A 72,089-nucleotide genomic window follows, 5' to 3' on the forward strand; every position below is an offset into this window, starting at 1 on the left:
GGGAATTTCTTTCGTCTTCATTTTGGGGAGCCGTCATCTTTATTATCCTTCTCCCAGAGGGGAAATGTCTTCTCCCTTTAGGCAGTTTATGGGAAGAGATCCTAAGGGACCTTTAGAGTCTCTAGAAAGAGATTCAAAAGGGTTTTTCTTTCATCTTCCTTTTGGAGAATTGTCATCTTTATTATCTTTCTCCTGGAGGAAAAATGTCTTCTCCCTTTAAGCAGTCTCTGAGAAGAGATCCTAAATGGACATTTAGAGAGTTTCTGAAAGAGATTCTAAAGGAGTTTTCTTCATCATTCTCATGAAAGAGAAAGGTTTTCTTCCTTCGAGAAAATCTGCGAATAAAAAGAAAAAAGAAAAAAAAGGAAACTTTTAGCCAGTAATCTTTTCCCACCCTTCTCTCTTTCTATCTTCTCTTTCTTTTTTTCTCCTTATGTGTAACGTTTCTCTCCAAAAGATCCGATACCTTATAAAGGGAGTTTTTATATGGCGCCCGGCCGTGAAGTACCGTCAAAATGGTACCACCCTTGATTTTTGATCCAACAGTAGCCCACTTTTTAAGAGGCCGTTGTTGAATCAAATATCAAGGGTGGTACTTTTGAAGTACCACCACCTTCACAGGACTTGAAGTTCGGGCATCATATAATTTCTCTTCTAAAGGATCCTCCCTCCATAGAATTCTCTTGAAGTGGTTGGCAACTGTCACCACACCCTGTATCTCTCAACTTCACGATCTCCACTTCCCTTTTTGTGGGGAGTTACGTAACTTCCTTTTTTTTGAAAAGTGGATGACTCATTTCTTCCTTTGCGAGAGTTGTTTTGTTCCCTAAAATTTAGGGGTTCCTTTTCCCTTAATCGTGGGGTCCTTTATTTATTTTCTTTTTCACTAAAGTACTTTAACTTTATGTTCATCCTTTTTACTTTAGGGAATAACACGATGTGTAACCATCCCTTTTCTCTCTTTTTATTTTACTATGGGATTTTATTATTACCCCCTTTTTTGTAAAATTTCGAGTCCTACACGCTGGCTTTCACCAAAACAATTCCTTTTCTCTAAACTACCGTTTACATTCATGGAACTTCCATTTTAAGATCCGTAAATATTGAAACCGTTGCCCATTTTACCATCAATAATATTAAAATTAAGATTTGTCTACCTTTTAGAGTGTTCATTTTAATTTTATCCTCCATCATTCTACACTTGGATACCCCATTTTATACCATCCAAGCTATTGAATCATAACACTTTGTCCTTTCATTATACCCCCAATTCTGAAATGTTCTTAAGTTCCACTTCTAATATTAGAGAGAATTATAAACTGACAGTTGCATGTGGTTAGCTCAATTGTTGGCGTAAACTGATTTCACCTAAAATAGATTTTAGCTGAAATAAATATAGATAAACTGCATGTATCTAATTACATTGTTTGGATGGCATCCTTTAATTTTCTTGAAAAAAGATATTTGTCCATAAATATCCACTAAAGGGAGTTTTTTTTCCAAAGCGAAGTATCATATTAGTTTAAAAATCCCAAGTTCTGTTAACTATCCAAACCAAATGGTCCATGATTCCTTTGAGTTCCCATTTAATCATTCAAATTCCATATCACTGACATGCTATTTCTTGCATGGTTTAGAAGGAAACCCATACAAATATTCGATAAAGTAGGCTGCGGAAGAGTGTGTAATGACCTCTGAACAAATAAGTAGCAGTGTTTTGTCAAGCTGGGGACTTGGGCGGGGCCTCCTGATTGTCAACCTTTGCTTTTTTTCTCCTTTCTACAGTGAGCTCAGAATCCAGTAATAACCTATGTTGCATTAGATCTAACAACCGAGATCGCAAGTGTTTGTTCATGACCGTCATGTGCTTCGTCATGCTCATTGCCCACAACCGATTCTCCACACTAGTCTCCGCCTTCATTTGTATTGCCTCAGGTGTTCTTCCTTGCTGCCAATGTTAAGAAAAGCACCCATCATTACACCATTCATGTCACACAAATTAACTAAAAAAAAACATAGACTATCAGGCTTGCATTGCATATATTCTTGAATAAAAGCAAGCAAGTATTCGTTTTTTTTCTTTTTTTTTCCAATTTTCCGATTGGCAAGCCATTAGTATTGGAATAAAACGTTGAGAAAGAGTTCTTGAACCAAAGATGAGTACAGCAAGGTTGAAACCTTGACTTGGAGTCATCTTCCAAAATTGACTGTCAAAAAAAAAAAAAAACCACTTTTACCTTGGCAACCATGTGTTACTTGTTGACTTCTTTACAATATTCAAATTTAAAAAACTCATTGATAGACTTGGAACTCGGCAAATTCAACTCAGTTTGGCTGGTCTCAGGAGTCCGAAGTTTCATTTTATAAAATCCCACCCGAGTTTATGATCAATACAAGTGGGCTTTAACAAAATCAGTTTTTAATTTACTTGAATAACTCAGACTGGGAAGTGGAAGACTAATTTCCAGGTCATTTCCGGGATTTTGATCATTACTGGAAAATTTAAATCAGAAGGTTGATTAATTTGGGCTATAGCATTTAAACCCACCTCGAGATCAAGAATCTGTTGGTTCAGCAAATCAGAGCTTCGGAAACAGGAAGAGAACACAGGATCTTCCAGTGAGCAGTATGTGGGTAGAAGAGTGGTTGTTCCCTCATATGCGTTTGTCAACTGAGAAGCCTTGTCCAACAAAGAAACACGGAGCTGATGGGAACTTTTATGGCTTTCTGCTGCGGAAAATGATGATTGTGGTATCACCATGAGATTTGTTATACGTCCTGTGTACAAAACGTAGGAATTTACATTACAATGTGAGAAGTGTCCAAAGTAGTCAACGGTTAAAATACATCCATATAATAGGATTATCATACTAAGACATATTAGGAAAACTCCATCAATGGAAAGGCCATGAAGAGCAATTTAAAGACCATAGCACAATTTATGTTGTTGCAGTTGATATTTTCCTCCATTGAAAGTTTCTTTTGGTAGGTAAGTTGGGATTGAACCTCTGAGCTCTAGTTGGATGAACAAAGCCTTGACCATTGAGCTAGAGGCTCAATCCCCCTCCATTGAAAGTTATCTACAATAACAACGAATAGTTGCTTACGGTGCAAGCATATTTAAGAAAATTTTACTTAAAACTAAATTAGAAGAGAACATTAGACACCAATTTTCTTTAACTAGTTCTCTTGAGAGATTTTCTAATCAAAATAAATACTACTTGAGTACTTTTGAGGTGAGGTAGTTCTGTGACTTCTAAAAAAATGAGCAACGTTTGGTCTCGTGTGCCACAGTTTCTGTTTTACGACTTGAAAGATATTTTCCCTAACACAAGTGTGTTTCAGTTATATATTTATTAATTATAAAAAGGCTATCCTAATAGGAAAATCCTAATAATCAACCCTACATGCAATGTTTAAAAATTAGGACTCAAATGAGAACTTGGCCAAGGTATAAAAGGAGCCAACTTGAGCAAGTGAATGTTAGCTGCGGTCAACTTTTCATTCAGGCACATCAAAGAAGTTTTGCATTAACTTGGTAGGGAAAAACTTGGGCAAAACTACATCTTCAATGAATACTTGGCCAGGGTAAAATTGAGTCGACTATAGCAAGCCGATGGTTGACTCACGGAGTTTTTGAACAGTGCCTACATGTGTGTGATCTGGACCATTGATCTGGTTGTCTACCATGAATCTGCTTCATCACCACTGATCCAACCATGATCTAAAGTCCTAGCCCCTTGATCAAATGACAACTTTTAGGATTCTATCAAGAGATGCTTAATATTAATGATTGTTAGAATTGATCTAGTGGATTAGCCAATTGCCATGCATGGGGCTAACACCATGTGGTAGCCCCATTATGACACACCATATCAATGGTACCATCAACCACATGATTCCCATGTGGGACCCAAGGCTAACAATTAGTGCTTGCCTCATGATGGCCCATCATAACAATGTTCCCAATCACCCAAATGTGTGCCATGTGGAACCCAAGGTTGATCATTATGATCAAACCAATCCCAACTGTCATCGTAGCATAGTCAATCTTATTGATAAGCATAAACCTCCATTTCGTTTTTCATTTCTAGTGTACTTTGTCATTATGTCCTATCCAATTTTTTTCTCTTCGGTTAGTGCAAGTTATGCCTTTTTTCTAGTATAAGAAGATATGGTAGTATGATGTAAAACAACAATTGACACAAACAGATCTGAATTACCCTTCCTATGGTCGAATCTCCGAGCAATCTGCCAACTCGATACAGCCCAAAGACACGCAGTGCAATCCTCGGATGCAGAGATCAGCCACAATCCACTTAAACTGAATGACAAAGCAGTGATAGGTCCCCTGTATAGTCCAGAGGATGTATTATTTCAGTATCGTACTGTGTGCGCGCGCATGCGTGCGTGCAATTATACCTACTTACGTAAAAAAAAAAGTGCTGGCAGTTGCAAAGAAAAGCTCAAGATGAAATTTGCTAGGAACAATTATTATAATGTATACAAAAAAAAATACTAAGAAATTTAGAGACAACACATTCCAAAGTTAGGACTTCGATCTTCTTGATGATTACAAAGAAACGTATACTCATAAAATAAAGCAGGATTTATGATAAGTTCATGAAGACCCACAGAGGCCTCATTTGGATGCGGTTTGTAGAGTTTTTTAAACATAGAGAGAGAGGGGGGGGAGATGTGCAAACAGTGGCAGTAAAACCTAGGGAGTAAGAAAACTAATTCTTGTAAAACTAATATCTAATCCTAGTGCTTGTACCTCTAATACGAAGCTGATGCAGAACTAGAAGAAAGATATTTGCTACAAAGGGACTCTAATCTAGCTGGTCTAGGATTTTAGCAACTTTTCATTAATAAAATCAGATCTAACTATTAATTTGCCCTTATATCTCATATCTAGGTTAATCACAACATTTTTTTTGAAATGGGAGGTTGTGGATCCCGAATCTAAGGGAGCGCGCCATCGCGCCTCTCCGCACCTCCCCACACATCGGGGGGTGTTCGCTTGGGGTTTTTGTCCTTTTTTGTTTCTTTTGGTCGGGGCGGGGGGGAGTTGTAAATGTCTTCATTTGCTGAACTTGGGATAAAGATCTGAATTTCACAGAAAAGAAATTCTCAGAGTCGCCATCTAGGTTAGGGCCTAGAACCCATGCCTGCATTTCTGATGAACTAGGGATAAATATTTGAACTTTATAAGAAAGGCAGTGACCAAAGTTATCATCTAGGTTAGGGCCTAGAACTGTTTTCAGGCATGGTCTCGACAAGAATCTGGGAAAGGGATATGGTTACATTCGGGGATGGTATTAGGTACCCCCACGCCCGGGTAAACCCGGTCTCTTTGACTTGACTCGGCGGTTTGGAGAAAACTTAGCAAAATTAGTTTTAAGCCCTTGTTACGATTAAGCTTATTCCCTGGTTGGGTGTTAAAGAGAAAGAAATAAAGAAAATTTGAAAAAGGAAGAGAGTGGGTCGATCCTCTACTGTACCAGAAAGAGAGACTTTGCTATGTGCCCTGGGACTTAGGATAATTCCCAAGTTTTATAGCCACCCTCGATCTCGATAGAGCGGAAAGTAAATGACAGAAAAGAAATGACTGAAAGTAAAGAAAAAGGGTTTCAACTCTTTAACACCTTAGGAGCACAAAGCTCTCTTGTCTATCTCTCATCACCTATGAAAGGGTCTGAGATGGAGTGGTGAGATAAGGAGAAAGAAAGGAATCCTATCAGTAAAATGAGGGGATTTGGACTATAAGGTTTGGGGCCGTAGGATCCTCACCTTTGCTACCCACTTACGAGTTTTGTAAATGAAATACAGGAAGCTGGTAAATATACCTAGCAAGAAAATGGTGTTGCTCTTAGAATTTCGGCAGAGTGCCAGCGTTCTAGAGCTCGCTATAGTGTGATGTCGCTCTGAGTCCTCAGATTTTAGGCAGAGTGCCAACGCCTGGGGTTTGTAAGGAATTTCGGGAGAAACTGGGTAGTCAGGTATGACAGTATATCAGTTTCTTGGGAAATTCCAAAAGCTTCTCTAGTATTTCTCTCTTCTTTCTCTCTTTTCAAAAGAAAATAAAAGAAAACTAGAAATTTTGAAGGAAACTGATTTCTAGGAAAAGAAAAAGCTGAAAATCAAAATCCAGATGATTCATATATGGTTTTTAATTTTCCAAGTTGCGATTTCCCTCTGACAAAATGTCAGGTTGGCCGCCCAAATCACAGTTATTTGCAAGCCAGAATTGCAGGTTGGGATTTTTCATCACAGACTCCAATTTCCAATCACAGCTTGCGATTTCAGAAAATCACAGGTGGGTAAGGAGGGGATTCTAAAAAACAGTTTTTTTATTCCCGAAATTGATTCTTTGTTTCCGAGAGTGATTCTCAGTTCCAGGGAAGCATTTTTTGCTTCAAAAGTTAATTTTGGTTCAGTGCCGTGTAGAAAACGGTCTTTTTGGTGGTGCCGTAAAAGGCGGGTGCCGTAAAAGGCGGGTGCCGTGTGAAGACGGGTTTCAGTTTAACTTTGAAAGAAATTCGTTTTAAGGAAATCTTTTTCATTCTGGAAACTAGAGAAAGATCGAGAGAAAGACCAGAGAAGCTTCGGGATTCATCATAGGAATCGTCCTCACGACAACCTATCATTAGTACGGCCTCTACAAAATGGGGTGTCTATAGAGGTTAATCACAACGATTCACAGTAAAATTACCCAATCTAACCGTTGGATCTGGAGATCATTTTAATCCCTAATTTTGATGGTCGAGATTAACTCAATCCGATATTCATATTTAAGATTATATTCGTTCAATCTTATCTTTAAGATGATTATGGTAAAACCTAAATATCCAAGTAAACTTTAAAATTCGAAATAAATAAGCAAAGAAGTTCACAATGCCTGATGATTGATATTAATCAATACGATGGCTAGAATTATGATCATAGTTGATAATTAGATCCCTTGGGGCGCTTGGAGTAAAAGTAATATTCCATACCTTTTTTTAATGGCTTCCAGACCAACTTTTCTATCTTCGAAATAGAGTTCCATATGAAATTTCTAGTTTCCATCAAGAAGAGAATAAGGAAAAAAGCTTAGATTGTACCTTTAGAAGATGAAAGGGTCAGGTCATCATACTTAGATCAGTTGGAGAATCACTTATCCAAGAGTTATGTAGAAGAGTGTTTTCTTCATTAGTTATACCAAACATGTTGTAGCCCTAAGACTTTACATCATTTATATAGACCTTTAGTCTAACTTGTAGACACTTCCTAAAAGTTAAAACTCAAGACATGTGGGCCCTCTTGGGGAAATCACTAAACTCTAGATAATTCTATCAAAAACTCTAGATAATTCTCTCAAAAACCCTAAACTCTTGGGGCCCCATCCTTTATTCAAATTCACTTATGTGGTTTAAGTGAATTGAAAAGAAAAGAAAAATGCCATGTAATGACTTAACTCTCTATCCCCACATAATTTGTTTCAGAACCGACTAAAATTTCTTTAAGAAGAAAAAGATAGAAATACCCCTATGAACTCACAACACCATAAATGAAGCAAATGATGGTCCCCATGGTTAGAATAAAAAAAGAGACTCTTTAACACTGATGATGGTCCCCATCATTTAGATAACAAGAAACTTGTTAAAGTTAGTTATATAGCTTGAACCATTTCTAAATAGGACTGTAATCTGCTTGAAGATTTAAATGCAAGATAAAGCTCATAAAGTAGGATTCATGAGAAGTTCGTAGATAAATGGAGACTTCATTTGGATGTTTGATAGTTACTTAACTATAATAGGATGTTAAGATAATTCTAGCTTTAGGATATTCAAATGATGTAATGGTATAGTTTGGTTTAAGGTTTTGGTTATATTTTGATAGTTTAAGTTGTTTATCTTTCCCAAAATTTTGTACTGTATTGTATTAGCACGTCATTTCTTACTTTTAAGGTAATCTTTTAGGATATTGTCTATTAGCCTAGGTAGTTGACTTATAGTTTAGTGTTTTGTTTTATAGTTTAGGATTTTATCCTATAGTCTAGGATTCTGTCCTGTAGCCCTTTAACTTAAGATTCTCCTATTCATTGCAGGGTTTGTGATAGGGATACGGGATACCTGGAATACTTGGAACCCACCCCTATTGTCTCACCCTTAGGAGACTTGTTTAGTCTCATTAGCAATTTTTTCTCCCCTTCTTTACCCTTCGATACTAACTTAGTCTCACTAGCAGTACACCCCCTATAGTCTCTTCCCTTGTCAATAGTTATAGACTGACTAGGTCTTTAGTTTATTCCTTATCCTATCATTGCAAGGGCTGTGATAGGGATACCTGGAGCCCATCCTTAGGAGACTTGCCTAGTCTCATTAATAGAATACCCCCTATGATTTATTCCCCTTACTCATTAGAGACTAATTTAGCCTTTTAGCTTATCTATCTATCATTGCAGGGCTGTGATAGGGATACCTGGAGCCCACCCTTAGAAGACTGACCTAGTCTCAATAGCACTCTATTCCTCTTTTCTCCTTTGTTCTTTTCGAGACTAACTTAGTGTCATTAGTCATTTACTCCCTATAGTTCTCTTCCTTACTAGAGACTTGTTTAGTCTTATAGATACTTCTTTTCTATCATTGCAAGGGCAATGATAAGGTCACTTGGAGCCCATCCTAGTCTCTTTTCCCTTCCTTCCCTAGAGACTAGCTAAGTCTTATAGTTTATTCCTTATTCATTCTATCATTGCTAGGGGCAATGATAAAGCTACTTGGAGCCCACTCTAGTTATCTATTCCTCTTCTAGGAGACTTAGCCTCATTAGCAACTCTTTTTAGAGTCATCCTTTAGGATACTATCTAATAACCTAGGAGTCAGTTCTATAGTCTAGGAATCAGTCCGATAACTGAGAGTCAGTCCTATATTCTAGGAATCAGTCCTGTAACCTAGGAATCAGTCCTATAGCCTAGGACTCTGTCCTATAGTCTAGGAGTCTGTCCATTAGCTTAGGAATCTGTCATATAGTCTAGGAGTCTGTCCATTAGCTTAGGAGTCGGTCCTTTAGTTTAGGAGTCTGTCCTCAAATTTAGGATTATGTTCCCTAGTTTAGGAAGCTGTCTAGGTATCTGCCCCTAGGTTAGGGCGATGATGAGGATACTCGAAGCCTTCCATTATCTCTCCCTTTCTTTAGAGACTGCATTAATCTTATTAGATTCTGTCTATTCATTTCTTAGGATCTTAGCATCGTATAGGGACTCTTATTCATTCATTTTGGGATTCCCTTTAGCTTTAGGGATTCTGTCCTTAGTATCGACCTTTCGCCAAGTAGTGTATCACGGATGTCAGTCTTATAGGTTCCCTTTAGCTAAAAGGGTGAAAATACTTAAAACTACAAAAACACTAAAAAATGCTAAAAATCTCAAAACAACTTAAAAAACACTGAGAACGTATTTGGAAAAGCTGTTTCCGAACTATGTTGGCTTGATCCCTTTCCACAAGGTACGTAGGCAGCTTCGGTTCACCCAAGTCCAGTCAAACCTTTCACAAAACCTTTTTAAACAAAACCTTTTTCAAAACCTTGCTTTCAAAATTAATAAAATGGTTTTCGAAAACCTAAGGAAAAAACAGTTTTCAACCAATAACAAGGAAGAAAACGCGGTTGTCGACGGCACTACGAAATCAACACTCTAATGTGAGTTGGTTTAATTGGACACAGGCTATAGGTAATGATGATTGCCCTCTCTAGCCTATCAAGCCTAACCCCCTTTTCTTTTGCTCATTGATTCTTTCATTTGTATATTGACATATTTAGCATAGCTTTGCTTAGATCACATGCTTATACTTGCTTATTCATTTGCATGCTACTGGTTATTGCTTTCTTATTTTGATCACATGATTATTCATGCTTAGCTGTAGCATTATCTATCTCTTTCTTACTCTGATCACATGCTCACTCACATGCTTCTTTTTTTTTGATGGGCAAGCTGGGGTTAGGCAGGACCCCTACCAGAATTCATTGAAAAGAAAAGAAATACAGATTAAGGTGGCTCGCATGCTTAGCTGTAGCATTATTTGATTCTTCTTTATCATTATCTGCTAATATCTGCTTATTATATCTGTAGCATGTGATTGTTTACTGCATTCTTAGATGATATTTGCTAGGCCGTAGTGGAGACAAGTATCAGGGTCACATGACAATGGAGATGCACTAATCTTTCCCGCCTCCTCATCAGAGATGTGAAGATCATTTATTTTGTACATAAGGTCTGTATATTTGAAAGGGGGAGACGACGGACTCTAGTGTTTCTTCCAATATTGGGTGGAACTGATATCAATCCTCCCTAGGTTGTGGATGGTTTTTCTTTTCTTTTGTGGATGTGATTGCTCATCCCGGAGCTATGTATGTTGTAGATAGGTCGTCTTCTCGGGGATGCTTGTTCCCATTTTACCTTTTCGTCCAAAATTCTTTAAAACTAATAAAAATGGCATTAGAGACCGAGTTTCTTGGGCAAGTGGGGTGCCTAACACCTTCCCCAATCGTAACCAGGCACGAACCCTTCCTGTTGGGACTTCCTTTATCCATATTCATAGAGTTCATTTATGGGTTCCAGGCCTTCATCCTGGATGGCGACTCTAGTCATTAGTTTCCCATCAGATCCTTGGATTTATGTGGGAACATTTATTTAGGTACGTCTTGGTTTTGGGTCTTCACTCCAAATTAAGTGGTATCGCACGCCATTACTCATACTGTGAGGGCGACATTCGAGAGCCACACAGAGCTCTCCATCTCCTGTGGAGATTGAGGTGGCGGGGTCTCATCCCGCTGTCGCCTTGAGGGTCCCACATGACTATTCATTAAAATAGGTAGAAACAGAACTGGAAGTAGAAATAGAAATAGAAACTAAAAGTGCAAAGATGAATGCATGAGATTACCCTAAGACCACACGGCATTTCAAACCCCCTCTCATTCATTTTTTTCTCTTTTAATCCTCATTTCATGGCATTTATATGCCGGCCGTTGATGTTGACCATGTAGACCCCCACCCATATTTGGGTGCAGCCTAGGTAGGATTTCTTCGGTCATCCTGTCTACCAGGTCCACCTGAATGCATCACCAGCCCAATGTCGTACGCTTTCCTCGGGGTGGCTTTTGAAATCTCGTCCAAGGTTGGCTCCCTGCCTCTCTCCCACATCCTAAATTGTAGATGCATCATGAATTTATACGTACATCTTCCATGTCTGTTATGAGGGGTTTTTACTTCCACCTGTCATGGTTAGCAATTTCCTTGGCCATAATATTTTTCAACAGTTTATTTAAGATAGAACACAAACCATCAATTTAACAATAGTAAGAGATAATCAAATAGAAGGCTAAGAGTTCTATCTACGAAATGAGATTATAATGACAAAATCATTCTTGAAACCATTATTATGAAAGTCACTATCAGTTGCCTTGGATTTTGGATGAAGATCGAGATGAAAGCTCTATGTATCAGTCAGAAAGTAATTCTATATAATTTACAAATCAAGCGTGTTACCATTCGTTCAAATGTTCAATTCTTTTCTACTAAACTTGTTCGTCTTAATCTATTAGTTTCAACTTATTAACTCTATTCTAAACTATCTCTACACATAAACCTCTTAAAAGAAACACCATTCGTATTTATGCCAAATTTATTTCTAAAACTCATAGAGGCTTCAACTTAAACCTAAGTGTTTATTTTTCTTAAAGCAATTGTTATAACACATTCTATTATTAATAATAAATCTGATTTCCTTTTGAAAACCAAAATAAAATAATTATTTAACCTTTTTAGGTGCTGAATTTAATGAAAATCAGCCCTTAAGGGCTTCTATATTATTAATACATACTATATCTTCTATGAAAAACAAAATACATGCATTATATACCTAGTATATAAAAAGGTCTACATAAAACAGCCCATAAAAACACTCGTACATGCTGATTTTTCGAAAATCAGCCCCTTTAGGGCTTAATTATACACACACACACACACACACACACACACACACACACACACACAAACATCACATACGACAGCTTATATAAGTCATATAATTCATATATAGTGGGATCTTTACAAAATAGCCCATAAATACATTGTTTTTGTGCTGATTTTGCTGAAAAACAATCATGAAACTATATACAACACACCTAGGTATCATATCTTTCATTGAAAAACATCATACATAATCTATACGACAAGTACTCAATGAAATCATAAAAAAACAGCCCTTACTGTGTGCTGATTTTGTGAGAAAACAATAATAAAACCCTCTTTAAATCACACGTATGGATTGAAACATCTGTAAACAAACCCTTCAACACGTTAAAGTAGATCTAATGATAGTTCACATAAGAAAAACATGATTTCTACATTAAAAACCCTAAAAAGAGAATAAAAAACTCTTTTCTTGATCCAAAAGAAAGCAAAAATCAACAAGGAACTACCACTAGAACCCTAGTTTGGACAACCAAGAACAAATAAAAGCAAAAACATCCAATTCGAGCAAGAAATAGGAAAAACGGATTTTTCAGGCAGTTACTCGAAGGCCAAAAATTGAATTGATGAAAAAAACATAGCCCTCTTTTTCTTTTCTTCTTCATTTCTTTTTCTTTTATTCTTCTTTTCTTCTACTTTCTTTCTTTTCTTTTCTCTCTCTCTCTCTCTCTCTCTCTCTCTCTCTCTCTCTCTCTCTCTCTCTCTCTCGGTTTGCTCTTCTTGGGCGTGCGCAAGTGGGTTTGAAAACCCACGATTTGGGTTTTTAATACCCACTTTGATTTGTGTGTTAAGTTGTTCCCTATTCAAATTCTTTCACTAACAGCAAGAGTCCAAGTTGTGTAGGTATTTAATCCTATGTTTAGTAAATAAAATAAAGAAACTAAGATTTAAAAATTTTTTAAAAATATATGCCCTAGTAGGACAAATCCTGTCATAAGGCCCCACCTTAACGGAGAAAATCCATAACTTCATCAAATTGCATCCAAATCGCAAAATCTTGGGCCCGTCTAATACATAATTGAAAAACCCATCTAACCGAGCCTAAATCACATCGAACATACAAGATTTGATGTCCCAAAAGTGAGCTATAAATAAAATCATGGGAATACACTATGAGCGGTCGATTTTCCCCAATCTCTTGATTTCTTGAAGATCAAGGGGGATCGATACTTAAATGACGTAATATGTCATCCATTCTAGCTTGATCGATGGTCCGAGGGATCCGATAATCGATCCAACGGCCCGAAAGGCTCCAATTAACAACTCTAGACTGTTAATCTTTGATCGAAGGATCGATGGCCAAGATTTAATTAAAGTTATTAATTTTCCCAACCCTTAGTGGAGCGGGTCATTACACACATGGACAAAGGCTTTACACATAAAATAGATGGTAAGATTTGTAAGAACAATTAACTTTCATTGTGATTTTTCAATCTACATTTAGACGATTCAAAAAATTGTTCATGTCAATTTGATGCTCATATTCTGATTATCCTGTTCAAGAAATATTAATTGTCATAATGTGTGCTTAGTCTTTAAGTCTTTCAACAAATTTGAATCCATAAATTATAACATGCATTGTCCAGGAAGCTGTTTTTATTTTTAGACTAGAATTTAAAATCTCTAATCCTTTAATATAATTGAAACTTTCACTCGTTAGAAAGAAAAAAAAACAATAGCATACATTACTTGTGTCCTCTTAGTACTGTCGATTGATCCTCTGAAACAATGGGAGGACTTTCTTGTAGTCCTATATCGAGTGCATTAATAAATATTCTTCCATCAGAACTTCCTGAAAACAACTGCTGCTCCCCAGGATCAAGAACAATTGCAGTTACGGCTAATGAGAATGAATGAGTTTGGAGAAACCTTCCTATAATCAAGTCCCAAACCTATAAAAAAACTGAATCGGTTGGAAGAAAAAAATATTGGCTAAATGCAGAAGAAATTTTGCTCCTTGATGCAAATTCTCAGATGACTATAAGGGAAAGAGACATAAACAAAGAACACATGTTCACCCAATAACTATCTTTGTAATTCGTTGGAAACATCTAAAATGGCATGTAGAACTTTTTCTTTTGCTGCTAAACATAAGTTGAATTTGGTAATACGTCCTCATTTAAGCATTTTAACTACAAACTGTAATGCTAAACATAAATTGAATTTGGATAGACTAAATAGGTAAATTAGATTTCCTCCTCAAGCACCATACATCCACATTTAAGTTTTGTAACTACAAATTTAAGCCTGAAGTTAAGAATAAACTAAGAGCACCAACATGTAGCTTGAGCCAACTATAGTTCCCAAACAACTGTTTTTTTAACTAATGATTGCACTTTTTAACTCCTTTCTTTTTTTTTAAAAAGAATGTAGTTTTAACCTAAGTTGCATTAAGTGAAAGCAGTAAGAGATGACCGAGTGGAAGTCCTACAAGCATATGTATATATTTATTTAAAAGAGCAAACATGTGTAGATATTAACTTATTTGTTAAACTTTGTTGAAGAAACTTTGAATATGTAGATTTCGAAGTGAGAAAAACTGCAAACAGTATAAAACTGAAAAAGTCAAAAGGGTTCAGAAGACACGCGCATTGCTACTACTAAGGTTCAAGTCTACTTTAACCATAAACAAGGTATCAGTGATTAAACCTTCTGTAATTATTTATAGCCTCGTTCATATTCAGGATGACAGAAAAAGAATACCTGAAACCAATAAGTTAGGTGGTATTCATGATTGCATTCTGAACCAGTCAATCAATAAAAATTAGAAAATGTTTAAAATATAGGACATTTCCAGTTGACCTTGCAAGTGCCATCCAAGGAGCTCGATATCAGCATTGAACTGGACCCACCTCCAGATGTTGATAACAAACCAGTTATAGAGGATTCATGCTCTGACCAAGAATGAAAAGGAGTGAAGCTTCCACTTGGTTGAGAATCTGACTTCTCTAGCACACTTCCATTGGATTGATCAGAGCAACATATCATAATAAAAGACATATCATAATAAAAGAGTCCAATTGCTTTTGTATTAAGAATTCAACAGACCTTGATAAGCATAAAATATCCATATTCCATATTAAGGATGGATATTTTGTCCTTACCTGATCATGGTCCAAACACAAATCACACCATCCTCAGCTCCAGAAATGAGAAGAGAGGAATCATCAGAAAGTGCTAGACAGCTCAATGATTTGTGATGAGCATGCCAATTTTTAAGCAGTTTTCCACTTGAAACCTACAAAATAGAAAGACTATTAATGTCTTAAGAAGAAACCAGTCACTATTGGTTGTCATTGGAACAACTTCTGTTTAAATAAAGCATATCTCCATACTTTCCAGCCAAATCTTATTGTAAACCAGCACTATGCGTTGGAGATGACTACAGATGCCAAAGAAAGGGTGGTCCAGTGTACGAGGCTTCCGCCATTGCAGGGTCTGGGGAGGGCTAGATGCACGCAGCCTTACCCCTGATTTGCAAAGAGGCTGTATCTGATGACTCCAGAATTCACAATGTCCAAGGTAATAAAGGCATGGTGTACAAGCATTCCTAGAGGTTAATAGGATAAGTCTGGGTAACAACACAGTAAAACGATACTTCATACACATGTCTGAAGTTATAGTGCTTGGTATATGGTATCTAAGATTAGCTTGCAGAAAATTGCCCAAGTACTGAGAAAGAACCTTACTATAAAATATGCAAGATTTGCTACTACAGAGCACAAGTGAAGTTAAAATAAATCTAGCATGGCAATGTGCTGAATCAAATGAAAGAGGAAAATCTAAGAAACACCATTAACAGCAAAGATGGAGTACAGACCACGGGGAACTATGAAGATTAGCACCAGAAAAAGCCAAGAATTAACTGTATCTGTGGGTATGCATATGCATGCGGTTATAATGTAAAAAACTAAAAAGGATGAAAAACATCTTTACCTCCCAAACATACACATTCCCAGAAGGAGCTCCACCGACAAGAAAGAATCCATCCTTTGTGCAGGACATTGGCCCAATAGATTCTATTGGGTAGTTCCTGTGTAGTGCTTGAGGCTGAACTTGCAAGAAAGACAATTTCAATAATAATGAGGATCATTCAACTGTATGGTGGATGTTTCTATTCAGTTTTCATAGGAATAATTCACTCTAGAAGCTAAAATAAAAAAGAGGGCAATGCAAAAGAAGCAACTTCAAAATTATATGGGATATAAGAAATGCCCGGAGCCTTTCTTTTATATTTCTTTTCAAGCATTAATTAGTCAATAACTCTTAAAGGGGAACACATAATTCATCAGCAAAATAGCTTTTATGTTTCACTTTCCCTTTTTGTCCCATTGGATTTTTTCATGGTAGAAAGGTGGGACATAATAGCAGAATAGAGAGCTTAAAATAATAAAAGAGCAAAACCACAACAAACGAATAAAAGTCCTGATATGCTCATCTTAATAGAAGGTGGATAGGTAGTAAGATAACTTCCGAATGGAACTGACAAACAATTCATATAGACAAAACACAGAGGGAATCCAGTAACAATATCGACAATCCCTGCCCATAAAAGCTGTAAAAACAGCTTCACACCCAGCACATAAAAATAATCCTCGATTAAGAATATAAAATTAAAAACAAACTAGAAGGAAACGGATGTCACCTTCTTCATAATGCAATCAAAACGTCAGCTTACCATAGGGATATCCCAACTCCAACCAAAAGAAGGAAGCTCGGAGCCTTGGATATTAATCTACTAGCGAAAAGAAAAGCATAATGCCATGAAAATCAACTTGAATTGTAAGAACAAATAAAAATTAGTATGTACTCACCACCAACAGTGTCTAGGTGGAACCACATGTAAAAGAAGAGAAAAGAATAACTAGGGTTCCATTTGGATGTACATAATATAGAAGTGATGTGGACAAAAATGATCAAGAACTTGTGGTGTGAAATATGTCCCTTACTCTTCAACTTCTCTTTTAATCATCTTACGTTTTAGGCATCAAATCTTGTCGGTTTTGGTATCATTAGAAAAGTTCTCTGATTCTCTATCTAACGAGCCACAGATCACGTGATTTGGATGTGATTTAAGGAACTTATAGGATTTTATAGATATGGTACATGTCTATTACGGGATCGAAGTAAATCTCATCCCCTTTGATGGTGATCGAAGTATTATATTCCTTGTGACTATGATTGAAGGGCCATTCTCTTCTTTATCTTGTCTATGTTGCCTCTGCTACTACGCAACAAGGTACTTCTAGGTTTTTGGACTTCTCCAGTTGGTATTAGAGCCGATTCTTTCTTTGGATTGAATGAATGAAAATTTGCCTTCAGGCTTTCGTGTTCTTTGAGAACTTTTGAGTATTTTCAGGTCGACTTCGGCAGGATCGAAGCAAATATCATCCCCTTCTATGGTGATCGAAGTATTGTATTCCTGATGCAGATTGTAGTCAGTAAGAGGCATATTTGCCCATTAGTATTCTTATTTCCATGTTTTAATTTTCTAGGATTTTATTTTCATGTGTTTTAGTTTTAGTGATTTTACCATCGAATTTATTTGCCTATATATAGGCTTCATGTATTAGGGATTTTTAGTTTTTGATGATTAATTGAATGGAATACAGATTTTCTCCCCTCTAATTCTTCTCTTCTTCTATTTATAGTTCTCTTCTTCCCTCATCTCTTCTTCCCCTATTCTTCATCTATTCTTCTCCTTCTGTTCTCTCCTCTTCTTCTATTACGAGTCACTTCTCACTGGAGCATCCAAAGGCCTACGTTGGATATTCCCAAACCATCTTAAGTGGTGCTCTCTCATCTTCTCCTCAATTGGTGCCACCCCCACCTTTTTACGGATTTCAACAACTGTAACCTAAACCTCTAAAACAGAAGTGAGGTGAGGTCCCTCGGGTGAGGGACCGAACTGAACGATCCCCTCCAAAAAGAACATTACTATGGTTTTGATTTGGGAAACCGCTCCCATGACGCTCCCAATCTGCTGCTATTACTCCATTAGTACCACCATCACCAACTTACTTGAATCAAACTCTTCCAACTGCTCAAAACTTCATTGGAGCAAGCACAGAGGAATCTTCAGAAGGCATGAGGAAAGAGGGCATGAAAATGAAGAAGGTTAGAAATTACTACTTTTTGATGTACTTAAATTTGGAAAGATTTATATGAGATAGTTAGAAATTACTATTTTTGGATGTACTTGAATTTTGAAAGACATGATGAAAATATTACATTAACGCTCCCATGACGATCCCAACCTTAGACTCTTCTAGATCCCTACGCTTCCCCGCACGCGCCCCCACACCCGCTTGGCGCTTCTATGATCCTAGCCCTATGCCTAACCTGAAATTCTCCCAAAATCTGCTACCCGAACCCCAAAATCATCACATCCCCTCATCTCACCACATCAACTCTCAGCCTAAATCCTCTGTATTAACCATAACCCTCTTCTCAAACCGTAACTCTAAACCCGATACCCTAACCTAACCCAAAAGCCATATCTTTTTTCCTAAAACCCTAACCCTAAACTCTTGAAACCCTAGCCTAAAACCTCACCTTCTTTCTGTTATCCACAAACCCCTTAAAAAAAAAAAAACCTAACCCGACCTGCACCGCCGCCGTGAGCCGCACCCATGTCTCCGTGTCCCACGCCATCGTTGCCACTCCATCATTTCTTTTTCCAGCACCTTCTCCTCCTCCACTCACTGGTTTCATTAGGAAGGAGGAAATCGATTTCCTTTTTTGCAAGGTTATAAATAAAGGAATTGTTATCTTTTCTAGAGAACTTCCCACTTTTTCCTTAGAATCCCCCTATTTTTCACTTATGCTCTGTTTGGTTGCTTGAAGTTGGCTGCGAGATTAGGAGAAGAAGAAGTCAAAGGGAATTAGACAAGCATGGAAGATGGGGAGAAGTTTAGAGGAAGAGTGGTAAGTAGTGTTTGGTTGCACGGCAATCCATGAGAAGATTAGCAGAAGATGTACGGGTGTCATTACCAAAATAGAGGGTTGAAGAGAGAGAAAGGGAAGAGAGATAAGGAGAGAAAAGATAATAAGACAAGAATCTTCTCCTAATCTTCTCCCCATATTCCACCTGTAAGCCCAAGGGTACATCCCACTCTTGTTTTGATGATCAACAACCTAAATTGATGGTAGTTTGCTAATGGCTTCTCTAGTGTTGTGTTTTAGACAGATTTTACTCAAGTCAACACTTGAAGCTAGAAGAACAAGGGCTAGTCTTGGAGAAAGTCAAGTATTGGTGGTTAACCTTCAAGCCATATGGTGTATTGAAGAAACAAGGGAACCACTAGCACAAGAACATGTTCAAAGACTATCTCAAGACAAAGGAAGACTCATGCAAGCACCCAAGAAGATTGAAGATCAAGAAGACTCAAGGTTCATATGTTTAGAATGCATAGGAGTCTTCTTGGCATTTAATGTTTGCATGTTTTGATGTTTTCAAATCATATTTAAAACTATTTTTCTAAGTGTATTAATGTATTTGAGTTAGAAAGTCCTCCTAAAGAGGTTGATGATCAAGGGAAAGGGAAACATATTCTATCCGGTCACCAAATTACCTAAATCATCGGTGATACCTCTAAAGGAGTCAAAACTAGGTCCCATTATAGAAATGTGTGTGAGTTTGCTGCATTTTTGTCACATATAGAGCCTAAGAGTATAGATGAGGCGGAGAAAGATGATTTTTGAATTATTGCCATGCAAGAGGAACTAAATCAATTCGAAAGAAACAAAATTTGGAAATTAGTTCCTAGACCTAGAGACCATCCCGTGATTGGCACTAGATGGGTCTATAGAAATAAGTTGGATGAACAAGGAAAAATTCAAAGGAACAAAGCTCGATTGGTAGCCCAAGGTTACAATAAAGAAGAATGAATCGATTATGATGAAATCTTTGCACCCGTAGCCCGGTTAGAAGCCATTACGATGCTTCTTGCATTTGCTTGCCATAGATGATTCAAGCTATATCAAATGGATGTCAAGAGTGCATTCCTAAATGGATACATAATAGAGGAAGTTTATGTTGAACAACCTCTCGGATTTGAAGATTTCAAATTTCCTAACCATGTCTATAAACTGGACAAAGCCTTGTATGGATTAAAGCAAGCTCCTAGAGCCTGGTATTATAGGCTTAGTTCATTCTTATTAAACAAGGGCTTTGATATGGGTAAGGTTGATAAAACCCTTTTCATCAAACGTCAAGGAAATGACATACTCATTATACAAGTATATGTTGATGATACCATATTTGGATCAACAAATGAGAGTATGTGTAAAGAGTTTGCTCAATACATGTAAGATGAATTTGAAATGAGCATGATGGGAGAACTCAAATATTTCCTAGGTCTGCAAATTCGTCAATTGAAAAATGGCATATTCATTAATCAAGAAAAATACATAAGAGAATTGCTTAAAAAATTTGGGATGGATAGCTCTCCAACAAAGCCTACTCCTATGAGTAAATCCACCAAACTAAGCAAAGATGATCTCGGCCCTTGTCAGTTTCTTGGTAGATCCCTTGTATCTTGGTTTAGTAAGAAGCAAAATTCAGTCGCCTTATCTACTACGGAGGCCGAATATATTGCGGCAGAAGCTTGTTGCGCACAAGTCCTTTGGATGACGAACACCTTAGAAGACTATAGTCTCAAATTTGATTGTGTTCCAATTCATTGTGACAATACAAGTGCGATCAATCTAACCAAGAACCCTATTCAACACTCTAGGACAAAGCATATAGAAATAATGCATCATTTTCTTAGAGATCATTAAAAAAAAGGTGACATATCAATTGAGTATATTCACACCGATGCTCAACTTGCTGACATATTCACCAAACCTTTAAGCGAAGAGAGATTTTGTGATCTTAGAAGTGGTTTGAATATGTGGTCACTTCAACAGGTAAAATAATTTTAAACTATGCATGCATATACATATATTCTATATACTTAATGGTTGTGTGTAATGGAGTGCATGGTCATGATGTTAATTTAATTTTAAAAATCTACTCAATTTGTACTCTTAGTCCTCTTACTTTGTAAGATGGAGAGTGTACACTCATTTTTCTAATTAAAACATCTAATCAATTGGCTTATTGCCTCATCAAGACCATGAACATGTCTATTTGCTTAATTAGTACTATAATTACTTACGCATGTATTCTACAAAAACAGGGGGAGAAAAAGGTTTTTAAAAAAAAAGGGTAAATTGATGTGACGAAAGGGGGAGAAGAAGGGTAAATTGATTATGTATGCATCTATGCTCTCTCATTCCATTTTTGTACTCCATGCATATGATTTCCCTAAGTCACCATGTTAGCTCTACCTATGCTTATCTTGTGCTCATTGTTATATGCTCTAAATAATTACATAAATACTTAATAATCATATTTATGATAAGCATATATTATGGGGGAGGCAAAATTTGCATAAATGTTTTATTAAGGGGGAGCCTCCAACCTCTTAATCAATTTAGGTTTGTCATCATCAAAAAGGGGGAGAATGTAAGCCCAAGGGTACATCCCACTCTTGTTTTGATGATCAACAAACCCAAATTGATGGTAGTTTGGTAATGGCTTCTCTAATGTTGTGTTTTAGACAGGTTTTACTCAAGTCAACATTTGAAGCTAGAAGAACAAGGGCTAGTCTTGGAGAAAGTCAAGTATTGGTGGTTAACTTTCAAGCCATATGGTGTATTGAATAAACAAGGGAACCACTAGCACAAGAACATGTTCAAAGACTATCTCAAGACAAAGGAAGATTCATGCAAGCACCCAAGAAGATTGAAGATCAAGAAGACTCAAGGTTCATATGTTTAGAATGCATAGGAGTCTTCTTGGCATTTAATGTTTGCATGTTTTGATGATTTCAAATCATATTTAAAACTATTTTTCTAAGTGTATTAATGTATTCGAAAACACATGTTTAAAGCCCAAAGACCAAGGCCCTAAGTCCCTCTCATAAATATTTTAAAATAAGTTTTTCAAGCAGGGCCGGTCGACCGCGGGATGCTACATGGCAGGGCATCTCGAAATTTATCGGGCCGGTAGACCGTGCCAACTCGGTCGACCGCGGGATGATTTCTCAAAATGACCGCGGGATGATTTCTCAATTTTGAGAAATCATCCAGGTTGGTCTCCGCGGACGACCGCTAACCCCTCGGTCGACCGCGATATTGTTTTCGAGCCAAAATATTTTTCAAACAGGTAGCGCTCGGAGGGTGACCGCGGTGACCCCGGTCGACTGCGGCAATAAAAATTTTAAAAATAAAAAAGAGGCGCCCGATAAGGGTGGGTGACCGCGGTGGCTTGGTCGACTGCGCCGGTTCGGCGAAAGAGCCGTTTGAACTTGTCAGTGGTAGGTGCAACTATCCCACCTACCCAGTTTTATTACGGTTTCGCCATTGAGGGTTTCTAAATCAACTATGGGTATTTAAACATGTAGAGAAACCTCATTTCACCTGTTGAGCATTTTATCAAACCCTAAAGCTTTACTCTTTGAAATCAAAAGGATTCTTCTTCAAAATCTCTTGAGCATTCAAACTTGCGTTCATTTCTAGCCAAGAGGTTCTCCCTAAGCTTTTAGTTTCAATCATTGGGAGGTTTGTGAGCTTTGAGAGTTGTATACGCCTACAAGAGGCTTGAGTGTGTTTTATTTTCCTTTATCCTTCTTTCATTTGTTTTTGAAATTGTAAAGAGGAGTTTCTTGCTTCAAGGCCGGAGTGCAATGGAGAAGAACGTCCTTGGAGGTGGATTTGTAATACAAGGGTGTGTCCCCTTGTTGAGGTGGTGAATGTTGTATACGCTTTGTGAGACGGCGTCAATGAGTCTCATCATAGTGGAGAAAATCCCAAGGAAAGGCCAAGTACTTGGGTAGTGGAGTAGGTCAAGTTGTGACCTAACCACTATAAATCAATGTGTGGTCTCCTTACTCCCTCTCTCTTGTGGTGTTGGTAATATCTTAACCTTCTATTTTGAATATAACTTGAACAAGGGTTAGAACTAATCAGGCTAATCTCACTTGCCCTAGCTTTTCAAATAGAAAATTTTGAAAACACCAATTCACCCCTCTCTCGGTTGTTGCCCTTTGGGATTTCACCACAAAAATGGAGAAAGATGGGGAGAAGATTAGAGGGGGAAATATTGTCACCACATAGGAAAAAAGCTAAAAATGATGTCTGGAAGTTGCCGGTGCTAAAAAGAGTTTGGGCAACCAAACATGCTTTGGGGAGGTGTCGGGAAGATCAGCGGCGTTTGAAATGCCGCTAATCTTCCCACCTTTGGAAACCAAACAGAGCATTACAGTTTCACATGACAGAAGGTGAGTGAGTGAGAAAAACAAAAAAGGGTTATATTCCCACCCCCCCTTCCGTTTTTTGTCTTTTTTTTTCTTTACTTGGTCACATACGTGCCCCCCTAACTCTGCATAGCCACCCCGCCTCCCCCGCCCTTTTATTATTGATGTAGTAATAGATTCAATCAAATCTCTTGCTCCTGCTTTGAAAAAAAACTAGTTGCTTCTCTCTCTCTCTCTCTCTCTCTCTCTCTCTCTCTCTCTCTCTTACATCTCACACTCTCTCTACACTCTCACCTTACCTCTATCGCTTTTCTCTCTCTTTCTCCCTCTATAATTTCAGTTCCCTCGTTTTCTCCCACTTTTACCATCTGATTTTTTTTCTTATATCTGATTGCACTTTCCCCACCATTACTTCTCTCACCTTTCCCTACATTTTATCTCTCTAGTTTCCCTCTCTTTATCAGCACTATTTACGCTCGAAATCTATGCGCAACTTCTACACGGAAGTTGTTCCACTATGCAAGCAAAGTTCATCCATCTATATTTCAATAGTATACAATGACTATCAACACAGTTTCAGGAGACATCTCAGCCGTCGGTTGAGTTCCATCTTTCGATCAATGCCTTCCCGATATCTGATCGACAAGGCAGCGACTTTCTAACGCCAACAGCAGTATACTGGACTGTTGGATTGTTTTGTTTCCAGGCCACCTGGGAGTCTGATTTATGATCCGCGAAAAGCATTGTGTTTCTTTCGATATGACATACAAATCAGACAGTTGATTTTATTTTTTGACACCAATCCCAAGGACTTCACCAGTTATTCTATATTTTGATGGATACGAGTGTCGATAGTTTTTTGCACCACGGGGTCCATATTTCTATAGTTATGATGACTACTACTATCCCTATGATGATTTAGAGGATGTGCTTCAAGAATGAATCAAGGAACTTGATGCATACCATAAGTACTATAGTTATGATCATCAAATAACCATTCGTCGAGTCAAGGATACATTATACAGCGACGCTAGGTCGAAATGGAGATTCTCCGTGCTAGAGTGCAATGACTTGGGTAAGCCACCATTCCGTCTATGGGAAGAGGTTCGTTATGAGTTCCTGAGAATTTATGCATATTAGTATCAACAGAGGATAATACGTGAGCGAGCAATGTATAAACAAAGATTAATGTGTGAAGAAGCCGCTTGGCGTAAAAGAGAAGCCGCAACCCGCCGTGAATGAGAAGCCGCATTTCCAGAGCGTCGCATACGTGAGTGGGGTTTGCAGAGCTGCTTAGCTATTTCCTCTCCCCCCACCTATTAATGATATTAGTTCCAACGATGACGAGAAGGAATTTGCTAACACTATTAAGGAGCCGCATGATGATCCAACTGACGTTATGGATGGGACTATTATAGTTGTTGAGCCCGAGATTATAACAGATACAAAGTCCATGATGGCAAATACATAATCAGAGATGGAAGATATAGTGCCAGAGAGTCCAGCAGTGATGAGGCATTGCCAAAGCATGCAGAGCATAAGCAGTTTTGAGGATGCAGATTCCATTTTAGTCCATGAGTACAGGATTGATTCTACGGTTGATGTTCCGATCGAGATGATTATGGAGGTTGAGACATAGGATTTCAGTACACATGATGATCATCTGAGGATTTTCAGCCTGATAGCACTGAGCCAGATACGGTTCTAACAAATGACTTTGTTGCTGATTTCATTGAGCCTGATGAGATACCGTTGGATGTTGATCTTTTAGAGTACGACCATGGATTGCTACTGCCCATAGCTATCAAGCCGATCCCACCGATCTAGGAGGAGTGTGTTGCTATCTTCCCAGCCAGTTTACCTCTCCAGAGTAGCTTGTGTTCATATGATTTTGCATGGGCGATTTCTTTCCTATCGCTCTGCCGGTATATCAGGCAACTCTCACGGTTGTCACAAGCATTAGACATTAGGAGTGCCTCCGACGGATTACGACTCTTACTACTTCAGTGGGTCGTCTACATATTTGATCCAAGCAGATTAGAACTCGAGGGCGAGTTCTTTTCAAGCAAGGGAGAATGACACAAATTGTAGGCCAATAAGGGGCATATTTGCCCATTAGGATTCTTATATCCATATTTTTATTTTCTAGGATTTTATTTCCATGTGTTTTAGTTTTAGTGACTTTATTTTCCATGGAATTTATTTGTCTATATATAGGCCTCATGAATTAGGGATTTTTAGTTTTTAATGATTAATTGATTGGAATACAGATTTTCTCCCCTCTAATTCTTCTCTTCTTCTATTTCTAGTTCTCTTCTTTTTCTCTATTCTTCGTCTATTATTCTCCTTCTCTTCTCTTCTTCTTTCTTTTCTCCCCTTCTTATATTTCTCTTCCCGGTTCTACATCAATTCCCTACAACGGTGATCAAAGGGTTCTTTTCTTCTTTATTTTTTCTACTTTGCCTCTGCTACTTTACGAGGAACCTTCTGGTTTTTTGGACTGCATCAATTGGTAACAGAGCAGATTCTTTCCTTGTTGAAGAAGAAGTTTGGTGGTGACCTTTGCATGGATTCATAATGGCTACAAAGTACCTTCGATCGCTTCAAAGGAGAGCTACAGAATGCCAAGACCGGGAGGAAACACCATACTTGAGATCATTTTATTATTATTTAGAGCAAAAAATCATAAATTGGGAGTCACCACCAATATATGATTATCATTCAAATGATGTATATTTAATCTTTGCTAAAAGTTTATATGATGAATCACTGGCTTTTGATGGTGATAAAGTGATCAGCAAATCACTTGAAGCGATGATTAATGTGCCCTATGAAATCATGAATGAAGAACTTAAAGAAATTAGATCTACAGCATGGAGATTAAACTGACGGGTAGATGTAGGAATATGAGGTCGATTTCTTCATCAATTGATACCGATCTATTTTTGTTAGATCATACATTGAAGCCTACAAAAGATACTTATTAATTCAAGCTGGTTCAAGATAAAGACAGATTATATTTTCGTCTTCAGAATTATGCAAAGTGATTTGATCCTCAAGAGTTTAAGTTGATGAATGTTCTTCGATAATTCAAAACTCAAGGACGAGTTTTTTGAACCATGGGAGTATGTTAGCGACAAAAACAATCCAGAACGTGCGGCGTGAAACAAGTCCCTTATTCTTCAACTTCTTTTTTTTGTCATCTTATTTGTAGCTTACGTTTTAGGCATCAAATCTAGTTGGTTTAACTTGATTTTTGTATCATTAGAAAGTTTTTTTTTAATTCCCTATCTAACGAGCCAATGATCACATGATTTGGATGTGATTTGAGGAAGCTTTGGGCTTTTTACGGATATGGCATATGTCTATTATGGGATCAAAGTAAATCCCATCTCCTTCAATGGTGATCAAAGTATTATAAATTCTCTACGACATGATCGAAGGGCCATTTTCTTCTTCATCTTGTGTATCTTACTTCTGCTGCTACGCAACAAGGTAGTTCAAGGTTTTTGGACTGCATCAAGAAGAAGGAAAGGAATGGAGATTCCCATTTCTTTACTTTCCTTTTCCTCTTGATTTGGCGGGCAAGTCCAGGATTGCATTTGAAAAATTCACAGTCCACAAGGAGTTTCATGTTAATAGAAAATGGCAACCAGACAATGTTCGGAAAAGGAAAACATTTACTTTGATTTTCCCAATTTTTGGTGCAACCAAAGGGAGATGGATGAATTACCAACCAAAGCTATTAATTTTCTAGAAAAATGCTACCAGCCCAATCTGTCTCATAACAATCCAAAATTAAGGACCCCAAACGAACATAAGACAAAAGAACCGGAAATAGTAAAAAGAATTATACTAAAATGCAAATAATGATATTTACAGAATAAGAAAAAAGTCTACAGCCAATTGTCTACAAGCAAGCACGGAAAGAACCTATGTAGCATAAGTACGGATACAAGTGTCGGAACCTAACATGGGTATCGAGTGTCGGATTCGGCAAAGCTCAAAAAGAAGGATTCATGGATTCACCAAAATATTTTGATCAATTTTCAATTTTTTTACATAATAATATGGTTATAACAAGTAATGTATTGAATATTTTAATAGGTTAGGTAGATATAATATTTTATTTCCATTTAAGAAACTCACCATCAGGATGCGTAAAACTCAAAACATAAGGTTCCTTTAAAAAAAAAACTCAAAACATATGGCAATTGTAAAGTTGTGGTAGTTGTATTCACAAACAACAGACAAAAGAGACCTAGAAGTGGCTTAGAGAATCTTGAAGTATTGGAATCCAAGATGTGTCCGACACGGATTTTTTGCACATTTAGAAGAATGTATGTAACAGTGGAGACCAAAAATTAGGAAAACAAAATTTTAGAAACAAATCAAATAGACATGAATCACTAAAAAAACAAAGGAAATCATAATTCCGTAGCATTCCAACCATGCTGATCATCTATCAAAAACCGAAAGACAAACAAAATGTAGATTAGATGGTATAGAAGCAAGTGGCCGGATACATAAACTTCTATTAAAAACACCCACAACCCAAAACAGTTCCACAACCCACTTCATCAATTGAAATTCACAAAACCAAATTCAGGAACCCATAAAAAGAGGTATCAAATCAAATAGCTACTATAATCATTAATAGTGCTATCCAAACCAATCACAATTCAAACACACAACATTGTCTGCTAACAATTTCCAAACAACCCATAATTAGAACGATAAATATTAATTAAAAAAAGAGTGAAGAGGAATCAACCATTCAAAATATCTGTTATCAGATGATATCTACAGACTATGGGCTAATCATAAAACAAAGCAGAACTTAAAAAAACCTTTAGTAAGAACAAGGGAGAAAATGGAGAAAATGAAATGGGTACATTACCTTATTCAAAGGCCAAATGAAGATGGCACCTCCTCCAAAGGATCGATGCTTGTGTACCTGAGAGGCTACAAGAAACTGATTTCTCAAGCAGATTAAGCCATGAGGAGGAGAAGCACAAGTGGGTATGTGAAGCAGATTATCTCCCGACTCCAAATCCCACATAGAAATCCCAGCACTCATGTTCTTATCAGAGCAAACAACCAAGGCCTCTCTGCCTCTGCCATGAGTTTCCACCATAACCTCTCACAAAAAATGCCACTTCTCTTCTCACTTCTCTACAGTGCTTATTTAATGAAGGTTTATAAATTGCCCCTGGTCTTTTGCTTGAATTTCTAAAGGGCAGTAATAAATTCGCCCCCTTCTATTACAATATTCACCCCCTACTTTTCAAAATGGACTGTACGGCCCACACCATAGGATGATCCAAACCGTACATTTGGGGTTACGATCATCCTATGAAAATGATTTTTTGGGGGCAAAACCTATTTACATTGTGGTCCATCAAATGGACGGTTTGGATCGTGTGGGCTGTACAGTCCATTTTGAAAAGTAGTGGGGTGAATATTCTAATAGAAGAGGGTGAATTTAACACCGCCCGTTTCTAAAATTCAACAGGCTAAAAGCGGGATTAAGACACTGCATGCTAGCGTTATGAAAAAAGGTATCATGATATATTCGGGAAAAAGACAAAGCTGCTCTGCTCACCTTGTCACCCGGCGCACGCTATCAGCATGCAATATGTCTTATGCCGGTTAATCTGAACCATTTGCTTGCTACTGTAACTCGCGCAGGATGATGGTGACTGAATCGCGGGGGGAAGTAGTTACCTGGTTGATCGGAACCATCTATTTGATAGGCCTTGCCAATCATCCATTTGTACCACCAATATGTTATTTTCTTGAACATGGACCGTCAAATCAAAGACCTGTTTGTAATGAACGGTTGACATTCAAGGGACAAAAAAGGCGAAATGATATGTTCCCCCACCATCTTTCCCTAGGCCAGCCCCTCTAGTGTACTTATGAATTATGACTACCCTTTTACTTGGGTTGCAACTTGCGACCCACATCAACCAGATCCGACCCGACCCGACCCGACCCGAAATTTCTACAAGGGCAGCGTAGGGTTCAGGAAAACCCGACCTGCCGCTACCTGAGTTGCAACTCCAGTGTTTTTTGCCTTTCCCTTTATCTGTCAATGCAACAACATTAATTTCCTGGGTCCTAGCTATTCTTAACGCAAGTAGATTTAATATCGTAGATTAAACATCATTTTAACGTCTCTATGTTTATCATATCTGAGGGCTCTTTTGAGTAGAAACCGTTTACAAATATGTGTTCCAACTATATAAGTTCCACCATTGGATTGGAATAGATCATGCACCACAAACCACAAATTCAACCATTGGATCATTAATTACAATGCATGTATCGAGAAGGTAGGAAAAACGCAGTTTGACCTGAGAAACTATCTTTGGTAGGGTCGGGTTGACGAATGTTGGGCATTTTTTTATAAAAGAACCAACCTGACCTGACCCGAGATAGTCTCTTGGGAAGGATAGGGTTATGGAAAACCCGACCCGCCCAATTAAGTTGCAACTCTACCTTTTACACTACATGCAGATGGCCCAAGGAAGAAAAAGGAGTGAATATATTATTTCCCAGAAAATAGACATTATTGAATTTTAGGACAGCATGACTGGTGTGATTTTTGGGGGGCTATTAGAGATCCAAACCAAGCTTGTCAGATGAACGGTCAGATCAGTACAGGGTAGGACCCATTGTGCCATACAATGAGGTGGCGACCAAAACATTCTTCTGGCACTCTCATTGAACATTGCATGGTGATCTTAGCCGGGCAATCAAAGGGGTGCCGATTAGAAAAGCCAAAATTGGAAAAATGTACACTAAAACAAATCGAGCAGTACGGTGTAGGCCAATTAACCCGGTTTTTTCCCTTGCCCACGTAATAAACAAATCGAATTAATATACAGAGGGATGGAAGTGGCACGGAATTGCTGGCTAACCATATTTTCTTTTCAGGAAAGCTAATATCAATCGCGCCTTGGTATTCAGAAATCGAAGTCGCATCTGCAAAGCAGGGGTTATCAATGTGCATATGGTCCCACCTTTTGACCAATCAATGCTACGAATGATAATCCTTTGGAGATTATCATTAAGGCCACGTTTGGATACCCACAAGATTTAGACTTGGATTTCTCACTCTTGCAGTTGAGATATCGAACTAGATCACATCCTTAGATTACCAAATCAGCTACAACAGTGAAAAAACTCCAATTTTCAAATCTATTCTGCAAAATATTATTTGGAAATCAATATTTGTGGCAATTACCTTCACACTTCTCTCTCTCCCTCGTACAACATCAGCATGAGGATGATTGATGTATTATGTATCCAAAACTCAAATCCAAATTCAAATGCAAAATGCAAGAGTTATCCAAACGTGGCCTAACAATTCCTTAGTAGTTTTGAGCGTAGGGAAAATTAAATTTCGCTTAGAGTAATCACGTCAACAGTACCATATTTTTATAATGGCCCTAATAACTTCTTTTACTAGGCTTTGTTAAGGGAACTGATATGTCCACCCCCCGTTTTGTTTTTACTTAGGACAGCCAGCTCCCGTGTATCTATGACTGCAGAGGGGCTGATGTGTTTTTAAATTTTCCCCCAAATATAAATATATATGGCGTACCTGTATTTCTGCCAAAAAATAGAAAAGAAACCTGATGAGTAGAACATTTTCGATGCGGCGAGATGAGGCACGGACTAGGTCGCTCTCTTTAAGGTGATTTTGCACCTCTGCGGAAAAGCCTCCTGTGCAATAGATCCGAACGCAATCACCTCCAGTATACAACAGCCCGACGCACCGTCGATATCTATCTGAAGTACACGATCAGATAGATTTGAACCAAACAGCGAACACTCTGAATGCCCAACAAATAAAATAAAACAGAGAAGGAAGAAGATGACAGAAATATTGTTTTGTTAAAAGACAGAACTAACAAAGAGCAAAGACGTCTTTCTGTTATTACGAAGCCAGATAAAATATCTGAAACAGATGTAAAAACAGTGTGTTAAAAAACGTTGGAAATAATCTGCTTTTGTAGAGAAAACGTGACTATTGAAGACACCCGTTAAAAAATAATAAACACATCCTTTAAAAACGTATGGACGCATCCCTTAAACGTTAAATACATTTTAAGCGTTATTAAGAAGGTATCTAACGGTCAGATTTAGAAAGAATTAAATGGACGTGACCATTGGGTTTAAAAAAGAAATGACACAATTGGGTTTAAAATAAACATGACTCTTGGTGTTTAAAATAAACACAACTTTTGGTGATTAAAAAAGGATAATCTCGCTTAGAGAAAACCCAAACCCAACCTATACGCACCGACCCGACACGGCACGGCTCGGCTTAGCATGCGTGCGCATGTGTTTTTTATTTTTATTTGTTCTTTGTAAAACTCCCAAGGTAAACAGATTGAATGCCCTTGAAGGCCCAAGCCTTTGTCTTAACACTCCCTCTTATATGGATGGGAGAATTTTTCTCACTTTCCCATCTTGGACTAAACTTTTAAGAGGTAAGAGAGCCTCCTTCAAAAATTCAAAAGTTTTGGTGGGAAGATACAAAAGAATAGAATCTTTTAAAAATTTGAAATTTTGGTGGAAATTTCAAAAGCAAAAAGAATCTTTGCAAAAGCAAATGTCCTTTCATTTTTAGTATTAAAATACTAACAATCCCCCACTTATTTTAATAGAAAAATACTAGTAAAACTTAACGTTGGGCAATCAGCAAAGTATCACGTATAATAAATGTGACTATGTCTCGAACTACAATCCTTGGGTACAGAGAGACGTACACCGCACACATGATATTAAAGTGTTCAGTTGGTTCCAAAAAAGCTCGCACATTACGGCCATGTGCTACATCCTAGTTTCCATATAAGCATAAGAAATAAGCCCTCTTCTCTTTTGGAAGAGGCCCACTTCCGCGCTAACATGTAGGTGAGTCTATCAAGAATGCTCCTGTAGCCTAGACATCCCACTCATACGAGCTATAGATCTCATTAAGAGTAATAAATCAACCTTACAAACGCTTCAGGATATCATGCTTGGGTTACACCATAGGGATGGACATTGAGATAAACTCGAAATCAGCATGATCGTCCACTAATTACACTATGACTCATTTTTTCCCATTGAAAACCTAGTTGTTGGGATCTCCAGTCCCTAGGTTGGGTATCCATCATAGGTAACTATTTACAAATTGGCTTTAGTCCCATCCCCCTCGATGTAGTACAGATTTTCTCCCTTGACGAGGCATGGTTAAGGGATCTGCTAAATTTCACCAGATCTTACAAAGTCAATGGTGCCCGATCCATTAGAGATCAACTCTCTCACAGTACTGTGCTTCCGACGTATCTGTCGCGACTTTCCATTATAGTACTTATTATGTACTCTTCCAATAGCAGCTCTGCTGTCACAGTGAATCAAAATAGTGGGAACAGGTCTTTTCCAAATAGGTATATCAGATAAAAAGTTTCTCAACCAACTAGCCTCTTCACACGCAGAGGTTAGTGCAATCAACTTAGATTCCATAGTTGACTGAGCAATAATAGTTTGTTTCTTGGATCTCCAAGAAACCGCACCACTACCAATAGTGAAAACATAACCAATGGTAACCTTAGAATCTTCTGCCAAAGTATTCCAATTGGCATCACTGAAACCCTTTAAAATAGCAGGAAACCTATGGTAGTGAATCCCATTGTTAATGGTTCGTTTAAGATATCTCATGACTCATAATATAGCATTTTAATGTTCTATATTTGGATTACTAGTATATTTATATAATATACCTACTGCATATGATATATCAGGTCTGGTACAGTCTGTAGCATACCTTAAACTACTAATAATACTAGCATACTCTTTTTATTAACACTATCGTAATAATACTAGGATTACAATCAAAGTACTTATATTTTTTAAATATCTTTTTTATATAATGTGATTGGTTTAAAGATATATCACTTTCTGTTCTTGTAATTTTAATCCCTAAAATTATATTTGCTTCTCCTAGATCTTTCATATCAAAGTTTTGCTTTAATAGATTTTTGGTTTGTTTAACTACTTCTAAGTTAGAACCAAAAATTAAAAGATCGTCAACATATAAACAAATAATAATACAATAAGTATCAATATACTTATAATATATACATTTATCATTTTCATTGATTTTAACACCATTTGATATAATGACATTATCAAATTTCTCATGTCACTGTTTTGGTGCTTGTTTAAAACCATATAGTGGCTTCATCAATTTACATACTTTATTTTCTTGACATGGAGATATGAAACCACTAGGTTGGTCCATATATATCTCCTCTTCTAGACTACCATTTAAAAATGCCGTCTTTACATCCATTTGATGAATTACCAGATTATGGATTGTAGCCACTGCAATCAAAACTCTAATGGATGTAATCCTAGTAACTGGAGAGTATGTATCAAAGAAATCTATATTTTCTTTTTGCCTAAAGCCTTTAGCAACAAGCCTACCTTGATATGTCTATGGTTCCATCAGGTTTCAATTTTCTTCTAAGAACCCATTTGCATTCTATGGTCTTAAATCCTGGTGGTAAATCTACTAGTTTTCAAGTCTAGTTTGACATCAATGACTCCATCTGGTCATTAATAGCTTTTCTCCAAAAATCAGCATCTGAAGAGGATAAAGCTTCTTCTAAAGAAGAAGGATCTTCCTCTAAACTAAAAACATAGAAATCAGAGCCAAAATCCTTGGCTATTTTAGTTCTTTTACTTCTCCTAGGTTCAATTTCTACTTCAGGATTTGCCTCAATCCTAGGCTTGGTACCCCCACTATCTCCAATAGTCACAGTACTCCCACTATGTCTAGACTTAAAAGGAAATTTATCTTCAAAGAATTCAGCATCCACTGACTCTACTATTACACTGTTATTAAGGTCTAAAAGCCTATATGTCGTACTTGTAAGTAAGTACCCCATAAAAGCACACTCTATGACTCTACTTCCTAGTTTGGGTCTCTTAACATCAGGAAGTCTTACATAGGCTAAACAGTCCCAAACTCTAAAATAACTCACATTGGGTTTCCTATTTTTCCATAATTCAAAAGGTGAGATTTTAGTTGTATAATTAGGAATTCTATTAAGAACATAGCAGGAAGTTAGAATTGCTTCTCCCTATAAGTTAGAGGAGGCTCCAGAACTTAAGAGTAAAGCATTCGTAAGTTCCACACATTTCCTATTTTTCCTTTCTGCAACCCCATTTGAGGCGGGGGAGTAAGGAGCAGTTGTTTCATATATAATTCCTAATGACTTAACAAAGTTAGTGAATTCTAATGACTCATATTCACCTCCTCTATCACTTCTAAGTCTTTTAATTTTCTATTGAATTGGTTCTCAACTTCCAGTAAGTATTCCTTAAACATTTTTAAGGCTTCACTCTTATGTCTAATTAAATAGATGATTTTATACTTAGAAAAATCATATATAAAGGTTATAAAGTACCGTTTACCACTACGGGTCAAGATACCATCTAACTCACAAATGTCACTATGAATTAAGTCTAAAAGTTCTGAATTCCTTTCAACATTTTTTAAAGATTTTTTTAAAAAATTTAGCCTTACTACAAGTTTCACATTTTTAAAAGTCTTCTAAGACTACTATAGGAATCATACCTAATACACTCATGTTATGTACATATTTTCTATTTATATGACACAACCTAGCACGCCATGAATTAACACAAGAAAGCATGTAAACAAAAGAATTACTTTCATTCATTGTTTCAACATTCAGTTTGAACATTCCATCACATGCATATCCTTTACCAATAAATGATCCAAACTTGGTTACAACACACTGGTCAGACTCTATGGTTGGTTTCAAAGCAGCCTTATTACGAAGAAAACCAGAAACTAAGTTCTTCCTCATGTTTGGAGTATGAAGAACATCCTTCAGCATCACCTTCCGCCCTGAAATGAAGCAAAGCTCAACGTCCCCAACACCGAGTACCTTTGTAGTATGCGAATCCCCAAGAAGCAGCTTCTTCTCATTGTCTACAGGAGCATGTCTTGAACCACTTCCTGTCAAAACACACATGACGGGACGCACTAGTATCGACCCACCGCCCTTCAAATCCTCAACGATAATAACTTCACTGATCATAGCCACAAGTGGCTCTTCTATCACGTTGGCTTGAGGGATTGGCGCATTCTTCTTACGTCGATACATCCGTGCAATATGACCTTCGAGACTATAAATATAACATACAACTTTGGAATAGTCATTCTTTCCAAAAGTTGTGTTTTGGTTCTGACGCTTGAAGGTACCTCAGTTTTGGTTTTGGTGCTTTTTCTTCAACTTCGTTTTGGGCTTCAGATTCACTTGTGGTTTCTGATTTTGGTTATTAACTGCAGATATATCATTCACATTTGTTATATTTTTCATATTCCCTTCTTTCTTATCATGATTACGATTTTCTTCTTCGATCCGAAGACGAACAAGAAGACCCTTCATTGATAGTTCTTTAGTTTTATGAAGAAGGAAATTTCTGAATTCTTTCCAAGAAGGGGGTAATTTGTCAATCACGGCTGCAACTTGAAATTGTTCACTTATAGTCATTCCTTCTGCAAGGATGTCGTGAACAAGGTTTTGTAACTCGTGAGTTTGAAAAATCACCGTCTTCTCATCCACCATATAACATCTGAAATACTTACGAACTGCATATTTTTTAGACCCAGCCTCTTCCGTATCATATTTCTTTTGTAAGGCTTCCCAAAGGGTAATGGAATCCTTACAATTACTATAAAAATCGTACAATTCGTTGGAGAGGCAATTGAGAATAAAGTTTTGGCATAAGAAATCAGAATCTTTCCAGTTCTTTTTCAAAGTAGATCTAACCGGTTCAAGTTCTGATCGCCAAGGCCTTGGGTCTTCCAAAACATGGGCTACTTTTTTGGTGGTTAAAAAGAAAAATATTTTCTTCTTCCATCTCTTAAAATTAGCACCACTGAATCGAAAAGGCTTGTTCGGATTTGAAGAATCCGACATAAGCTCATCATGGGATGCCATATTTTAGAAAGAGGAAAATAGAAACAGAAAATCACCTTAAAATTGTTGTTAAATTTTCCTCCAAATATAAATATGGTGTTCTTGTATTTCTGCCAAAAAATAGAAAAGAAAACTGATGAGTAGAACCTTTTCGATGCGGCGAGATGAGGCACAGACTAGTTCGCTCTCTTACGGTGATTTTGCGCCTATGCGAAAAAGCCTCCGGTGCAACAGATCCGAACACAATCACCCCCAGGATACAACAACCCGACGCACCGTCGATATCTATCCGAAGTGCACGATCAGATAGATTTGAACGAAACAGCGAACACTCCGAATGCCCAGCAAATAAAATAAAACAAAGAAAGAAGAAGATGACAAAAATATTGTTCTGTTAAAAGGCAAAACTAAGAAAGAGCAAAATGTCTTTCTGTTATTAGGAAGCCAGAGAAAATATCTAAAACAGATGTAAAAACGTGTCGGTTGAAGACACCCGTTAAAAAATAATAAACACATCATTTAAAAACGTATGGACGCATCCCTTAAACGTTAAATACATTTTTAAGCGTTATTAAGAAGGTATCTAACGGTCAGATTTAGAAAGAATTAAATGGACGTGACCTTTGGGTTTAAAAAAGAAAAAAGAAAAGACACGATTGGGTTTAAAATAAAATTGACTCTTGGTGTTTATAATAAGCACAACTCTTGGTGATTAAAAAAAGGATTATCTCGTTTAGAGCCCAGCCCAACCCACACGCATGCACGTGCGCACCGACCCGGCACGGTTCGGCTCGGCGCGCACGCGTGTGTGTTTTTTAGTTATATTTGTTCTTTGTAAAACTCCGAAGGCAAACAAATTGAATGCCCTTGAAAGGCTCAAGCCTTTGTCTCAACACTCCCTCTTATATGGATGGGAGAATTTTTCTCACTTTCCCATCTTGGACTAAACTTTTGAGAGGTAAGAGTCTCCTTAAAAAAATTCAAAAGTTTTGCTGGGAAGATACAAAAGAAGAGAATCTTTTAAAAATTTGAAATTTGGGTGGAAATTTCAAAAGCGAAAAGAATCTTTGCAAAAGCAAATGTCCTTTCATTTTTAGTATTAAAATACTAACATGATGTACTTCACTTGAGCAGGATCCAACGCACCTGATTGCCACGTACACTGGATTTGGCTATCACATGTGTCACATGTAAAGAAAAGGGGCGAATTTATAATGTCCCATTTTAATTTGCCTTTGCTTTTCCAGGCTGTTTAGGGGTGCAACTTGGGTCGGGCAAAACCCGAACCCGACGGGTTCAACTCGATTTTGGCTCGGGTTGGGAAAAACCAACCCGATTTAATTTCGGGTTGGGTTAGGGTTGAGGCCTTGGCAACCCAACCCGAGCCCAACCTCTGTCCTCTAATTTTATCGGGATTTCCTTTGGGTTATTGTATTTTTCTGTTCGGCCCAAGGTGAACCCGACTCAACCCGACCTGATTTCGGGCTAGATAGGTTGGGTTAGGGTTGAGAGATTTAGAGGCGGGTTGGGCTAGGTTTGACCATCCTCACCCAAGGCTGGGGTTGGGTTAGGGTTGTGGGAATGCTATCTCGGGTTGGGTTAGGGTTGGCCTCAACCCGATCCAACCCGACTCGAGTTGCACCAATAAAAAAAATTATAGGGATTGTTTCACCTCAATCGTACGGCAGATATCAGTTCCCATCTCGTATTGTAGACAAAATAAGATCTTACCAACTTTTTTACCCCATTTTCAAAGAATTTCTTTTCAAAATTTCTTTTCAAATAATAAAATAAGCAAAGTTTATTTTGGAGGAAAAAAAACCAGAGTTTTCTTGAAAATTGGAAACAAAACTTATATTTTGAAGAAAAAATAAACATTTTCAATCGTGTTGATTTCACTGCAGTTTTGTGTAGAGAAGAGAAGAGAAGGGAGTAGTAAGACTAAGAACTGCAGATCTTCATCTGGCAATTTAGGCCATTTTTCACAGATTTCACTGCAGTTTTGTGTAGAGAAGAGAAGAGAAGGGAGTAGTAAGACTAAGAACTGCAGATCTTCATCTGGCAATTTAGGCCATTTTTCACAACCATGATTTTTTTTATTTTTTATGATAAATTAATTTCTCCAGTAATGAGAGATGTAGGGCTCTGGGGAAAAAACCAAGGAAAAACTAATCATATTATGGGTGGAGTCTTTTCTACCATCCCTCACCAATGGCTATATTAAGCTAACATTGCAAGAAAAAATATTCATGGTAGCCAAACATGCCCTAGAGGTAAAAAAAATCTTACAATCTTTATCTTGATTTATCACAATATCAAATAACTAGAATTAATGATTTTAATGTCTAGGTAGTTTTGAAGCACAGCAAATTACAGGCACACAAAATACCACTATATAAAAAGGGAAATGTTATCAGCACTACTGTATTTTGATGAGGGCACTCCTCACTTTATTAAAAGAACGGTACGGCCGGCACCATAGGATGATCCAAACGGTCCATTAGATGGGCCACAGCCTAAATAGGTTGTGCCCCAAAAATTATTTCCACAGGTTGATCCTAACCCTCCGATCTGAAGAGGGTTAGGATCAACCCTCTAACATTCAGATCGGAGGGTTAGGATCAACCTATGGAAATGATTTTTAAGGCACAACCTATTTAGGGTGTGGCCCATCTAATGGACGGTTTGGATCATTCTATGGGTGCAGGCCATACCGTACTTTTAATAAAGTGAGGAGTGCCCACATCAAAATACAGCAGTGTTGATAACATTTCCCTATAAAAAAAAGGCAGACAAAATACGAATTAAGTGTGAAGAGAGGAGAAAAGTTGTGGTACTTCAAATGTTGGGAGATGATTTCTCCACGTTTCAATTCTTATATCGGCACTCCTTTCTTTATTTAACATATTTGTCAATGATGGTACAAATCCGGTTCAAATCATTAACAACCAGTCGGATATGGAAAAGAGTGCCAATATCATTTCCCGAAATCTTTTACTTTATAGACCAGTCGTATTGGCCAGCCAAAAACTGTACATGGGGAAATTTGTACAAGATCTGAAATTTTCACCCAGGCGGCCTCACAATGGATGGGCCACTGACGAAAATTAATATTGTCAAACAATCCTAACCATCCGATCCGTGGCCCAAAAATGAAAATTATTGATTGACTTCTCCATGAAACATGCACCGTTGATCATTACACTTCTACCCGTCCATTTGAAGACCACTGAACGGACAGTTATGATCATGCGGCCAGCATGATTTATGTAGGCATTGCTGATCCACAATAGGGTCCACCAGATGGATGGTACTTACTTAAGTTACAGAACTTCTAAATAGCTTACAGGTAATCACATAATGAGATGAAAATGAAACAAAAAGGAGTGATTACAGAAATTATTATTTTTTATTAACGAGAGATTCAGAGAGAAATCAATCATTTTATTAGAGCATTCCCACGCATAATTTAAAACATGTGGCAGTCTTTCCTTGATTCTAGACATTCCCATTTATCTTTTCTTGTACCTGCCAAGCCCCCAAAATTTTTCTGTTAGTATCTTTCTAGGAACAAACACACAAAAAGAAATACTTAGAACTGAACCTGAAATCAGTAAAAGGATAAAGCTAAAACCTAGCCCACCCACTACAAAAGGGTGCATTTGGGTTGTAGAAATCAGGAATCGGAATCAACATCCCCACTCTGATTCCGCTGGAACTAGAATACCACCCCTAGGGAGGGAAATAGAAGGCGCAATAAATTCACCCATCCCTGTAACTCGGGCATGTCTCACATGCTAGTGCTCAATAGAGACCCTAGGTGTGCTGAACAGGATGAACTCGGAAAACCCAATAGGCTGGAAATTACTATACAAATGGATAAAAGAATAACATATTATAAGATAGAATAGAAAAAAAACATGTCTAGAAATATAGAAATGCATTTTAGATATAAAATTAGTATATAAAAAATACTAAAAGGAAAATAAAAAATGGCTACTGATATTTGCACTACCATGTTTTGAAGATGGGTCAAACTCACCATGTCTTTTACTTTTTAAATTGTCTGCTGAGAGCTTTTGGGAATTGTAATAGCCTTTGATAGCTGATTAAATAGTAAAAGACAAGGTGAGTTCGCCCCATTATCAAAACAAGGTAGTGTGAATATCAGTAGCCATAAAAAATTGGTGAAAAAAGGAATTTCCTAATAACAATAATACTGGACGAATGTCCAACATGTTTCTTCTTGTAACAAGCTACACTATACCTGCACTGTGCATAACCCTAACCTTGAACTGAAATTAGGGGTGTAAACGAGCCGAGCTTGGCCAGGCTCGGTCAGGCTCGGTCAGGCTCGGCCATGCTCGCGAGCCTTACCGAGCTTTTTTTCACACCCCTCATCTTCCCTGAACAGCCCTATATAGTGTAATTTCACTACTTTTTTTACACTATGGGGGTGGTCCAAGTAACAAATGGGGTTCCTAAAATGAAGTGACATATTTTGCCTCCCCCTTTTACTCCCTAGACAACCCTTTTAGTGTATATATTAATATATAATATATATATTTAAATATATTAAATTCTTAACAAGCCTTAACGAGCCGAGCCTGGCCTAAATCGGGCTCAGCTCGTTAAGCTTAACGAGCCTGGAGAGCCGGCTCGGCTCAGCTCGTTAAGGATTCGAGCCGAGCTCGAGCGAGCTTCTGAGCCCGAGCCAAAATTGACACCCTTAACTGAAATAGAGGCTCCAGCAATTATACCGAGCCTTATGCAAGTAAAACATCAAAACCAATTTGCCCTGAGGTGTAGAAAGTCTATGATATCTAACATATAATAAGGGTTGATGAACTTACAACTTGGGTTTTGCTCCATTGAAAGGGATCTGTAATCCATCATAGTGTCCATAACCGTGATACAGAACACGGATTGGGTTTTCCTTGCCGTACTCCTGACCATATTCTGCTATAATTTTGAGACTCCCCGAATTTTTATCGCACATGTAAACAGTGATGGGCGTCCTGCAAATCAAAGTTTTATGTTGACTCCAAAAGATGTTTAATGACAAACTAAATAAAGTTAGAAATAGTAGGAAGGGCAGTCAAGATGAACATTGACAAGAATAAGCAGGCAGCTATTAGCATTTAAAAACTCACTGAAGAACATGTGAAGACATGAGCAGTTCAGGCTCTCCTCCCCAAATGTGAGGCTGTCGTATCTGCATCACATATGTCTCAAAATCCCCTTCAAGAAACCTGCAAATAGCATAAAAATTACTGGAAATTCTTAATATTATAGGGTTCAAGGAAGACAAACGTGATGTATTATTATAATGAGTTGCTGGAAACAAATGGTCAATGCTTGTCAAGCATTACAATCAACTAGATCAGAGCATGTGCTTATACGTCATTTCTTTTAGCAGCATTTTTTTAGTTTAGACTATAACCCCCTGTTTGGATACGTGGATTTCAGAATACAGATTTAAGATTTTAGTTTGAAAGCAGAGTAAAATTCTGGATTTTACAATGAAAGTAGGCTGCAGATGTGGGGGAAGTAGGTTGTGGATGAAGAGTTTTAAGTATGAAATCCAGGTTTTAGAAATCTCTCCCCCATCCTGAGATTTCTAAAACCTGGAAACAGGGGCGATCTCCTACTCTCTCGCTCGACGGAAAGAAGGGTGAGAAATAAAAAAACGACGGATGGTCTCCTTCTCTCGTCTTCCATCTACGATTTTCAGGAAATCCAAGATTCTAAAATCTGCGTATCCAAACAGCCCCTAAATGATTTCAGTGACATAACAAACAATCCTGATCCTACAAAAAGCTACATGTGATCGAGAGTAAATGGAAGTGAATTTTCATTTAATTGAAAGAATAATCAAGGGCAACACCCATACAAAAATGAGTGCAAGAATATTCATTAGAACAGTTAAAATCATAAATTGCTTTCCTATCCATGAATCATAATTCTGACATGCAGGAAGATGTGAAAACTGATCCACTCACCACTAAAACCAAATATAATGATGTATAGAAGTCACCCATCAAAACAGAGAATGAGAATTTTTCCATGCATGTCTTATATCTAGTGAGAAGCCCACAAAGAGATATATATACGACCAGACAGGTTTAAGTTTGGACCTTATCTGGGACAGCATGGATATGAAAAGAAATCAAGAGGGGTCTGCAAAATTTGAAGATGGAAGGTGTTAGGCCTAAAATCGGTAACAGATACGGCAGTGACGTAAGAGCTGAACTGGAGGACCCGAGGAGCCGAAGTGAAGGAGCGGAGTCCTGCACAAGGAGCAAACGAGGTCAGAAGACCAACCCGGAGTCGTTGCTCCGGACAGGCCCTTCGACACTCAAATCAGTATGAGCAGGAGTTCAGAGCGAGTTTAAGAGTGGTGGTTGGGAAGTTATTACCTCTGTTTTGAGCTCTGAAAGCCCTTTTATAGAGGAAAACCTGGGGTGGTTGGATTACCTACCCCAGGACAGGTGTCGGCCTGTTATAGGTTTGAGTTTACCTACTCTGAGGTAATTGCCATAATACCCCTGAACTGACGCGGGATTTGTGGTGGGCCATCCTGGGGCCACGTGTCGACAGCTAATAGGCTGCTGTTTTTCATACCCCATCAGTTGCCCCCCCAGTTCTCCAAGTCATTGTAGTGATTTGGGGAAGTGTGGTGAGTTATATTCCTGAACAGGGGGAGTCTGTCCGGCGAAGCCGTTTATCCGGCCCACGGAATCAGTCCGGAAATTCTGTCTGTCCGGCCAGGAAATCAGTCCGGAAATTTTGTCTGTCCGGCTAGGAAATCAGTCTGGAAATTCTGTCTGTTCGGCCTGGGAATCAGTCAGAAAATTTCGTCTGTCCGGACTGGGAATCAGTCAGGAGATCCTGTTCTGTCCGGCCAGGAAATCAGTCCGGAAACTTTGTCTGTCCGGCCAGGAAATCAGTTCGGAAACTTTGTCTGTCCGACCAGGAAATCAGTCCGGAAATTCTGTCTGTCCGACCAGGAAATCAGTCCGGAAACTTTGTCTGTCCGGCCAGGAAATCAGTCCGGAAATTCTGTCTGTCCGTCCAGGAAATCAGTTCGGAAACTTTGTCTGTCCGGCCAGGAAATCAGTCCGGAAATTCTGTCTGTCCGGCTTGGGCCGGATAGATTTTTGTCATTTAGCGATTGCGCCATATCCTGTCCGGCTTGGGCCGGACTGATTTTTGTCGCGTCGCGTATTCTGTCCGGCTTGGGCCGAACTGATTTTCGTCGTTTAGCGAATGCGCAATATCCTGTCCGGCCTAAGCCGGACAGATTTTTGTCGTTTAGCGAATGCTGTCCGACTTGGGCCGGACAGATTTTTGTTGCGTAGCGAATGCGCGATATCCTGTCCGGCTTAGGCCGGACTGATTTTTGTCGCGTAGCGGATGCGCCATATTCTGTCCGGCTTGGGCCAGACAGATTTTCTTGATGGGCACATATTCTGTCCTGCGCCACATTCTGTCCGGTTTGGGCCGGACAGATCTTCTTCACGGGCACAATCGCTCTAGAAGTTAATCTGTACACGAGCACCTTACGAATGTCCCTTAGCCCCTTGGAGATACGCGCGTATTTGCTTACGCCCTTGCCTCGAAGTGTGTGTCCGTCATTAATGAAAGACACGTGGCACCATACAAGGGCTCTCGAAGTGCGTGCCCTTCGTTAAATGCGAACCGCCTTAGCCAAGGCTTTATAAAAGGAGGTTTTCACCCTTCATTTCTCACTTTTCACTTTTTACTTTCGCCCTTCTCCTCTTCTTCTTTCTTGCTCTGCCTGCTCGACTCGGTTAGCTCGAGGTTGTGATCGTCCGCGGATTTTAGGAGCTCTTCTCTGTTCGGTCCGGTAATCTTCTTGAGCGTGTCTTTTATTCGTTTCTTTTTCTGCGTTCATGTCCTGTAGTAACTCTAGCTCTGAGTCCGGTTCAGGGGAGTCCTCTTCCAGTAGCTCAGGGTCTAGTTCGTTAGGGAGGACCCAAAATAATCTGACCAGGACTCCCGGGCAAAATATGGCAAGTCCTGATATTAGTGTAGAAGTAGTAGATAGTGAGAACGAGGTGATTGAGGACGAGGTGATTTTGGATCTGAACACCACTCCGCCCCCAACGGATAGTTACCTCCGAGCAGAGGCGAGTGTTGGTAGTGACGTCGCCGAGGCGTCCACAACATTCCTCCCGGGCCGGGCCGTTGAGGTAGTAACTAGGGCCTGGATGGACTCCAATCCCCAGTACAACATCCGGGCTCTTTACGAGGAGAACATCCTTGGTGAGTCCAGGCTGGGAGACATTAGGGATAGGTACATTATTCCCCTAAGGTTCGGGCTGAGGGCCGCGATAGAGGGAGATAGGGCTTGCAACGAAAGCTCCGACGTCTATATATACGACGAGTCGTTAAGGGCCAGGCTCAGGTTCCCTCTGCACCCATTCTTCACCGCGGTCCTTCGATATTACGGGCTGGCTCCGGCTCAGGTAGCGCCGAACTCGTGGAGGACGCTGACCGATTTCATATACCTGGTCCAGGGCCGGCTTCAGAGAAGTTTGTCTGTGCCGTTGTTCTGTGCGTGTGCGCACTTGAAGAGGCACAAGGACGGGGGTTGGATTTACATTAGCCGGCGCCCGGAGGTGAAAATGATTACTGGCATTCCCTCTTCCATACACTTATGGAAGAACAGGTTCTTCTACGTCGAGGACAGGGAGTCCACCGAGCCCTGGCCAGTTCCTCTAAAATGGGACACCCCAGATACAGTTGCGATGAGCCGTAAGCCGCTCCTCGAGGGCGAGGATATGAGAACGTTCGCCCTAGTCCGTGAGGAGTTGGACCGTGAGGGCCTCATTCATTGTTCGGAATTCTCTGGGGAAGAGGTTCTGGTCGGGTTGGGCCTTAGTACTGCGACTCGGGCACGTATGTGGCTAGTCTTGCTTTTAAACTCCTTTTCCTCTTTTTTTGCTTCTGACTGGTTTTGTTCGTCTATGTTGACTTTCAGAGATGCAGAAACAGTCAAAGATGGAGAAAGTGCGGCAACGAGCATTTGGAAGGGCCCAACAGGGCCGGAAAAGGAAAGCCGCTGAGATTTCGAGTCCTGCTCCGACCCGGGACACGCCGCCCCCCAAAGGCAAGACTTCAGTGAAGCTGGTTGGCGCCTACGGCCGAGGAGCAGGGTCTTCAAAGTTGGGTGGAACACCCACTGGAGCCCGTCCTCCCCCGGCGAGGTCTGGAGATAATGTTTTTCGGCCCAATTGGGCCGTTCAGAAAAGCGACTCCGGCCTTGGTGAGAGCCGGGTAGCAGTGGATATTGTCACTAAGGGTCTCCTCAACAAGGACAAGCTCCAGGTTCTGAACGAACCTCTAGCTGCGGCCGACGAGGCCATATTTTCTTCCCTTTACCAGGTAAGATGGCCCGTGTGTTTGCTTGTTTTGTCTTTTGTTTTGCTTTCTTGTGTTAACACTTGTTCGCCTGCAGATTGGATTGTATTACAACAACTTTCGGGAGAAGAGTAAGAAGTTTTCCGAGGCAATAACCAAGTCTGAGGAGGAGAGCGGGCAGCTGCTGAAGGAGGCAGAAGAGCTCCAAAGGTCCATCGGACAGAGGGACGCGGAGAATCAGCTGCTCAAGGATGAGTTGGTCGCCCAGAAGCAGAAGGCCTCCGAGGCCCTTAACGCACAGAGGGAAAGAGCCCGGGAGAGACAGATAGCGGCCGTCGAGGAGGCCGTACAGAAGAAAGAGGACGAACTTATCAGTTTGTCTAGCGAATCCTACAAGGTGGGATTCTTTGATTGCCTTGATCAGGTTAAGGAATCAAACCCGGCCGTGACACTGACGAGCCTAGTTCTCCCTGACCCATTGGGGCCTGACTACGACGAGCCGGGCACCGCCGCTGCCGCAGAGGTCCCGGAGGCACACTCATCACGGGGCGGTAGCCACGGGGTGTCTTGAGCTCCCCTCCTTTTCTTCGTGGGCACTGTCTTCTGATTCTTTTTGTATTGGCCCTTGGAGGCCCTATTTTTGTAATGGCCCTTAGAGGCTCAACTTTTTGTAATGGTCCTTCGAGGCCCCACTTTTCCATGAATAGAAATTGCATTTTGTTGTCCATTCTCTACTTGTCTGCCCCTGGCTAATACTGTTTGATTCTAACACTGTGGGCCAAGAATACTCCGGGCAGACGTTCGAGGTGAACCAACCAGCGAGCACCCAAGTTTTAGTGAACTGGGTTTCTAAGACGGCTTGGTTTTTCTGTCCGGGCCTGTTCCTGACCAGGAGTGCGCTCCCGGTCTTTGCGGAGACGAGCCGTGGCGAACCAAGCAGCGAGTACCCTAGTTTTAGTGAACTGGGTTTTCAAGTAGCCTTGGTTTTTGCTGTCCGGGATTGTTCTGGACCAGGAGTGCCCTCCCGGTCTTTGCGGAGACGAGCCATGGCGAACCAAGCAGTGAGTACCCTAGTTTTAGTGAACTGGGTTTCCAAGTAGCCTTGGTTTTTGCTGTCCGACCTCATTTTCGATACTGGATTTCTGTAGAAACTCCATACATATGCTTCTGAGAGTGGTGTATCCGGATGCGGCCAGCTTAGACAGCACATCTGCTTTTGTGTTTTCTGTTCTGGGGATTCTGATGACCTCAAAACTTTTGAACTTGCTGGCTAACTGGCGGACCTTGGAGAGGTATTTGATCATACGTTCGTCGTGGGCCTCATAGACCCCTTGAATCTGGTTTGCAACCAGCTGGGCGTCACAGTATTCTTTCAGCCTTTGGGCGCTGGTCTGGACTGCGAGATTCATTCCGGCGAGGAGGGCTTCATACTCTGCCTCATTGTTATATGCGCGGAATCCGAACCTTAGGGCGTAATCTAAAGTGAAGTTGTCGGGCCCGGTGAGAATCAAACCGGCTCCACAGCCACCCTTGTTCGAAGATCCGTCCACGTACACTTCCCAGAGTGGTTCGGTGGTTGATGGATCCTGTTCTGCTGGTACGGGGATGATTTCTGCTTCAGTCCCATCTTCTGTTCGCTCCTCAGTTGTGGTTTCCTTCTCCACAGCCGGGGTTTGGACAATTTCAGGTTCAGTGCTATGTTGGGGGATGGTGCATTCAGCCACGAAGTCTGCCAGCACCTGAGCCTTTATCGTTGGTCTAGGCATGTACTGGATATAGAATTCGCTCAGCTCAACCACCCATTTCACGAGTCGTCCTGAGGTGTTCGGCCTATGGAGAACTTGCCAGAGCGGCTGATCGGTCAGGACCTTTATTGTGTGGGCTTGACAATACGGCCTCAATTTCCTGGCTGCCATGATCAGGGCGTAGGCCAATTTCTCGACTCGCTGGTACCTGATCTCGGCATCATGCAGGACCTTGCTGACATAGTAGACCGGTTTTTGTTGGCTGTGCTCTTCACGAACTAGGACGGCTGCCAATGCCATGGGGCTCACGGACAGGTACAGGAGCAGTTCTTCCCCCGGCTCTGGCTTTGTCAAAAGCGGTGGGGAGGACAAGTACTGCTTCAGTTCCTTGAACGCGATCTGGCATTCCTCCGTCCAAGGTGCTGTCTTGATTCCTTTGACGGCGTTGAAGAAAGGCAGGCATATCTCTGCGGACTTTGAGATGAAGCGCCCTAGTGCGGCCACCATTCCCGTTAGACGTTGTACTTCTCTAATAGTTTTCGGTGGAGTGAGCTCCACCACGGCCTACCATAAACCCCAAGAACTTTCCCGAGCTGACGCCGAAAGTGCACTTCGTGGGGTTAAGTTTCATGTTATGCTCTCTTAGGACTTGGAATGTTTCTCTCAAGTCGGATACATGATCTTGCATATTTACGGCCGATCTGATTCTGGAAGAGCTTGTTCACGAGCCTCTGATATGTGGCCCCGGCATTTTTTAGGCCGAAGGGCATGACACGGTAACAGTACGTCCGCTAATCCGTTACAAAGGAAGTCTTCGGTATATCTGACTCATACATTCTGATCTAGTTGTATCCGGAGAAGGCGTCCATGAAACTCAGTAATTCGTGACCTGCGGTGGCATCAATGAGCTGATCGATTTTTGGGAGCGGATAGCTGTCCTTGGGACAGGCTTTGTTCAGATCAGTGAAATCAACGCAGGTCCTCCACTTTCCATTTGTCTTCTTCACCAGGACCACTTTTGCCAGCCAGTCCGGGTATTGGATTTCTCGAATGAAGTCAGCACTTAAGAGCCTCTCCACTTCTTCTTTTATCACCTGCCGCCTTTCGAGGGCGAAATGTCTTCTTTTCTGTTTCACCGGCCTGCAGGTAGGGTCAACACCAAGTCTGTGCGTACTGACGTCTGGGTCTATGCCGGGCATGTCAACGGGAGCCCATGCAAAGACGTCTGCATTGTCTTGAAGAAACTGGGTGAGGCTGTGCCGGGTGCTTGCCTAGAGAGGAGCCGATCTGAACGACTTTCTCATTATCGCCTTTGTACAGAGGGATGGAGATGAGGTCTTCGGCGGGCTGAGTCCCCTGGGCTTCGTCTCTCAGATCGAGTAGCTCAATCGGCAGCGATTCCATCGCATTTTTGCCCTTGAGTGCCATGGCATAGCACTCCCTGGACTGTGGTTGGTCTCCCCGGACTTCTCCCACGCTGTTTGGCATTATGAATTTCATTTTTTGGTGATATGCTGAAGCGACTGCGCGGATTAAGTTCTGGCCGGGTAGCCCCAAGATAGCGTTATAGACCGAAGTGGCCCTCACTACCAGGAAGTTGACCATCACGAAAGGTTGATAGGGAGGCTCTCCGACGAGGACTGGGAGTTCAATTTGTCCTGTCACTTTCACGACTTCTCCTGAGAAACCGAACAGATCGGAGTTTGTCGGCCTCAAACGGTCGTCTCCGATCATCATTCTCCTGAAAGCATGATAGTAAAGGATATCGGCCGAACTCCTGTTGTCGAAAAGGATTTTCTTCAGCTCCCAGTTCGCGACGAGCATAGTTAGGACCAGGGCGTCGTTGTGTGGGAGTATCAAGTTGTCGAGGTCCGCCTCTGAAAAGGAGATCTCATTCTCCGTCTTCATCTTTTTGCTGCATGTGTGCACGGCGTTGACTCGGCGTGCGTATGCTTTTCGAGCAGCAGATGATGTGCCCCCAGCGGCCGGTCCGCCCATAATCGTGCTGTGACCCCCTTTGGCTGGGACCGGCGTGCCTCTGGTTGTGGACTGGATGGTGGGAGAGATTGATCCCGTGCAGGGGGCGGCTGTGACCGTCGAGGGCTACGGCCCTGAGGACTCTTCTCTCTGCGTTCTCTTCTGTGGCCGTCACTTATGACATACTTTTTCAAGTATCCCCGGCCAATCAGCAGCTCAATTTCTTCCTTGAGCTGCCAGCACTCGTCTATGTCGTGACCGTGGTCCCTGTGGAACCGATAGTACTTCGATTTGTCTCTTGCTTCCCTTGGAGATCATTCTGGTCGGCCACCTTACGAACTCTTCTCCTCTGATTGCGGCCAGTATGTGTCTCCGGGAGGTGTTGAGAGGGGTAAAGTTCTCTTCCCTCCTCGGGAGGGACTTCTCTCTTCTGGGGGCCTTGTCATCCCTACGCTGCTTGGTAGGGTTCTTGTCTTCAGAGGTTCTCCTCCGATTTGAGTCTAGGGCCGCCAGTGTTTCTTCCACTGCTATATATTCCTCCGCTCCGGCCATCAGATCCGCGAGTGAGTGCAGGTATTGGCGAGCCACTGACCGGCGGAAGTCGTTGAATCTAGCGCGTTCATGGTGGCTGAGGGATCCAAATTCGGCACTTGGAGTGCCTCCCTGTTGAAACGGCTGACGAACACCTTCAGAGGTTCGTTGTCCTCTTGCCGCAAGGCCATCAAGGATGCTGTTGTTTTCCTTGGCCTACGGCTGCTCATGAAATGGCGGACCAGATCGTCCCCAAAGTCTTCAAAGTTGCTGATGGAGTTCGGTTTGATCCTTGAGTACCAGTCCCGGGCCGCACCAGTCAGCGTGGTCGAGAATGCTCTTCAGAGGAAGCCATCGGCGCCGTGGAGGAGCATCATCGTTTTGAACGTCTCGAAATGGTCCACAGGGTCAGTGGTCCCGTCATATTGCGGGACGGTTGGCATTTTAAACCCTGTGGGCGCCGGGGCGTTCATAACATCGTCGGTGAACGGCGTTCTGCTTGAGAACGCTCGCGCAGCAGGCCGGCTTTGATCTTTTGCCAGCTCTTCTATATGGTGGTCCATTTCTTCTATCCTTCGTAGCATCGGATCAGCTCTACAATCTGGTCGGTCCAGTGACCTGTTTCTCTCCACTGACGGGCTCGCCGCAGAGCCGGACTGACTTTCCGGACTCCTTCGACGAGGCCGGGATTTTTCTTGCTGTGTGTGGTCTTCATGAGCTCGGTGCTTTCGTGCAGAGCGAGACCGCGACCTTCGGCGGCGGTGAGGCTCTGTATGGGCATGCCTGGCTCTGGAGTGATGGACTTGCCTTGAGTGGTGAGTCTGGTCTTCACCGTGGCGCGCTGACTCTCCCCTGTGGATATTCGACCTTTCTTGTACGGGTCGTGGAGCTTCCGGAGGATGTTGGGGAGGCGCTTGGATTAGTTGTTGGTATTGACCGACAAGAGCCGTCATCTGTTGAAAGAGAGCTTGAACTTGATCCGGAGTGGGCGTGGGATTGAGGTGTTCCGAACGAGCCGGGCTCTGTTATGCTGTAGCAGAAGTAGCCACCACCTGTGAGGCAATTCGCTCACTCCGGGTCCTGCGAGGTAGCACGGCTCGAGTAGTTCGTGGGGTTGGTACCCGAGCATTCCTCCGTCCTGCCATTTTGTAAGGGGATTTGAACAGCTTTTAGTTCGCGGTCCCACGGATGGCGCCAATCTGTTAGGCCTAAAATCGGTAACAGATACGGCAATGACGTAAGAGCTGAACTGGAGGACCCGAGGAGCCGAAGTGAAGGAGCTGAGTCCTGCACAAGGAGCAAACGAGGTCAGAAGACCAACCCGGAGTCGTTGCTCCGGACAAGCCCTTCGACACTCAAGTCAGTATGAGCAGGAGTGCAGAGCGAGTTTAAGAGTGGTGGTTGGGAAGTTATTACCTCTGTTTTAAGCTCTGAAAGCCCTTTTATAGAGGGAAACCTGGGGTGGTTGGATTACCTACCCTAGGACAGGTGTCGGCCTATTATAGGTTTGAGTTTACCTACTCTGAGGTAATTACCATAATACCCCTGGACTGACGCAGGATTTGTGGTGGGCCATCCTGGGGCCACGTGTCGACAGCTAATAGGCTGCTGTTTTTCATACCCCATCAGAAGGGATCCAAACCACAGATGATATCCAAGAAGAAAGCACTATTTTTTTTCCTTTTTTAATTTTTTTTAGAGTGGAATCAGGAATCATTTTTTTTAAGTGTCAAAACAGTGTGGGATATAAAACCACTTAAAAAACAAACAGAACAGTAGCTTAATATATGCTGAATGTATAGGTCACATTCTTTTTCCGACATTCCCCCTCAAACACCGTGTGAAAATTAACATTCTTCATGACTTGTAACAGCACAAGGAATAAGCAGAGAGTGATGCATATGCCACAGATTGCAATTGGTGACCCATTTTTTTTTTATATGACCCAATTAAGGCCTCACAAAAGGGTAAACTGGATGGAGGGATGGATGCCCCAAAAATACCATATTAGTGATGGTTTATCCAAGTCTGCAAGTTGTAGTGGATAAAATCCTCAAATTTAGGATGACTAGATGAAGGGAATTGGAATGGAAGAAACAAAAAATAAAAAAATAAAAAAAAAAAAAAAAAAATAAATAAATATATATATATATATATATATATATATATATATATATATATATATATATATATATATATATATATATATATATATATATATATATATATATGAGGAAAGTGTTTCTACTCGGTCCCCTAGATAAGCTTATCTACTCCTCCCTTTAAAAAAATACAGTGGGCCCACGCTGTTTGGATGATCCAAAGCATTCATTTGATAGGTCTTAACATAGATAGGGTGTGCCCAAAAAATCAGCACCAAAGGGTCATCCTAGCCCTTCGTTTTGTTGGGCACACCGTGTCCAAAATGGACGCATATAAACGTTAGAAACACTTTCCTCTATATATATATATATATATATAAGACATTGGCAAAGGCTAAGGGTCTCTTTGGATACCTATAAAAATTACTTGCATATGCAAATGGTTTTGAAGTTACATATAATTATTTGCAAATAATGGTTTCTCTTATCGAGAAAAGTGTTTCTAGTCTGCCGACTAGAGATCATTCTCTAGTCCGGAGACCAAAAAACATGGGTCCCACCTTATTTGGGTGATGCAAAGCATTCATTTGATGGGCTCTGACATAGAGAGGGTGTCCACAAAAAAATCAGCTCCATAGGATCATCCCAACCCTGTGATTTGTGGAGCTTAAAATGGACGGCCATAAATCGGCACAAATCTGTCCATTTTTTAGCTCCACAAATGGATGGGTTAAGATGATCCTATGAAGCTGATTTTTTGTGGACACCTTATCTATGATGAGGCCTATCAAATGAATGCTTTAGATCACCACAAAAAATGTGGGACCCAAGTGTTTTTGGTCGCCGGACTAGAGAATGATCTCTAGTCGGCAGACTAGAAACACTTTTCTCTTATCATAATAGTTTTATAAATGATATAACATTCAAAAAAAAAAAGTTTTGTAAATGATATAGGCATATAGCTAATGGCTTCCAAAGAGGCATTCACGTCCTATTTGAAAATGAGATTAAATTAAAACAATCTTATTTGCAAATAAGAACCCATTTTGGTGGCATCCAAAGAGGTCATCTCTTCAGTATATAATGTTCCAACTTCCAACCTTCAACACTGGAAAAAAAAAAGGGAACATAGGCAAAAAGGTTAGAAACAGAATAAAAGGGCTCCATGTTAATTGAAAATGACCAAATACGCTTCCTCTTCAATAGATAGCGAGCACATGACATAGCTCCCAAAATAATTGACAGCTTCTCCTTCACTTAGTAGAGAATACATGCAGTGGCCCAACCTCTTTGTTAGCATGTATTGGTCTCCTCCCAAGTCTACCGTCAGACACACACATTCAAAATACAGATGCATATAAGCTATGGGAGAATTATGCAAATGAAAGATCCACAATTTAGGATAAAAATAAAAGCTCAAGTTTGTAGTCTTATTGGGAAAAATAAGTTCGAAGGGGAGTCATAAATACAAAATATAACTCAAACTTAGAGGGTATGGAAATTGTCAATGCTAGTTCGTTATGTGATACATAAAATTCAAGGAAATATGGTACTTGATCCCAGACTGGGTGAGAGGTAACACAGTTGTACAGTTGTCCTATACTCAGTATCAAATCAGCATACTAAGATAAGCCAAAACAAATGTTGTTAACTAATCAATCCAGTTTTGACCCAAACTGGTCCATTTTGAACAATTTTATAGTTTCCCACTGCTTGGTGCTTCTGATTGTGTGTTCAAAGGTTTACGTTCACTTTCATGAGAACAGGCCAATAGAGTAAAGTAATTGGCGCGTCGATAAAAGATTGAGCACTTTATATGTGTGTGTGTGTGTGTGTATCATACATTATTAAAAATGTGTGCCAAGTTGGTTTAGCACTTTTCTATTACGTTAGAGATCGTGTCTTCGAATAGAAAAGTGCTAAACAGAATCGCCGAGTTGGTTTAGCAGTTCTCTATTATGATTCAATGACTGCAACTGGATCAAGAATAAAGAAAGACATTGAACAAGAATTGACACTTGATAAGTAGAACAAAAGATCCTCAAAGAGAACCCACCATTCAGAGTCAGCACGTCTCTTAATGAATTCATCTGCAACCTGTTAAGGTCAACACAAGCTACCTATAAGAAGAGTGAAATCAGACCCAAATGAAAGTTCAGTGGTGATAAAAATAATGATAAGCATATGATTTAGTGATGGCATACCTGAATGTTTAAAATGTTTAAACATGGCATGCCCCAGAAAGATTAAAGAAAATTGTAGAGCATGGATAACCATGAAAGGTGAAAACAGAATCAGAAAAGCTTAAACTTGATAAAGTGATGATTAACAATGGGGAACAGATGTAGGAAAAGGCACATCAGAATGTTAATAGAACAAAAAATGTAAATGACGGCAATATCTCTGTGGCATACTTTAGCTCTCAACTCATCTGCTAGTTCTCTCTGAAGGCTCTCACTTGGAGATGGCTTCCCTTCTCTCAAGCAAGCACCATGAGCCACAGATCTGAACAAACACCTTCCATCCCCGGGGATGCCTGCAATATAAGACCAAGATTCTATCTTATCTCAGCTTTTCACGCAAGGTATTTTTTTAATGGTAAAATATAAATTTATTTCTTCTTTTAATGGTAAAAAACCATATTTTATTTTATTTTAATGATAACGATACTTCATTAAAAAGATAAAAGTGTAAGGTACAAGAACACGTGACTACATGTCTCAGAAAGAAGAAGTACACTAGTATACTCCCTAGTCCCCCCCAACATACAAAAAACTAATATCTAACAAGCAGCAACCGCACAGAAGACACAAGCAACTATGGTCTACACCTGTTTTGAAGCAACCATAGACGAAGAGAGCCTACTCCGGGGCATCCTCATCACTTGCCTTCTCTTTTGGGTTATGAACCATCTCTTCAACATCTTGGTCGTCTTCATCTCTGTCTACTCCTGCAAACATGTTCCGGGTAGGACACTGATAATCATAGTGGTCATCGCCTTCACACTTAGAGCACACATTTTTGCTATTACCCTTAGAGATCTCAACAACCACTCTTTCCCTTTGGTGTCTCTTTGCTGGGAGTGGGGAGTGTTACTGGCTCTAGACGTAGTGGCAATGGGAGGGGACTAGGTCTATCGGTCACCCTAAAAAAATCTCTTACGTTAAGACTCCCCTGGCTTGGGAGCCAAACATCCTAATGGTTGTTGTATTGCTCTAACTCAAAGGTCAATTGAAAAGGTTACTCCAAGAACTCTACAAGATGAGGAACCATCTCTCTCCTAATATCGGGTCTTAACCTAGTGTGAAACCTAGAGAGAGTCAACATCGGGTCCTCAACATCACAATGGACAATCAGCTCATCAAATCGGCTAATATAGTCGGCCACTGAGATATTTCCTAGGCGAAGGGTGGGCAACTGATCCATGAGATGATCTCTACAAGTCACTCTAAGATACTTCTCTTTCAATTTCTCCTTCATTTTATCAAAGTAAATTACTGGATCATGTCGCATTCTGTGATATTGGCGTTCTACATTGGCCTAATACAATTTGGCTTGACCTGTAAGATTCATCTTCGCAAACCTATCCCGTAAGGTATCAGACATTTCATACAATTCAAAGTAATGGTCCATGTCTGATATCCAATCTAAGAAAACCTAGGGGTCAAGTCTAACATGAAGGTTCATCAACTTTAACTCTGTGTGATATATCCGCACGGTCATACCCAAGTAAGTTGTTTCTGCGATTTTGGGCATCCCAATCGTCTTCCTCACGAAGTGGTGGGAGTGGAACCCTCGGGCCTCGGGGGACAAGGATATTGAGAAGGTTAGGTCTAACCTGCTCCTCATACTCAAATGGATGGTCGGGAAAGGTGGACTTTTTTTCCTTTGGGCTGAGTTTCCCCTCATGATTCCTACAATAGGAGGTCTACCATTGCAGGCATTCTCATGATTCACACTAATAGCACTATTCTCCAACGCTACTACACATGCCTTAAATTTTCTTAGCAGGTGATCATCTGGTCTAGCTTAGCATTGATGCTTACTAGTATCTCAACCCATTGGTCTGGGTTTGGGGGTCCCTAGTGGTGATCCCATATGGTAGTGAGTTCCACTATGGGTGGGCAAGAAAGTAGAGAACACTAAATGAGGTCTGAAAATGGGTGACTAGTAACACTAAACCTGAGGAAAACAAACCTATGGCTCTGACACCCAAGGTTTGAAATTTCGGTTTTGGTTTTGGTTTCAGCCGAAAACGAAATTTCAAATTTCGGGGGCAATTTGGTTTTGGTGTAAATCTTCAAATTTTGGCCGGAATGTTTAAATTTCAGTTTCGGTTTTAAATTTCGGTCCCGGGCGAAATCCGAAATTTTGGATTTCGGCCAAAATTTAAAACCATGCCGATACCAAAAAACATTGTAGGGCAGGTCACAACTTGACTAATCCTACAACTTTTGATAATAAGAACCTATGGAGTACAGGTGTCCATGGTTTTAAATTTCGACCGAAATCCGAAATTCCGGGTTTCGGTGGAGACCGAAACCGAAATCACACATACCCGAAACGGTGCTTTATTTTACCGAAATTTCAAAATTTCAGTCGAAATTTCACTTATCCCGAAATTTTCTTTGAAATTTAAGGGATTTCACCCAAAAATCTCGATATTTATTAATTATTTAATATCTTCCCGAAATTTCAGCTGAAATTACCGAAATTGGCTGAAATTTTGGCCAAAATTCTGTACAAGATAAAATATTCTTTTCTTTGATTTCGTTAGATTCCGTCCGAAATTTAGAAATTTCGGTTTCCGTGAGGAACAAAACGAATTCTGAAACCGAAATTTGAAACCATGTAGGTGTCTACCATTAGTAAAACTTTGGGTAAGTGTTGAAGGTTGTATCTTATGGTTTGAGGCTCCTAAAGGGAATGTCTAACAAGTGCAACAATGATAATCATACGCAAATACCAAACTAGAACTATAGAATTCAACCAAACAAGCTATTGATAGTTACAAAGAAAATTGCAGAAAATTAATCCGTACAATTGGCACCTTAAGAGCACCAAACAAGCATCCAATAAAAAAGGATTGAGACCTTCGTTGCCGTTATTAAAGTGCAGTCCCCTTTAAATAGCAAATCCAGATTAAACTGGCTATCCACAACCTCAAATGAGGCGTGCAAACAACACCTCAATACGGAGGATTTGACCTTTCAAGGGCAAATTCAAATGGAACAAGTTAAACTTTGGGGATTTAAGATTTAATGCAATCAATTAAAAGTAGCAATAGGCATTTAAGAAGGCTAAAAAATCCAAAATTTATCTTTGAAATCTAGCTTCAATTTGGGGTGGGGTTTGACAAATTGGAGCAGAAGGGCATTTTGGGGAGGGTTTAACTTTGAAATCTAGTTTCAATTTGGCGTGGTGTTCAAGACCGACAAATACTAGGTTTTGGACTTTATTTTGTTTATAAAAAGACAGAACTCACTCTTCTTGGCTGCATCTGAAGGAAGGTTATCCACTTCCGGCAAGATCACTATGTGCAGCGGAACAAAAATCTCATAGAACTTTAAATTTCTTTTTTACCTTGCGATTGCCCACGATCCTAGACTCTAGATTAGTTAATTATGTTAACTAAACATAAAGAAATACCTCATTGAAGAAGAAATCAAGGAACCACGCTGCTTGATCTACTCCTCAAACGATTGCGATCGTTCTTAATGCCTCGAACCCCGCAAGTTGAACCGATGGATTCTTTTCTTTGCATCGTTGATCGTGGATGTGAATAACACTTATTCACTTCTTTAAGGTCTGATCTAATCAGTACCTTTGACATAAAGATCAGAGAATTATATTGGAAGCCTTTCTCTTAAATAGATTGGAAGAGATGAAGAGAGAGAGAGAGAGAGAGAGACTGAAAAACAATTTTTCCAAGGAGGGGAGAAGTGGCCGACGAGTTTAGGAGATGGAAAACTTCCAAAATTCGTTCAGCCCTCTCTCTTAAATAATAAGAAGAGCTTAGTTTGATCTTCCCCTTGTTTATCTCTCCCAATTCTTATCCAATACGAAGACTAGTTGCATTATTACTCCTTGACGAATTGGGACTCTTCACAAACGTCCAAGGCTTTGTGGGGATGCCCAAGATACATAGGAGAACGTGTATTGAAGTCTCTCTCAAGCCCTTGTGGCCTTATCTCATAAGAGTTGGTGTTGGAAACAAATTGTTTGCTTTGTAGATCCTACAATTTAGTAATTCTTATCCAAAGAGGAGTTTGAGTGCAACTCTAAATCCTTGAGCAATTGGGAACGTTTTCCCCAGCTCTCCAACTGTTTTGGGAGTGTGGTGGGTCTCACAAACCTTATCAAAATGTATAGTCCTATCCCAATTCCCAATTCTGTTCCAATTCAGCAACTTTTTACAAAACCGGTTTGGGAATAACTATCCACATTTGGATTTCATATTACTATACATAGACCTGGCAAACGGGCAGGCCGGGCCGGGTTTGACCGGCCCGTATGGGTCCGGGTCAAACGGGTCGGGTCAAAATGACCCAGAAAATTTTACGGGTCATTGCGCTAGGACCCGCACCCGGCCCACACGGGCCGGGTCGACCCGCGGGCCACCTGGATTTTTGACGTATTATTTTTTAAGATTTTTTTTTGTCTAGGGATTCGCTAGCCACTTTCGCCGAGTCTACTTTTCGGCTTGTCGGCCATCCTTTGCTGAATAGATCGACAGAAGTACGATTTGCGCAAAGGTGGCTAGTGTGGACCCCGATCCGAGGACGGTGAAGGAACGAGTCCCTAGATCCTCTAAGATCTCCACAACGTGAAGGAGAGCTCTACCAAAGAACTCTCGAAACTGCTGCCACCCTCACAGCATAGCATGAGTGGCGATATAAAAAGAAAGAGATACATCCTGATCCGGAGCCAGGGCTCGAAACCAAGATATATCTAAAAATAACTCAGAGTCGCCATCCATGGATGTGCCATGGAACCAAAACAAATGCTCTGTTTGCAATGGATAACCAGAGATACAAAAGGTCCGTGCCTGATGACGAATGAAGAAGGTCTGAAGAGCACCCCCAATTCGCCTGAGTGCGAACACTTGGTCTCTTATGCCATTTATTATTAACCTCGAAGAGTTTTGGGCAAAAATCATGTGAAATGGGAACAATCCTCAGGAGTCGTCTATCTAAGCATGCATTTCCTGAGAATAGAAATAACAAGCACACAAAAAATAAATGAAAGAGGTGCCACCTAAATATTGCTAGGTTATGAGTGACATACCTAACTGGTGTCTAAGTTCTGATGGACAAACATAAGTTATAGCTAAAGGTATAGGATCAGTACAAGAAAGTAAGAGAACATAACAAAACACGCAACATAACAAATCCTAAGACTCTAAACGATTTAGCCCGAGTACTCGGATGGTCTGGTATTCATCCAAAGAAGCCTACGTATCCCCACCTCCACGAGAATCAAGGCAACGTAGTTCTTCGCGCCTATTCTAAGCTATGATGCCTAAGACACCTAGACCTCTATCTTAGACTCGATCTAAAAGATCGGATTAGTTATTAAAGCTTCTTGAACGATTATTTAAATTCCAGTGAATTGTAGATTTTAGGACACCCTATATGCCCTAACTAAATGCAGGTTTAGCCCTAAGCTAATGCAGGTGGTTCCTACAACCTATGTGTAACTAGGCTGTGTGTCCTAAGGAAAACCATGGGACCACTAACGCATCTTAGACCTAGTCATCAATCGGCGATGTGAATCGCCAACTGACCGGACGGAGGCGCTCCTATAACTCTAGTATAGACCCCTAACTCTAAAACAAGCACATAACAAACAAACAAATAAACAACCTATCAAAAGAAACTCCTAACTCTAAAAGTCTCTATCTAGGAGAAACTCCTAACATTAGAGGAAGAGCTTTTTGAAAATACGGTTTTAAAGAAAAAGGGGTAAAGTATATTTATTTACAAAGTTTGGCTGGAGTTGGGATATGTATCCCAAGCTGCACTACGTACCTCGTGGAAGAGGATCAAGCCAACGTAGTTCGAAACGAACTTTCCTAATACGCTATAAAACTCAACACTTTAGATTTTTTAAAGGTTTTTGATGTTTTCAAATGTTTTTGAAGTGCTTTTATATTTTTTACGTTTTCAAATGTTTTTGAGTTTCAAATTTATAATGTTTTTTGGATTTTAAAGCTTTTCTAATGCTCTGAACCTTTAAATGTTTTCAATCTTAAAGGGAACACGCAAATAACACTACAAACTAGAGCAAAGCCCTAAAGCCAAAGGGGAAACCCCGAACAAACAACAAGCGTCTCATAGAGACGAACCACGACATGTAAAGAAGTGTCCCAAGAACAGAGAAAACAATCTAAGATCCCAAGCAGGGAAGGCTCTATATGACTGAGTTAGTCTCTAATGGAAAAACTCCTAACTAATAACACTAGGGAGGGAGTACAAATGAGTCAGAGACTCTCTAATAACACTACCAAGTCAAAGACTCGCTCTAAAAGAGGCGGCCACTCTAACATGAGGCTAGGTAAGCCTCCTAAAGGGGAAACTCTCTATATGAGACAAGGCTTGTCTCTGAGACACAAATGACGTAAACAAAGGTTCTGATGAGACTGGGCAAGTCTCTTATATACAAAGGAGGGGTATGCTACTTGGACTGAGCAAGTCCCCAAAGGATGGGCTTGGGCTAGCGCCTTCATCGCCCCTGCAATGGAGCTACATAAATTCCTAACTAAGGGATAGAACCCTGGACTAATGGATAAAACCTAACAAGGTGACACATCACAGATTACACTATGAATTACTCAAAAAGGTGAGGCGCACCAAGTCAAGGTCTAACACGGCTGTTGACCTTGTCACATATTAACACTAACAATGCCAATTAGGCTATATGCATATTACCCAAGTAGAGACAAATGACAGTTTGGTCATGCAAATTTTGAGATACATAGCATCAAGACAATGACTCAAACACTCATGGATAAATGGCGATCACATCTAACCAAAACCTTAAAGATTTCTAATTAGCATTCCCCCACCCTTACAAGCACAAATCATGACCAACGAATATAAAGATAGGTGATGGAAGAAGCAATGTAGCCTTCAAATTCAAATCCTCAATAATCAAACTTCATAAAATTAATTTGAAGAGTGTACGATAACCCCAGGATTTTCAAAGACATAGCGGCTAAACCTTATTCCAATATTGATTTCCACATACAGCTTATCATATAAAATGCATACAGTTCATAGCCAACTACTGACATGGAACCCATAAATTCAGCCATATGATGAGCAATGACATAAACATCATCAGACCTTGATATTTCATTGAACACCTACTTGTGATACGAACTCAGATACCCTTTGGAGTTAAAATAAAAAATTTGGCCAGGAACTATATGAGCATCACATCAAATATGTATTTAGGATCATGTCATATTCTTTGTCAAACACAGTAACTCATACAACCTATGAATGGGCTGGCAAACTCAAGGTCCTGTAGTGCCTTCATAAATTACTATGAACTCGGTTCTATTTTTGGAGTTGAGATTATAATCCTAATAAAGAAAGGAAAATACATTCAACATGAAAACCCTTTGGATAAAGAACCCATGGATAAATAACTCCAAACCACCATTAAAATGCAGTGAAACAAATTGATCCATTCTCGAGGACCAAATCACAGAAATGAGACCAAGAAAGCTGAAGAAGAATTCCATTTACAGATCTTGCAATACCCAGCCAAAGGATAAATTGATGGCCAAACCAATGAGTAAACATAGCTCATCTCTGATTTCTTTTACATTCAAGAAAGAAAAAAAAATTATACCAAAGCATCAATCACCACAATCCAAGGCATGCAAAAATTGATTCCAGAGGTCAAACAAAAGCATAGATGATAAGTAAAGATATTAGAGATTAATACCTTTCTACGATGAAGCTTGCCTTATTCTTTCTTCTCCCTTTTTCTTTAAATGGCTAACAAACCCCTATTCTAGCCCTCTTCTTCCTTATTTATACACCAAGAGTCCTTGACAACACCTTGCTCTAGGAAAATTTTGTCTGACTTGAGCCTCCCTTCTTTTCCCCGGAAAGTAGAGACGGTGGTGGTGGAAGAAGATCGGCCGGATTCCGATGAAGAACCCACCGGAGAAGATGGGTAGAGGGGATCGGATTCTCCTCTCCCTCTCTCTCTCTCTCTCTCTCTCTCTCTCTCTCTCTCTCTATTTCTCTCCCTCTCTGCAATTTCTTCTCCCTCTCTGATGCTCTGATTTTTGCTAAAAAAATGGAGTAAAGTTGAAGAGGGTTTGATGAGATTTGAAATGGGTTTAGGTTTTGGGAGGTGGAGATGATGATGGTGAAATGGGTTTCGGAGAAGATGATGGTGGATGGCCGGAGGGTGGTCGACCTGGGTTTTCGAAGTGGGTTTGGGGTGGAGATGGCGGCTGCAATGGTGGCAAGAGGGTTTGGGTCGGATTTAATGGTGGTGGGTGGTGGTTGGAAAAAAGAAGAAGAGGAATGAGAAAATGGTGGCTGTGATGGAGGCGATGGGGGTGACTACAATGGTAGGTGGGCGAAGATCGGTTGGAGGAGGTGGAAAAAGGTGGTGGTGGCTGGCCGGTGGGTGGCTTGCCGGAGATGAGGCCGGAGGTGGAGGCGACTCTCTCTCCCTCTCTCTCTCTCTGTTTTTTTCTAAAAAATGGGTCTCCTCTCTTAAAACCCTATTTCGTTGGGTTTTTAAAGAAAACGAGAAATGATATATTTGGTCCCCCCTCCCTGTTTCAAGGGACAGCCACCTGCAATGTATTTTATACATTTTCTAACATACAGGGGGGGGTGCCTCGGGTAAGACAAGCCCAAGCAAAAATAGAATGTATTTGACCCCTCGCCCTTTCCATGAACAGCCCCAACTCCAGTGTATTTTTAAAAAATTTTATACTGGCAGGGGGGGTGGTCCCAAGCAGAAAACAGGGGGAAATATTTTTGAGAAAATATCTTCTCCTAACTAATTTTGTTACACACTAATCAGTATACCCTCTATATCTCCCTGGACAACCCATTACGGACAATTTAAACTGGTTTTCTAGGTTCCTGCGCACCCCTATTTCTGGCTAAATCGCCACCCTTATTCCTACATTACGCTACACCACAAACGTCGCCCGTTTGCTAGGCAAACAGCGACGGATTCGGACGAAATTTTACGGGAACTTTAGTGGGACCCTAACCTAGCTTGGGAACAAATTTGGGACATTAAAACACTAGTTTGATAGGGTTTCTATCCTAACGACTCTATTAGGGTTCGGTCAAAATGGGGTGTCTACAGCTAGCAATAAATAATAGCAATTTATAATAATCAATGCGGAACTAAGTTTTAAATGAAAAATTACAAAAAAATGGAAGTAAAGTAGATAAATTACCAAAAAAATACCAAAAGAATGTATTAAAATATGACAATTACCAAAAAACCTACAAAGAAAATTAAAAACTTATGACAATTACGGGAAAAAAGGCCAAAATAAAACTTTTGTACTTCTCTACGGGCACCCGCGGGTCAATTTCAAACGGGCCATAGATTGGTGACCCAGACCCGGTATTTACGGGCGGGCAGGGTGGACCCGCGGCTCCGGGTCACCTTTTGCCAGGTCTAACTATACATATTATTAATCATATTAATAAAGTATAATAAATGAATAATTAATTAATAATTAATTATCCATTTAATTAATTACTAACTCAAATCCAATGGGAGTTATTTCGGCTGCAATTTGTCTTCGAAAAATTCTCTCATTATCTCTTGTTAACTACTAACAAAGACATGTATATATACATATATCAACATATAAATATATATTTACTTAATTAATATCCACATTGATCTAACGGATCATATCCGTCCGTGCAATTACATAAAATGCGGAACCCTGATCCGTTTGGATGTTACCGGGTCATTCGAGTTATGAGTGGGATCGTTGCAGGGATCCGACGGTCAATCCTGCAGAACCCTGTGGTGGGCCCCACTGCGATCTCGCTCTGTAGTTAAACTACACTCACATTAGGTCAGTGGCCTCCATCGAGACGTAACCCTAAAGATGACTGTCAGATCATCTTATCCCTAATCACATCTTGTATGTCAAAGTCATTTCTTCTTGACTACATCTACTGAGTTAAGTCATACTGGGGGTGGACACCATTTACCCCCTTGGCCCACTCTTGGTATACCATTTTGGTCAAGTGGTGTTCGGCCCCCAAATGCATTTATAAAATCCTTTGAAAACATTTCAATGTTTCATAAAACATTCCGATAAACCTTTTATCAAGTTCTCCTAGCCAGGCTATTTAATAGGCTTACCGCTTTGACAAAATTGTAGATGTCAATCCCTAAATTTTAGGGCGAAGAATCCCTTGTTGAGTATTACTATTGATTTCGAGGGTTTACTCTAAGATATAATTCTATCCGAATGTGACTCTAAACTAGAATCACTATGAGATAGACTAAGACCCTAGAACGGGCCGACAAACCAATAAGATCCCTCAGGTCTAAGGACAATTGAAGGGTCGTGTATGGAAGAACAACTTTATACTCTCTTGTCCACAAGTTGATCTTTATTTGATCTGGTTCGGTTGCGCGATCCAATCGTCACACCCACTTTTCTTGCTTAGGGTACACTACCCAGATGATCGAGATAAGTCACCTCACGACACGTGCATGTAGGCAAGACTGCTGCTAGTTGTATACAAAAAGAGATGTCCGGTCTGATACCCGACTAGGAACTATTAAGGCTTGCATAGAACCGAGATGCCGCATCTCCTTGCTTCCTTAGATCTGTGAATCCTTTGAGCATGGCATTTCTACTATGCTACCTAAGGACGAACTTGTGTCAATAAACAAGCACATCACACACCTTCATTAATATAATTACCCATTCATGTCATGAAATAAATCTTTATTGATTAATAAATGTCATTCCACTGGCTTTTCGGGGCATATACTCTAACAACATCTTCCAACTCATGGGATCTGTCAAAAGCAACCCAAGGTATCTAAGTTTTATGCACTTAATTTGGCTAACATATCGCCAATCATTAGCACTCCTTGTAACATGGAAAAAAAACTCTATCTCTAGTTTTCTCATAAATTTCATCAATGAACCTAGCAAGTCTCCATGGACCAATATTGTTCCCGTTTGGCATTCACCCAAGAAATTACATTTGAAGAGTCTCCTACCTCTAGTCTTCCATATGACCAGTGAATATGCACAATCCAATATGCAATGTTCTCACCTTAGGGTATCAGTGTATGCTGTCTCCTTAGAGGGTGTTGGTTTGAGGATATAGAGTGAGAATAGCAAAGATAATGAAATCACACATTATTTTATTGTTTTGATGCAAATTATAAATTGGAGAGATGATCCTGTGGAAACAAGATTTTAAGATTTAATGCAATCAATTAAAAGTAGAAATAGGCATTTTAGGGATTTAAGATTTAATGCAATCAATTAAAAGTAGAAATAGGCATTTAAGAAGGCTAAAAAACAATTCAAAATTTAAATTTGAAATCTAGCTTCAATTTGGGGTGGGTTTGACAAATTGGGGCAGAAGGACATTTTGGGGTGGGTTTAACTTTGAAATCTAGTTTCAATTTGAGTTGGTGTTCAAGACCGACAAATATTAGGTTTTGGACTTTATTTTGTTTATTAAAAAGACAGAACTCACTCTTCTTGGCTGCATCTTCCAACTCATGGGATCTGTCAAAAGCAACCCAAGGTATCTGAGTTTTACGCACTTAATTTGGCTAACATATCGCCTATCATTAGCGCTCCTTGTAACATGGAAAAAAAAAACTCTCTCTAGCCTTCTCATAAATGTCATCGATGAACCTAGCAAGTCTCCATGGACCAATATTGTTACCGTTTGGCATTCGCCCAAGAAATTACATTTGACGAGTCTCCTACCTCTAGTCTTCCATCTGATTTGTGAATATGCACAATCTAATATGCAATGTTCTCACCTCAGGGTATCAGTGTATGCTCTCCCATTAGAGGGTGTTGGTTTGCGGATATAGAGTGAGAATAGCAGAGATAATGAAATCACACATTATTTTATTGTTTTGATGCACATTTAAATTGGAGCGATGATCCCGTGGAAACTTATCGTCCCGTTTAACCACTAAAAAGAAGCATGAGAGCAACTCTAGCTAGTGTTTCCTATGATGGTCAGGTGGTCTTCAACAACTTAGCTTATTGAGTGTTGTGTGATTAAATGGGTAAAGTGAGAGTCAAATCTTCTGTGGATAGTCAATTTACAAACTTTACAAACTTCTTGAGGAATTGTCTTATAAGGCAATTTGCATACATAAGAATGCTAGCCATGTCAACAATGGGTTAGCTAAACAATACTTAAGGCTCTCTCCTCTTCATTGTAAACTCTTTGCAAATAAATTACCTTTCAAGGAATAACATTCCAATGTTCTTATCTTAATAAGAAGAAAATTTCGTTAGGTGTATGCAGCCATGTAAATACAGATACGGTATGAACCAAAAATTGCAGAGTATTTGCTCCATCATATTAATTGTGTTGCATCTCAAAATATGAACCTCGCAGTATAATTTAGCAATTTCCTGAATTTTTCTATAAAGCATCCATGAGTGAAAAACTGTAGAAACTAAACATGTTGTGCCACATATTGTAGAAAAAAAATTCCTCACCATTCATTTTTAAAGATTTAAACAACTCTTTAGTTAAATATCTAAGAATCCCCACCAAAGGTACTAATTCCAAATTAAAATTAAAAAAAGACCAAAATATAAAGACAAACCTAGGCCAAAATCCATACAAGTTTCCAGCAAATACAAAGGGTAAAGACGAGATGAACGAGAACACGATCAAGAAAATCAAAACCCTATCTATACGAATTAAATAAGAATGCGAAAGAAAAGCAATAAGAAAGGAATAGCAAGTACAAAAAGAAGAAGAAAAGCATCTATTCATTCTACAGAAAACAAAAAGGAAAACCAAAGGAACGAATCGAACAATAACAACAACATACAAATAATCAGCAGTTGCGAACAATTCGACGAATCAAACATATCTACAAAATTTTATAGAGGAATAACCACTTTTTTTTTCCTTTTTGCCTTAGATTTGAATAGAAATGAAGGGAAAGAGAGGGGAATTGAAATTCACCTTTACGAGACAGATTCGAGAATGGAGAAGAAAATCGATGGAATAGTTGGGGGATTGAAAGCGATAGGAAAAAGCATGGGATTCGATGCGTTTTTGGGAGAGGAAGACTCTGTTGGATCCAGTAAGGAAGTAGAAAATGGTAATTGACGAGTCTAAGTATATTTTGAACTCGCGACTCGGGAATGACTCGGTCTTCTGTACTGTTTATTTATAAAATATCTGCAAAAGTATAGAAAAAAAAAATTATATGCAAACATAGAAATGCTAAACTGAAGGGCGGCTTGCAAAAAACATCAGCTACCCCATCGGACATTCTCACAAAATCTCATTTATGATTCCTCTAATTTTATATTTTTCTGTGCCATTATAAAAGCACTTTGGTGGGATTATCCAACGGGGCTGGTTTTTGCAAGGACTCCCTTCAGCTTAGCAATCCTCATGCAAACGTTGGTGTGGCTTTTGGGGCCTAGGAAACCGCTCAGGAAGGCAAAAAGCCTAGAGCATTTGGCGTTCAGCTTCCACACAAAGATAGCTTCTTAAGAAGCCCAAAAGTACCATTTTTGAAAGTTGGGTAAATCCAATTCCCAGTGAAAGCGGTTGTGGGCTCAATTCTTGCTTCAATTTGAACCCGAGAAGCCATTTAGGCCATGTTTGGATACCCACAAGATTTAGATTTGGATTTCTCACATTTGGTAGTTGAGATTTGGATATTGATCAAAACATTAAATTTCATTTTATTGCCCAAGCTTTTTCCACCATTATGTAAGGGGAATCCATTATTCAAGGTAACAAAAAAGCTGAAAGAAGTCAAAAGGTGTATCAAAATTTGGAACTCTGATGTCTTTGGGAGGGTGGATATTCAACTACCCCTGGCCAAAAAGACTCTTGATAGCATCCAATCTAGACTGAAAGAAGATCCAAAAAATCTGGAGGTAAGAACTGAAGAGAAAAAAGGCCGCAGAAAACTACATTCAGATAGCAAATAGAGAGGAATCGATGTTCAAGCAAAAGGCCAGGATAAACTGGCTGAATCTTGGTGATTCAAACTCGTCATTCTTCCATTCAGCCATGAAATTAAGAAGAAATTATAATGGAATCCATGCTCTGGCCAATTATGAAGGTACCATTTCCACAAATCCAGATACCATCAAAGCCACCCTGATTCAATATTATGAAAACCTCCTAAACAAGCGGAGAACAGATTCTGATTCCACCACCCCTAATCCGAATAGAACCCTCTCTTCAGCTCAAGCTGCAAATCTATCCAGGCATGTCACTCAGGAAGAAATTGAAGAGAACATTCGTTGCACAGAAGGCAGCAAGGCCCCTGGGCCTGATGGTTTTAACGGAAATTTTTACAAGACTTTCTGGTACCTGATAGGAGACGAAGTTTCTGATGCTATCTCTTATTTTTTCAGAAGTGGGAAAATGCCGTATGGTCTGAATTCAACGTTCATCTCCTTAATTCCAAAGTCCCATGAAGCGTCCTCCCCAGATATGTTTCGCCCGATATCCCTCTGCAACTACCTTTACAAAATTATCACAAAGATTCTTGCTTCTAGGCTCAAAGGAGTAATGGATGACATAATTAGCCCCCATCAATCCGCTTTTATAAAGAACCGAACCATTCAAGACAATATCCTCCTGGCTCAAGACCTGGTTCACAATTTTCATCTAAAATAAAAAAACTCGGTCATGTGCCTTAAAAATGGATATCAAAAAAGCTTTTGATAATGTCAATCACCAAACTCTTATTCAGTTCATGAGAAAGATAGGTTTCAATCAAACGTGGTGCAAGTGGATCGAGCAATGCATTGAAACTGCTTCTTTTTCGGTTCTTCTAAATGGATCTCCTTGTGGGTATTTTAATTATACAAACGGCATCAGGCAAGGGGACCCCTTGTCTCCTCTTTTATTTTGTGTTTGTATGGAAATGCTATCAGTCATTATTGATGAAGCTGCCTCCTTGAATCAGATTATCACTCCCTTCTCTAAAGGAAGTTTATCCATCACCCATCTGCTTTTTGCAGATGATGTACTTTTATTTGCTGAAGCTTCTGTTCTCTCGGCAAAGGGTATCAATGATTGTTTCAACCGGTTCATGCAGTGCTCGGGTCTAGAAGTAAATTTAAACAAGAGTGAGGTTTTCTTCTCTGAAGGTGATTCCAGATATAAGGGGGCCATCAAAGACACTCTTAGCATTCCTCAAGGAAGCCTTCCGATAAAATATATGGGCCTCCCTCGCATATCATCAAGGCTCTCAGCAGCAGACTGTGCTCCACTCATAAGCAAGATCCACAAGAGAATTGCATCTTGGTCCAATAGGCTACTGTCTAGGGCTGGAAGGGTGGAACTCACCAAGTCCATTCTAAATTCTTTTCATCCTTACTGGGCGGCTTCTTTTCACCTTCCAGCTGGCATTTTGGACAAAATAGAAAAAATATTCAGGGATTTCATTTGGGCAGGCCCCTCTCTTCAAAAATCCTATCACCCTATTGCTTTGGATACAATTTGCACCCCAAAGGCCGAAGGAGGTCTAGGTTTACGAAAGCTAAAGGACCTGAACAAGGCAGCTGACATGAAATAGATTTGGAGCATTATCAAGAAGAAGAACTCCCTCTGGGTCTCTTGGTTTCATCTCAAATATGTAAGGAAGAGGAACTTCTGGATCATAAAAAAGCCTAGCAAAATGTCGTGGGGAGCAAGAACAATTTTTAATTGTCGAGAAGAAGCTAAGAAATCCATATGCTATATCATTGGAGAAGGAAACGGTATTGATTTCTGGACTCAGCCTTGGCACCCAGATGGGCCTATTGTAGAACAGTATCCTCCTGATGGAGAATATCTAAATGCAATTCGTCCTCAAACTTTTGTACATCAAGTCCTCCAGGAAGGAATCTGGGACCCGATCATGCTACAAAGGCTTCCCTCCATCAACCTGATACTTGAGAAGGCTTTGGTTATCTCAAGTAGGGCTGGCAATTTCACCCGGAAAAGAGGGGATCCGCCCTGCCCCGCCCCGTTTGGGGCGGGGATTCCCCGATTTGATAGGGGAAGGGGAATTTAAAAATTCCCCGGTGCGGGGAGGGGAAGGGGAAGGGGATGTAGTTGTCCCCTCCTCGCCCCGCCCCGCTCGCCCCGTTAATCAATGCCATTTTTTTGTATATTTTTAAGTGCTTTTTTTTTAGGAAAACTACTAGAAACTCTGTGGATCGGCTACAAGATTTCCCCAAACTTAAACTTAGGTTGTCTTTTCCTTTTAATTAGCTTTTGAGAGCATTTTGGGAACTATAATAACCTTTTGACAGATGTTGAAATAATAAAGACAAGCTGAGTGTATGTCATTATCAAAAAATCGTAGTGCCAACATCGGTGGCGAAAATAAAATAATAAAATAATAAATTGCATTTTTATTTTGGTTAGGGACTTAGGGTTTCCTTAATTCCTTCCTACGAAAGAAACATTGCTCAGGTTAGGGACACAGTTCACTTTTTGCATTTTGGTGATTCCCAAGCCTCTGAACATTGCTCAGGCATCTATTTGGGTTTATAACGCCTGTTGGTGCGACTGCTGCGAGGGCACTCAAGAGTCAAGTTAGTACTTCAAGGGATTTTGCTATCTTCTGAAGAGTAAGAAATATATCTCCTTCGTCTACAAGTATGTTAGTTTATAACATTTTTATATATTGAAATTGCATCAAGTTGATTAGGGACACCCATCATCAGTGTATCAATGACTAAAGAGGGGGTGATGTTGGAGTAGGGCGGGGCGGGGCGGGGATTTTGTCTCCGAAGGATGCTGGGAGGGGAAGGGGAGGGGAAGGGGATTAGATATTCCCCGCGGGGAGGGGAAGGGGATTCCCCACCATCCCCGCAAAGGGGAGGGGGGGAATTCCCCGCAAAGGGGAAGGGGTAAGGGACCCCAACATCCGGCCCCGACCCGCCCCGTTGCCAGCCCTAATCTCAAGTGCTGAAGATGAAGCAATATGGAAAGATACTATTGATGGGTCTTTTTCACTGAAAAGCGCTTGGAATGGCATTAGAGAGCATCATTCAAAAATAGCTTGGGCTTCCTCTGTATGGTTCAAAGGTCACATCCCCAAAATGAGCTTTATGGCTTGGTTAGCCCTTCACCAAAAACTCAGCACTAAGGACAGGCTGATTTTTCTGGGCCAAAATAGGGAGATCAGATGCCCATTATGCTCAGCTGCATCTGAAAGTATTGATCATTTATTCTTTCAGTGTTCGTACTCGGCCTAGATCTGGAGATCTGTACTATGGCGATTCAATATTAGAAGGAAACCAAAAAGAAAGCTTATGGAGGAAGAAGAATGGATGAGAACTACTTTTCCTGGTTCAAATCAATAGCCTGCCGCTATCCGTATAGCATTTACTTCCTCAATTTATCTCATCTAGTAGGAAAGAAATAATAGGTTATACGGAGCAGACAATTCTCACAAGCAAGTGATCCTAAGAAATATCCTCCACATTATCAGAAGCATATGTATATTTCTTAGATTAGATAGCCAAACCGGTAGCAGAGATCTGGCTTTTTCGAAGGCCTTCGATTTACCCCTGTTCAGGTCCCAGAAACCCACCAAAAGCTGTAAATGGGTCCATCCAGAACCTGGATGTGTCAAGCTAAACTGTGATGCGTCTTTGGCAAGCTCATCAGCCTCCATTGGGGGTCTTTTGCGTACCAATGATAGTTCAGTTCTAGCCATGTATTCCCAGGACAAGATTCAAATGAGCATCCAGGAATTGGAGCTTGAAGCGATTTGTCATGGAGCCTCCGTGG

General features: G+C 40.0%; 3 protein-coding genes across 5 annotated transcripts; all 3 read right to left on the reverse strand.

Annotated features, from left to right (window-relative positions):
• Positions 1-1,536: 1,536 nt before the first annotated feature.
• Positions 1,537-28,490, reverse strand: LOC143861161 (protein ROOT INITIATION DEFECTIVE 3-like). The gene is made up of 8 exons (XM_077372089.1): positions 28,220-28,490; positions 15,950-16,063; positions 15,118-15,251; positions 14,816-14,969; positions 13,703-13,905; positions 4,224-4,351; positions 2,549-2,778; positions 1,537-1,948 (listed from the first exon to the last, which is right to left on the reverse strand). The coding sequence occupies exons 1-8, from the start codon at positions 28,454-28,456 to the stop codon at positions 1,721-1,723; spliced, it is 1,428 nt and encodes a 475-aa protein (XP_077228204.1). The 5' UTR covers positions 28,457-28,490; the 3' UTR covers positions 1,537-1,720.
• A 7,125-nt stretch (positions 28,491-35,615) lies between these two features.
• Positions 35,616-36,356, reverse strand: LOC143861396 (uncharacterized). The gene has a single exon (XM_077372315.1). The coding sequence runs from the start codon at positions 36,354-36,356 to the stop codon at positions 35,616-35,618; it is 741 nt and encodes a 246-aa protein (XP_077228430.1).
• A 3,369-nt stretch (positions 36,357-39,725) lies between these two features.
• LOC143860409 (OVARIAN TUMOR DOMAIN-containing deubiquitinating enzyme 4-like) lies at positions 39,726-67,288 on the reverse strand. 3 transcript variants are annotated; one of them, XM_077371016.1, is made up of 7 exons: positions 67,156-67,288; positions 54,492-54,613; positions 54,134-54,174; positions 41,489-41,587; positions 41,189-41,353; positions 39,970-40,202; positions 39,726-39,863 (listed from the first exon to the last, which is right to left on the reverse strand). In XM_077371016.1, the coding sequence occupies exons 1-6, from the start codon at positions 67,193-67,195 to the stop codon at positions 40,133-40,135; spliced, it is 537 nt and encodes a 178-aa protein (XP_077227131.1). In that variant the 5' UTR covers positions 67,196-67,288; the 3' UTR covers positions 39,726-39,863; positions 39,970-40,132. The 3 variants fall into 3 exon arrangements, with proteins under 3 accessions (XP_077227131.1, XP_077227132.1, XP_077227134.1); XM_077371017.1 differs by lacking the exon at positions 67,156-67,288 and adding an exon at positions 66,925-67,069; XM_077371019.1 differs by lacking the exon at positions 39,970-40,202.
• Between the last annotated feature and the right edge of the window lie 4,801 nt (positions 67,289-72,089).

This window comes from Tasmannia lanceolata, unplaced genomic scaffold (assembly GCF_043159265.1).
Source record: "Tasmannia lanceolata isolate RefF3 unplaced genomic scaffold, GAP_Taslan_0.1 ptg000037l, whole genome shotgun sequence".
In the NCBI taxonomy this organism is placed as follows: Eukaryota; Viridiplantae; Streptophyta; class Magnoliopsida; order Canellales; family Winteraceae; genus Tasmannia; species Tasmannia lanceolata.

What these genes read in the sequence shown, in the direction of transcription:
- LOC143861161 (XM_077372089.1), bottom strand. Translation starts at nt 28,456, where the DNA reads ATGGTGGAAACTCATGGCAGAGGCAGAGAGGCCTTGGTTGTTTGCTCT. An exon ending in TCATTTGGCCTTTGAATAAG is followed by an intron (nt 16,064 to 28,219) that starts GTAATGTACCCA and finishes TTGCAAGTTCAG; the next exon opens with CCTCAAGCACTACACAGGAA. An exon ending in GAGATTCGACCATAGGAAGG is followed by an intron (nt 2,779 to 4,223) that starts GTAATTCAGATC and finishes TTTTGTACACAG; the next exon opens with GACGTATAACAAATCTCATG.
- LOC143861396 (XM_077372315.1), bottom strand. Translation starts at nt 36,356, where the DNA reads ATGGCATCCCATGATGAGCTTATGTCGGATTCTTCAAATCCGAACAAG.
- LOC143860409 (XM_077371016.1), bottom strand. Translation starts at nt 67,195, where the DNA reads ATGTTTGATTCGTCGAATTGTTCGCAACTGCTGATTATTT. An exon ending in CAGATGAGTTGAGAGCTAAA is followed by an intron (nt 54,175 to 54,491) that starts GTATGCCACAGA and finishes TGACCTTAACAG; the next exon opens with GTTGCAGATGAATTCATTAA. An exon ending in ATGTCTTCACATGTTCTTCA is followed by an intron (nt 41,354 to 41,488) that starts GTGAGTTTTTAA and finishes TTTGATTTGCAG; the next exon opens with GACGCCCATCACTGTTTACA.